This window comes from Pinus tabuliformis, chromosome 4_1 (genome assembly GCF_031772625.1).
Source record: "Pinus tabuliformis cultivar Carrire ecotype Pingquan chromosome 4_1, CPIR1, whole genome shotgun sequence".
Classification (NCBI taxonomy): Eukaryota; Viridiplantae; Streptophyta; class Pinopsida; order Pinales; family Pinaceae; genus Pinus; species Pinus tabuliformis.
Genome location: NC_142303.1, coordinates 859368428 through 859440516, shown reverse-complemented (window position 1 = coordinate 859440516; position 72089 = coordinate 859368428). Strand labels below are relative to the sequence as shown.

At 38.2% G+C, this 72089-nt stretch overlaps 1 protein-coding gene across 1 annotated transcript; it reads left to right on the top strand.

The window, feature by feature from the left end:
* The first annotated feature begins 32471 nt into the window (after positions 1-32471).
* LOC149178916 (formate dehydrogenase 1, mitochondrial-like) lies at positions 32472-34554 on the top strand. The gene is made up of 2 exons (XM_089423741.1): positions 32472-32675; positions 34243-34554. The coding sequence occupies exons 1-2, from the start codon at positions 32490-32492 to the stop codon at positions 34438-34440; spliced, it is 384 nt and encodes a 127-aa protein (XP_089279867.1). The 5' UTR covers positions 32472-32489; the 3' UTR covers positions 34441-34554.
* The last annotated feature ends 37535 nt before the right edge of the window (positions 34555-72089 follow it).

Sequence of the window (72089 nt, the reverse complement as noted above, 5' to 3'; positions counted from 1 at the left end):
CATTGATCTATGCAGCGATCCTCTAGGATCCTGCGGATCCCGCGAGGTACCACAGGACATCTTCAAGCAATTTCTTAGCCTTCAGCGATCTCGATCTCCAAGGCTTCAGGCTCTGCACGGAACTTCACTGAGGACATCAGTCTCAGAATCCACTAACTGATCCTTGACTGCATCTGGCATCACCACAGATTTGCAGCTAGGTCAGGATGCAGACAAAACACCACTCCCTAGCTTGTTTGGCTCACTGCTCCAGTGGATCTCGCTCTTCCACTAGCAGACACACTGCAGATCCTCGAATGAAGATACCACGGAATTTCCGTCCAGTTTGGCTTCGGATTTGATGGCCATGAGATGGGATATCTCTTTGTGTATTACTTCTTCGACATGGGGATGTGACGTGAGGAGCCAGAAGAACCAGGTTAGTGCAGCCGAGGTGGTATCTATTTCGCAGTGGAGATCCTACTCAATGGACACACTAAAACTTAAAAACAAAATATACTCTTTATTCCTCTGAGCCCAGGCCAGGCCAAGCCCACGAGGGGCTAGGCCCTCAGGCTCTGATACCAAGATAAAATTGTACACAACAATATATTCTCTATATATCTGAATGAAGAAATTACACACATATTTATATGATCAATAGTCTCAAGATAGAAATCTTATCTTAGACGTATAGTAGTGTGGTTGAGAGATTCTCTCAACCACACACTAAACTAGGAGAAACTAAATCCCTATTATGTAGGAACAAACTCCTCAAATGGAGAATTACAACTATAGACAAGTAGGAATTAATCATTTCTAACTTTTCCATTACACTTATGACTGTCCCCTTCTCCCTTAGATGCGTTACGCATGGTGAGCTCAAGAATCTTCCTCTAGAGGGAAGAAACCTATTGCTCAACCCCCTCCTCCTTCCACGTAGCTATCAAATCTTACAAACCCATTCCCTCACAAAGGATATGTGGCCACCCAAGCCAAACAAAATTCTTCGCGTCCTTCACCTTTGTAGCCTTTGAATGGATCTTATCAGATTATCTTGAATAATTCCATAGAAATCAACCTCAAAACTCGGTCAAACCAATATGAAAACCCTCCTGATAAGTCAATGACTTATTCTCAACCTAAAGTTTCCATTGAGCCATTTTCATCACAAAATGATACCTTACAGATCCCTCAACCTAAGGTAGATGTTTAACCTAAGATCACCAAAGGACCATTACATTGAAATGCTACTAATTCTTGATCGCCCACACTTATAGTATAGTAATGACTTGGTGTAGTCTCACGCCACCATGTCAATGATAGAAGTCCTCTAGACATGCCCATCCCAGTGAAAATCTATACTATCTACTTTGGGTGTTATGGATTCTTCTGATGATTGTATGATTGTCTATGAAATTGAGAAATCAGATAATCCCTCTCTTCCCTCTTCCATTTCTTTCCAGATACTTGTCTCCATAAAAAAATTCCTCATTTAATGGCGTATAGTTGACAAAGGTGCATCCACTTGTGTGATGTCTGCTAGTGTCTAGAAGAAAATTGGTTCCTCTGACCTATCACTACCACTATCAACCATCACTCTTCGCACATGGGATGGTCACCCTTCACAACCTCTTGGTTTATATAAAAATTGTCCTATCACCATTGCTGGTAACTGGGTCATGATCAATATCAAAGTTATTGATGCCCCTCTTGATTATAATCTCTTGCTTGGTTTAGCTTCATTTATGTTATGAAAAAGGTCACATCCTTTGTCTTTCATAGAATGATATTTTCCCATAATGGAAATATAGTCACCATTGATCAACTCACTTACTATGGCACATAATATTATAGCTCTCCTCAAAATGTCATTTCATTGATGAAGCACAACAAGGCCACACCTACCTTCACTGATGTTTCCCCTAGAGTCTATAAAGATTCCATGTTTCTTGGGGCTTATTATGGCCCACCGCCTCTTCCCAATGAGAGTATCTCTTCAAGAGCTTACATGCTTCAAACATCATGGGCTGCGAATAAGTAGTTCAGTAAGTATTCCCAGCAGCCATCTCCCCAACAATCTATTTCTCAAGCCTCAGCTGACCCTTCAGGAAAAATTCCTCTAGGCCATTCTCCTTTTGGAGGATTTCCTTCGAGCTATCCTCCCTTAGGAGGAGCTCCTCTTGGTCATTATACCTTTGGTCATATATATTTGTTATTCTCTCCACCGGGAATATTTTCTACTCCTATAATGGATATGTTGAGTCTTCCTATCATGATTTTGGGGATCCCAATTTGGTGGATCGATCCTCCTACAATCACTCCTTCTGACCAACTCAAACATTACATGGCTTTGACTTGGTACAACCCATTCCTACCACCCCTTCCTTTTCTTCATTTTCACAACAACTTCAACATGAAGCTATTCCTGTTGTGAAAGCATGTGGTGATGGGGGCAAAGCCTAGAAAAAGCAAGGTGAGGACAAGGAAACCCAAGTGGAAACCATTCCTACTAAAGAATCGAAGCCTACTCCTCCATGTGCTTTATGTGATGTTCATGGTTATGCCACCAACAATTTTCATCACCATCCCCATATTAAGAGCATGGTCTTAGAATCTAGTATTCAACCCAATCTTATTATTCCTAATATGTAATTCCCCTTAGCTAACTCTACCAAGAAGAGTAAATTATTACACATGAATGATCCCTTTGATTTTTTTAATACGTATGTACATTATTCCCATAATTTTCCTCATCTCAACACCTTTCGAGATACCCTTAACTTTCTTCACATCGCTCATAGTGACCCTCCTTCTTCTCTACCTATGGATCCTAGCACAAGAGGCTACACAACCCAATATAGTGATTCCTCCTCATGATGTCAAAATGATGGACACTTCCATTCCAATTATATACCTATCATCACCCATGGGATTGACTTCTCTATACTCCTTGGGAGTGTCTAAATGGGTTTCTTTAGATCCATCATCTAAAGTTACTTCGGTATCATCATTAGTGGAATTTGAGTCCACTTATCATTGGTCTCCCATAGAAGACATTACGTGTGTGAACCATGTATCCCATGATGATGATTAGTTCAATAATCCATTATTTTGAACCCAAGAATTCACCCCATCCACCTTGTGACCATTATGTTACCACACAATGTTTGGGTAAAGGGGCATCCACTTTTGAGAGTTTAGGAGAAGTAATTCTCCCCAACCCTCCTATTGCATTTGGTAGTGTTGACTTTAGTACCACTATTCCTCCCCATCCTGTGGAACCTTTAGAGTCCCATATCACTCCAGATCACCATTTGGACGATCCACTTATTCATTCCTACATCTTACCTCAACAACCTAATCCCTATGACCCGTACTATTGCTCCATGTGGTTCTATAACCCCATAAAGCTTTAGGAAACCTACTAGCGCAACCCTTTCTATGAAGATTTACTACTTTTGTAAGCATGGATTCAATTACCTTTTCGGTAGATTCCATCTTGCCATTTTCTTGCATGTGATATGGTGTTGATTTCCTGTTCCAAATTTTATATTTATCCATAACACCTTGAACGAGATTAGGAACAAACTACGGCCCATTATCAGTAGCAATTTCTCTAGGAACATCAAATATAGTAAAAATTTCATTAAACAAAAATTGAAAAACAACTTTTTCAGTAGCCAAAGAAACAACTTTAGCCTCTACCCATTTTGTAACAAAATCTATACAAACTAAGATATGCTTTTTATTTAAAGATGTTGGATTTATTGGTCCTACAAAACCAATAGCCCATTTTTCAAAGGGCTCGATCATAACCTGATGACATAAAGGCATTTCATTGGCTTGGATGGGCTGGCCCATTCGCTGACAATTATCACATTGCTTGACATATTTTTTGGCATCCTTAAATAGGTAATGCCAAAAATAGTCAGCTCGTAAGATCTTATATCCATTTCTCTTGTTAGCAAAATGGCCCCTGCAAGGTTCATCACGAGAAAATTTCAAAATTTCAAACACTTCTTCCTCTCTTACACATCTACAGATGATAAGATCTGGTCCAGTGTAAAAGAGGTCTCCTTGGATCCAGGAATATGAAGCACTTTTTTGAATAATATTCCGCTTTTCACGAGCGGATAAGTGAGGTGGTGTATTTCCTGTGACTAAATAATTAGCTATGTCAGAAAACCATGGGGAATTTGTTGACACAACAAAAATATGTTCATCAGGGAAATCATCATCTACATGAATTACTTCACCAGGATTATTCAATCTAGAAATATAATCAGCTACAACATTAGATTTTCCTCGTCTATCAATAATAGTAACATTAAATTCTTGTAACAAGAGTAACCACCTACTCAATATACCACTAGTCAATGGTTTACTCATTAAATATTTTATAGCAGAATGATCAGTATGTACAAATACTTCATATCTCGTAGTATAGTGTCTGAATTTATTAATAGTAAAAATCACGACTAGAAATTCCTTCTCAATGATTGTGTAGTTTAATTCAGCACGTGACAACTTTTTACTAATGAAGTAAATGACATAGGTTGTTGGTTCTCTTCTTGTCCTAAAGCCACACCAATGGCAGTATCTGAGGCATCAGAGGGAATGTAGAATGGAAGGGACTTGTTCAGCCCTCTCAAAACTGGTGCCTGTACTAATTTTTCCTTTAATCTCTCAAAAGACTGTTGGCAAGCTATGGACCAAGAGAAATCACTATCATTAGCTAACAATCAGAAAAGGGGGGTAGCTATCTTAGAAAAATTATCAATGAATCTCTGGTAATAACCCGCATGTCCCAGGAATCCTCTCACTTCCCTTTGTGTTTTGGGTGCAGGAAGACGTAAAATAACCTCTATTTTAGCTGGGTCTACCTGGATACCTTTGTCAGAAATAAGATGACCAAGAACTACTCCTACTTTGCACATTAATCTACATTTTTTATCACTCAATGCAAGGTGAGCTTCTTGGTAACAAAAAAGAACTTTTTTTAAATTTTTGAGGGTTTCTTGGAATGAATCACCAAATACTGAAAAATCATCCATGTAAATTTATACACACTCGAGGTCAATAAACATAGCCAGAACTGCCCTTTGAAAGGTAGATGGGGCATTACACATCGCAAAGGGAAGCACTTCGTAGGAAAAGGTCCCCCATGGACATGTGAAGGTGGTATTGTCTTGATCCTCAGGTGCAATTTGGATTTGGTTATATACGCTAAAGCCATATAAAAATGAAAAGTACTTTTTACCGATAAGGGTATCTAGCACCTGATCATTAACGGGAAGGGGAAAATAGTCCTTGAGAGAGGCTTTATTTAATTCTCTGTAATCGATGAAAATGCGCCATCTTACATCTCTTTTTAGGACTATCACCAATGGAGAAACCCATTGGATATTAGATATATGATAAATGAAATTAGCATCTAAGAGTTTTTGTAATTCTTCTTTCACAACTTCTCTTAGCGCAGGGTTCATGTGCCTTTGGGGTTATCGAATAGGTCAGACTCCCTCCTAAATGTAAATGTGATGAGTGCAAGTTTAAGGAGGGATGCCTTTCATGTCTTCATAATTCCATGCAAAGGCATCGAGATGGTTTCGCAACAAACTCACAAGCTGGTCTTGTTGGGATGGATCTAGGTCTGAGCTAATGTGTAAGGATTTTCCTAGAATAATCTCAACAAGAGTGGTTTTGGGTTCGAGAGTGCAGGGAGGGGATGCTAGAGTCTGTGATGAAAAAGGTTGAGAATTGTAACTTTCTTGAAAATCTAGACTAAATATTTGATGAAGTATGTCAAAATTGGGAATTGTATCTAGATTGTTCAAGAAGTCCTGTATCTCACCCTCCTATTTTGACTTGGTATGATGGTGAATCAAAGAAACATATCAAGTCTCGTCATTGCTACTGCCATAGTTTAACCATAAGGTATCTCAAAGCTCCTGAATAGATCTAGCAGATGGATACAAGGTGATTTTCTTCCTAACATCTCCATGGGAAATATACATATCACCATAGCGGAACCCAATATAAGCATTGACTGTGGAAAGCCATGATCGTCCCAAAATCAAGGGATGTCCTCCAACAAGATTTTTTGGCTGAAGCACAATAAAATCTGCGGGGTATTCCCATGAATTGATTGAAACAATCACATCATCCAACACACCTTCTAGCTTGATTTTAGATTTGTTCGCAAGTTCAAGCACAGTAGGGGTATGACGAATATGAACCAACCCAAGTTGATCCATGGTTTTCCTAGTCATAACATTAATGGCCGCCCTTAGGTCTTTTAACACATTGGGGACAAGGATATCACCTATCTAGATAGAAACAACCAGGTTCCCAGTATCAATATATTTCTCCATTTGTGCACATCCTCTCATCAACTCGGCTACTCTTCCATTGAATTGAATGGTCTGAGGTTCTACTCTTTTGCTTCCTAGTTTCTTGAGACAGAGTTCCCTAATGATTTTTGTACAGAGAGGGATCTCTTTAATAGACTACAGCAAAGGGACCTTTATGCAAAGATTCCTAATCTCGGAAGCCAGACTAGATTCGGGAGTGGGGTCATTCTTATCCATAATGTTGGACACCTAATCCTAAAGGGTTAGTGTGGAAGCCGAAAAGACTAAGCAGTCCAAGAGACCTTGGGATCTGAATCCCAAGAGTCACGTATTGTACTATAAATGTGTATCTTATGTTAATAAAAAATGTATTGACTGATTTATCTTTCACATCTGTCTCGCTGTCCATGTGAGTTTAACATGGTATCAGAGCCACTTGTTTTTCTGTGGCCTGTTATGTGCATGTCAGTCCTGACCCTCTGCCATATTCTTTTCCAGCGCTCCTGATATGCTGCCTCTGACATATATAACGTCTCTGTCCTGCGTTGCTCTGCCTCTGCCTGGGATATGCTAGTAATTGAATATCGCTATTCTTTCCTGCGCTCTGGGCCTGACACTGACACGATATCTCTGCCCTTCCTGCGCTCTGGGCCTGACACTGACACGATATCTCTGCCCTTGTCAGCTCATACTTGAGCGACTTGCTTTCCCACTGTGTAGAAACGCCCCTTTGTCTGTCAGATGTGATTTTTGGGTACTTGATTATTTTGGCAGGGGTTTTTTATATTCTTTAGGCATTATAATACTGAGCGCTCCACAGCCCTGGGCTCTCTTCCTCATCTTGAAGCTTTGGTCTACAACTCGTACACACTGTCATTCTTGGGACACGATTTATTGGAATTTATGCTGGAGTGGGCATCGATGGTATAGATCATCGTTCAATGAGATTGATGCTGGAGGTAGAATGAAGTGGTTATGGAGAACTACCCTCCCTCACACCGCGTTGCCTCGCCCTTAGTTGTGTCATTCACCCAACAAGTTTTTTCACTCTGTAACAGGTGGTGACCCTCCATATTTTAGCTGTTAGAATCATGATAGCGGTGTTTGGGCACGGGTGTTTTTTCACAATGTTGGAGACTTTGGGTCTACATTCTGAGAGTTCACTTTATAGAGAAGGAACTGTTCTCCTGTTTTGCAGAGAGGAGCATTGGAAGAAATCATCGATGCTTTTGAGGACCACGGCGCCAACATTGAGTTTCTAAACGTTATCCTGGACGTTGAGCCTCTCATTCCAGAACGTCAGAACGTCTTTGCGGTAGGTGGAAATTGATAGCCTCAAGACCATTGCAGAGGCCATTATTCCTTTCACCAAACTTCACTGAATCTTGTCTGTATGTATTACATGTGTAGTGCTGTCAGTTGCAATATTTCGTTTTTATAGGAAGGAGGCGAGCTGGGAAAGAATCGAGCATTGATAATTTCATTTAAAAAAAAATGAAAAAAATTGTTTGCACTAATGGCCTTTGACTCTGGTACAAAGGAAGCAGCGTTCGCATTGTTTCTGCATTTAAGGAAGCCATCATTTCAAGTATAACTTGGTTGCTTGTGCCTCGTATTTCCACTTCCGTGTCTCCAAACCAACCGAAAACCTGGAACCCGGACTTTGGACAAAGTTTTGTGTATTCAGAGGAATTGTCGTGCGCTGACTCCATGTTTGATGCCGAAATTCAAACGGCCCTGTCTAAGCTTGATCATAATGAATATGATGAAGAACAGGCTGCTGCTTCTTCCTGTATTGCTGCGGATGCTGATTCTGGCGCTATGCGGCCCTCGGTCATTGCCAGTTCTTGTTATCCATTAATTGGTGGATTTGTAGAGAAATTTTGGTCGTGGAGTGATTATGTTTCTGCCAAAGGTTCCATTGGCTTGACGGAGCTTCCATTAACTATAACTGATCTGGCTCTCTGCAATGCCTTGCACTCAATTTAGCCTTTGTTTCTGATTGAAAAAGTGTTGTAGTGTTCTGCGATTTTTTCAAGTTTATGTTATTTTCTGCCGGCCTTGTCATCTGTAATTGTAAGCGATACAGGATTGTCTGATAGAAGCTTGGACATATCAGAGCAAAGTCGTTGTATGAAGTTTGAACACGACATAACTTCCAATGGCAAAGTAACATCTTTGAAACAGCCATATGCCACAGCAACTGCAACACGAAATCTTGTTTTTAATTCGAATTGTCCGCTCCGTTTTGTCTGGAGATGTGTGTGTTTAACATATGTCAATTCAAGGGATCTTGTTGATGTCATTGGAGTTGTTCATCAACCTTGACAAAGTTGTGCTTATATTCTGGAATATGGGTTCCTTCCTCAACTGCTTCTTCAACTACTGAATTTGCATACAAAGTCATCTCATAATCATTTGCTACTGTCTTGAATATTTGTCTGGTTCCCTGTTATATTCTATTTTGGTTCATTTGCAACTAGTAAAAGGTGTTTTACATTTGAAGCAGCAAGCGATGGCAGAGTAGAAACAATTATCTCTCTTTAGCAGCCGCACCATTCCTTGGATTCTGAACATAAAGCTTTGGTCACATTACGAGAAATAAAGGAATTGTGCCACAAACTACAAATTTCTTGTCACAAGAAAACAAACGAAGGAGCATCAGTTTAAAGTTACACAAGAATGTTACTGTAGAACTCTGCATATCTGTTTTATAAATTTTTTGAGGGTTAATGCAGATCGAGATTTGCTAGAAATGAAAGGCAACAGCTTTGTTTTGATGTATCAAAAATAAATTGTCAAAATAAGATTTCAGAGTCAGTACTCCTTTGGCATTGGAGAGGGGACTCGTGAACAGTTGATTCAAAGCTCAAACACAGTTATCTAGTTACTTAATATATTGCTGCTGGTTGGTCTGTTGGTATTCTGGGTCAATTTCTACCATACCAGAATGAGTTTGTCACAATTTGGATGCCATTTAGAGACTATTTGTGTGGTTGTATATTCTTCTCATTAGCTGATACTGAAGTGTTGATATACGAAGGAGTATTTGAAGGATCCAAGCAAGTTTGAAGTTGCTGCTGCCCAGTTGTGGAATTGTATTTAAAATTCATTATAGTGCATTAATTCCTTGATTCCACTGCTGCATAAAGATTTTGGTGAACTGATTGTAATCTTTTATATTGCACACTGATCATTTTGCTGTGTACTATGAGTAGATATTACTTTTCTGCATTGAGTAGTAGCTGTGATCAGTTTTTAAGGTGTAAATCAGACATTGAAGAAAAAATGGCCAGAACCAGTGATGTATTACAATTCCTTAAAACTCTGATATTATCTACTGTTGATGACACATTACAAATCAGCAAAGGATCTCTCTCAGAAATTCAGACATGTCTACAAAATGCACAGGAAAAGATCGATTTTTTGCAGCTTGAATCACAGCTACAACAAGAAGAGCTACATCAAAATAGACACCATTCTGAACCTGTTTTTGTTCAGAACATTGAGACAACCACCCATCAGCAGCAAGTCAATAATGTTATTGTTCATTCAAATAAAGCAACAGTTGTATATGCAGATGCAGAAACTCAGTCTGCACTTCCCAAGCCCATCATCAGACCTTGGGAACAGCTTGTCCACAACAAGCACAGAACTGGTCTTGGATATGACAAGGACTTGTCCTTTCATATTCCAGACTATGCCAAGCCCATTCAGTTTCAGAGTGCTGGATTCATTGATGACAGTTCAGCTTCAGCTGTTCCAGATTTTGCCCCTCTTCCACAGCAACAACAACAAAAAAAACAACAGATCGTGAAATGCCAACACTGTGACCGAGTTGGCCATTTGAAAGATCACTGTTTTGATCTTCATCCATGTGAGCACTGTCATAAAACCAGCCATTCTTCACAAAGGTGCTTCAAAAACAAACGTCCTGCAAGAACAAAGATTCATCTTGGATGGATCGCTTCTTGGCAATGGGCATCAACAGCCAAGAAGATATTCCAAACACATGTCAGAACTTGTTCCAGAGTATTGAACAGTCTTGCAGTTGAGTTTTCTCCATCTTCTCACCTTGTATCTGACAGGGGGGAAATGATGGTCATCTACAAGCTTCAAAGCCACATCAAGCGAGCCTGAGCCACAACCTGCCACACCAGTTTCAGAATTGTAGCCAGAGACAAAGATGCCCGTGAACAGATTGAGAACACTTCCTCTAGCAGAAGACTCCAGCTTCTTGCCAGTTTTGGAAGAGTTCAGGAATTGCATTAAGCATTCCAGAGTTGTTGGTTATCCTTAAACCATCACAGGTTGAGACTTCCCTTTTCAGGTTGAAGTTTTACCTTTTATGCGGGGTGAGACCTCCCTTTTTATGGTTGAAGGTTTCCCTCTTTAAAACAATAGGATCACTTCCTCTAGCAGAAAACTTCAGTTTCTTGCCAGTTTTGGAAGAGTTCCGGGAATTGCACTAAGCGTTCCAGTGTTGGTGGTCATCCTTAAACCACTGCCCTTTTTACCAACATTTCATAGAGCACATTCAGCCTAGTGCTGCCATGCATTTTTTGCACATTTTGTATTACAGCTCTTTTCTTGGACTCATACATAACCCTTCGGATTAAGGGGGGGAATGTTGGACACCTAATCCTAAAGGGTTAGTGTGGAAGCCGAAAAGACTAAGCAGTCCAAGAGACCTTGGGATCTGAATCCCAAGAGTCACGTATTGTACTATAAATGTGTATCTTATGTTAATAAAAAATGTATTGACTGATTTATCTTTCACATCTGTCTCACTGTCCATGTGAGTTTAACACATAACTAGCCTCTCTGGATCGGGAGGTCGGTTTGAAGAAGAAGATGGTAACTCCAAATGTGTGGGAATGGGTTGAATGGTGACATCTTCTTTCGAATGATTGGGAGTTTCCTCCTCATTTTTCTCCTTGATAATCACCATAGGCTATTTTTTTCTTCTGTTTTCACTACCCTTCCCGATCTCAATCGATGGTCATGAATCCCAATTGGCAAGGTCTAATAAATGGGAGAAAGGAGTGGTCCAATGGAATGAATCAATTATACCACCTTATTATTGGGATTTGGTACTGTAGGTTTTAACCTCGTACAAAAATTACCTCCATACGAATTCTAAAACACAGAAAATAAACAATGCAAGGGCATAACACATAAAACACATATACACAGAGATTTTCCCCTGGATCCTAAAATTGGGACTACCAACTTGATTTTTCATTATATTCCCTTCAATGTTACAATACATATTTATACATGCCGAAGCATCCAATACCATGGACCAAAAACCATTGCGTCTAATACCATGGACCAAAAACCATCGCATCCAATACAATGGACCGAAAACCATCACGTCTAAAAAACATGTGCGAAAATCATGCACAAAACCATAGGTGGGTCCACCCAACCTAACATAGGGTCCAAAACCAAAACTTTCCGGGGTGCTGCCCTAGACCCCATAAACTGGGGTTACGGGTGCCCCTCAAATCCCCTGTTAACTACATGGAAAGAATATAACACAACCCAACATTCTCCCACTTGTTGTTTTCTTTCCACAGAGGGCCACAAGAGAGCTTAGTCATTTTCCTAGCCCTAAAATGCCCATTGTCTCTCTACACCAAGAGAACTTCTCAGAGCTCATAGATTTTGTCAATGCATCTGCAGTATTCTTCAAAGTATCCACCTTTACTAGCAACACCTTTTTGTCTTCTATCATATCCCTCACAAAGTGATACTGAACATCAATGTGCTTTGTCTTTGAATGATGTGCAGGGTTCTTTGCCAAGAAAATTGCACTTTGGCTGTCACAGTCTATCCTTATAGCTTCCTGTACTAACCCCATACTTGAACACAATCTCTGCAACCAAACTGCTTCCTTGCTTGCATGAGTGGCTGCCATGTATTCTGCCTCTGTAGTTGATAGTGCCACTACAGATTGTTTCTTACTCATCCAATTGACTGCTCCTCCAAATAGGTTAAACACATACCCACTTGTAGATCTTCTTTGATCCAGATCTCCAGCCCAGTCTGCATCAACAAAGCCACAAATATCTAACACTCTGTCCAATTCTGGTCTTCCTTGGTAGCATAGACCATAATCACTAGTGCCATGCAAATACTTGAAAACCCGCTTCATTACTGTCCAATGCTCCTTTCCTGGTTTTGACATAAACCTGCTCAATACTCCCACTACATGTGCAATGTTTGGTCTAGTACAGACCATTGCATACATCAGGCTACTGACTGCACTTGCATATGGAACACGGGACATGTCGTCTTCCTCTTCTTGTGTCTTGGGACACTGTTTAGCAGATAACCTCACACCTATAGGAATAGGAACCTTCACCAGTTTACTATCCTGCATATTAAACCTCTGCAGTATTGTCTCGACATACTTCCTCTAGTTTAACCAGAGCTTCCTCTTTTCCTGATCTCTTTTAATTTCCATTCCCAAAATATAGTTTGTAGCACCAAGATCTTTCATGTTGAATTTGGAGGACAATTGGGTCTTCAAATCCTGGATAATTTCTTTGTCATTTCCAACCAGCAACTTATCATCCACATATAAGACCAGATAAATAACACAATCACCAATTAATTTAAAATACACACAGTGATCTGCTTTGCTTCTAGTGAAGCCAAGTCCCTATATAAATGTATCAAATTTCTGATACCACATCCTTGGTGACTGTTTTAACCCATACATAGACTTCTTTAAATTGCATACCAATACGTTCTTACCCTTCACTGCAAAGCCTTCAGGTTGCTTCATGTAGATTTCCTCTTCCAGATCCCCATGAAGAAATGTTGTCTTCACATCCATCTGTTCTACCTAAAAATCAAAAGCAGCAGCAACAAATAAAAGTAACCTAATAGAAGTTACCTTGGCAACAGGAGACTAACTTACTTACCACAGTATTAAATGCATTTAGATGCTCTATCACCGAGTCTCCATCTTTCATCCTTAGGTTACACAACTTTTTCCGCAGGAATAGTTTTTTCACTAGAGACTTAGATTGGTACAAAATCCCTAACTTGTCCCACAAAGCCTTCGCCATAGCTTCCCCTAATACATTCAGCAATACTGAATCTGAGACACACAATCATATTGTGCTCTTTGCCTTCCGATCCAACTTCTTCCATTCTTCATCAGACACTCTCGTTGGTTTAGTACCCGGATCTACCACGATCCACTGGTCTTTATCCACCAAAAAATCCTCCATCTTGAGTTTCCACAACTCAAAACTCTAACCATTAAATTTCTTGATCTCTATCTTTCCATTGCTCGCCATCTTCTTTCACCACTAGAATCGATCTCGTAAATATCCCACTGAATAGGGTCTACCACAGACCTGAGCGAAACTCCTCGGCAACAAAGGCGTCCCCTTGAAGCCAAAACTGCTCTGATACCAAATGTAGGTTTTAACCCCGTATAGAAATTACCTACATATGAATTCTAAAACACAGATGATAAACAATGCGAGAGCATAACACATAAAACACATATACACAGATATTTTCCCCCGGATCCCAAAACTAGGACCACCAGCTTGATTTTTCATTATATTCTTTTCAATGTTACAATACATATTTATACATGCTGAAGCATCCAATACCATGGACCGAAAAGCATCACGTCCAATACCATGGACTGAAAACCATCGCATCCAATACCATGGACCGAAAACCATCGCATCTAAAAAACATGTATGAAAATCATGCACAAAATCATAGGTGGGTCTGTCCAACCTAACATAGGGTCCAAAACCAAAATTTTTTAGGGTGCTTCCCCGAACCCCATAAAGTGGGGTTACGGGTGCCCTTCAAACCCCCTATTAACTACATGGAAAGAATATAACACAACCCAACAGGTACTGGTTGAGCAGGTAGTTGGTGTGGTCTAAAAGGTGGTGGTAAAGGTAATGGTGGAATCGGTTGACTTTGCTGATGTAAGGTTGGTAATGATGGTTGTGACATTGGATAAGGTGCATATGTAGTAGGGTATGATTGCATAGGTGGAGGATAGGAATAATGAGAATTGTTTGATCCCTCTATCCTTGCTTCCAAGGTTGGGGAGATTTCCCATACTGAAAGTTGCTCCCATGCTACCAAGGTTGAGAGTGATTTTGATTATGATAGGAATATGATGGTGCATTATAACCGAAAAAAAGTGGTGGAGGTTCATGAATCATACCTATACCTACCCGAGGCCAAGCTTTTTGCGCTCCCATGGCATGTAATGGCTTAGGATCGAATTTCTCTCCTTCGAATGTTGCTTTCAATCCCATTATAGAAGGGAACTCCTTGGTAATATGTTTTCCTGCACAAATCACACATTTATTAGGACATTTAACATCAACAGGACATTCTCTTAAAAAATTATTTTTCCTACACTTTGGAGAATAAATAGACAATGACTCTTATTCTTCTACCAATTTATGCTAAAATTTCAAAGAATCTATTTTCTTGCTAATAGTATTCATAATTTCAATTTTCATGTTTTCCATTTTATTTTCCAAACCAATGATCATAGCATATATAGATCCATGTTTATTATTTCCACTTCGACCTCCTCTACTAGATCTAGATTGATTTTGTGAGAACTTCCTGCACAAGTCACCAATCTGATCAAAATTCTTTTGAGCAATATCCCCTTGTCCTAAAAAATTCAACTTATTTCTAGCATCATTAGTAAGCCCACATAAGAACTAGGTTCTAATAGTACTTGAGTCAAATTTATGTTTTTACCTTTGGAGGATATATAGAAACCTCTCTAAATAGTCGTCCGAGGTCTCGTCATCACTTTGCATAATAGTGAAGATGTCATCCTACATTTCTCTAGTTTTATAATATTCCTGATATTTGGTCAAAATGAATCTCTTCATTTGCTCCCAAGAAGTTATAGTATTCCCTCCTAATCCCATGAACCAGTGCAAGGCTGAATCCTTGAGAGTTGCAAGAAGTAATTTTAACTTCTAAGCATTTGTAGAGTAATAATAGCTTATACATAATATTTCAAATTCAAATAGGAAAGAATATGGATCCTCATGTACCTTACCATGGAAATGAGAAAGAGCTGATGGAAAAATGTTCTTCATTTGTAAAGTTTCTTTTGAATTCATGATTGGAAACCCAAAGGCGGATTGTTCCTCATTTTCCTGATTCTCACCAATCCCCTCAGGATGTTCTTCGTTATCCATCATTTTTGTTCTTCCAATCGAACCACTCCCATCATAATGAGAAGGTTGACTATGGCTCAAATTATCCTTTTGATTTCCACTAGTTTCCTTCTTCCCCTTTATGGGTTGTGTCACACCCAAACTATTGTTGCCAAAGTCCATGTGGACAGTTCCTATGTGATGAGTCTGTGTCTGTTTGGATCTTCTGCCCACAAAAGAAGGCCCAATATAAGAAAAATATTCAGATTTATTAGTGTTTCTTACGCCGTTATTGGGTTTCAGATCCCTAGCCTTTTTAGGCATTCATCTTAAAATAATCAACCATAAAAAATGACAAAACTTTAAGATTAAAAGAAAAAAATCTAAAATCAAATGCTGCAAATAATTAAAAAATCAGCACTAAGAAATCCTTTAAGAAACAAAAGCACATTGCAAAAAAAACAATATCAAACTTACCCCTACCGCAAAAATCAGAAAGTTCTTACCAAATCTTAAACGCCTCCCCGACAACATCACCAAAATGTTGGGTGTTGGAGTTGCAATTCAATAGACTTCTTCAACACTTAATTGTCAACCCAGGGCTAAGTAACCTTATAGGCGTAGCATATGAAATTCCTGTAGGAATTTACAGGGTAAGTTCCTCAGAAAGAACACCAAAAGGACACCGCTCACAACCAGATCACAGATCAATACACCAGTATTTTTGACGTGGTTAAAACCCTCAAAGAGGGAAACAGTCCACGGCCTGCGCCAACGTGGCTACTACAGGAAATTTATTAATCAAAGAATGAAAATTTACATAAGCTTCTCTCATGCACGGATTACCCGAACAATGACCCTCCATGCGCTTTAAATAGAACTCATGGACCAATCGGGTGTCAAGCCACAGATCAAGTGTCGGTAATACCGAGGAGAGAGTGAACCGTCGGATCACTACATATCGTGACCGTCAGATTGTAAGTTACAAAATGTACAACGGTAAAGAAACACACTTTACCTAACTCTATACCTAACTCTATACTAGACCAAGTTGAACTTAACTATTTCCTATGTGTCGGAATATCCTAACATCCCCCCTTAAGAACAACTTGGGATAGGATTGAAGGATTTACAAATATGACACAATAGGAGAAGGAAGGAGGCGGTAGAGCCTATCCCCCCTTAGTGACAACTTCCTGAACTCCAAGCATATATCGAAGTTTAGTGAACTTCGCCTCTGTGAGAGCCTTTGTGAAGATGTCTGCAACCTGATCATCTGTTGAACAATATTGCACTTCAAGAACATGGTCATGAATGAGCTTTCTGATGAAGTGCATGTGTAGTTCAATGTGTTTGCTGCGCTAATGCTGGACTGGATCTTTGCATAGATGAATGGCACTTTGATTATCACACCAAAGTGTGGTTGGATGCTGCTGCTCAAAGCCAAACTCTGATAGGATCTAACGAAGCCACAAGGCTTCCTTACTAGCTTCTACGGCACCACGATACTCTGCTTCTGCTGACGAAAGAGAAATGGCAACCTGTTTCTTACAAGCCCATGTAATAGGTCCTGAACCAAGAGTGAAGACATAACCAGCAGTAGACTTCCGATCATCAGGGTCACCAGCCCAATCAGAATCAGTGAAACCAACTAATAGAGGAGCTGCTTTGGCACTGTAATGAATCCCAAACTGTACTGTACCTCGAACATAACGAAGTATTCTTTTAGCTGCTTTCCAATGACTTTCACGGGGGTTTTGCATAAAACGAGCAACAAGGCCAACAACAAAGGAAAGGTCAGGATGAGTATGGGTTAAATACAAGAGTTTTCCTACAAGTTGACGGTATAAGGTAGCATCAACTTCAGGAGAAGTACAAGAGACTGAAAGTTTGACTCCAGACTGAAAGGGAGAAGGGGCCGGCTTACAGTCTTCCATGTGAAAATGATGAAGAATATCACAAGCATACTTGGACTGGGAAAGGGAAATACCCTCCTTGGATTACAAGACTTGAAGACCGAGAAAATAGTGTAAGTTTCCTAAGTCTGTCATTTCAAATTTCTTTTTAAGGCTGGACTTCACATGGTTTATAAGGTTGGGATCACTACCAGTAAGAATAAGATCATCAACATAAAGAACAAGGATGATAAGAGAGTTGCCCACTTTCTTGGTGTAGACAGTATTGTCAGAATAACACCTAGAAAAGCCCGATTCTAAAAGAAAGCTATCCATTTTGGCATACCAAGCCCGAGGAGCTTGCTTGAGACCATAAAGAGATTTCTTAAGTCGACATACAAGGCTGGAGTCTGTTTGGATGAAGCCAATGGGTTGTTCCATATAGATTTCTTCATGCAAGTCCCCATGCAAGAAGGCAGATTTAACATCCATCTGATGGACTTCCCATTTTAAAGAGGCAGCAAGGGAAAGAACAAGGCGGATAGAGTTCATTTTGGCAACAGGGGAGAAGGTTTTAGTGTAGTCAATGCCTTCAACCTGTGAAAAGCCCTTAGCAACAAGACGAGCTTTATGTTTATCAACTTTCCCATCTGGTCCATACTTGGTTCTGTAAACCCATTTACATCTAACAAGTTTGCGTCCCTTTGGTAGAGGAACAAGATCCCATGTATCATTTGCCAACAATGAATGATATTCTTCATTCATAGCTGCTTCCCAATGTGGATGGCCTGAAGCTTCTGCATAAGTGTCAGGATCATGATTTACTGGAGCTTGAGCCAGGAAAGAAGAGGCTCTTTCAAACTGAGAACGTGTACGTCGCTGATCTGTAGGATCACCGGCAAGATCACCTGCTGCATCCCGAGTAGCACGGACCCATCTTGGAAGTTGAGGATCCTGAGAAGGTGGGGGAGGATTGTCATCCTCACTTTCATCATCTGAAGAAGAAATGCTTTCAAAAGTAGAAGAGATAGGAAGAGGTGGCACATCTGCCGGACTAGGCTCGCAGGCCGATTTATTTTCATCAAATTTTACATCTCTTCTAATGATAACATTTTTGGACTTAAATGGAATAAGTCTATAACCTTTTACATCTTCAGAATATCCAACAAAAGTACATTTCTCACTCTTAGGTTCTAAAGCTTTATGCTTTTCATCTGGAATATGGGCCCATGCTTCACTTCCAAAAACACGAAAGTGACTTACATCTGGTTTAATGGAACTCCAAGCTTCTTCTGGAGTGATATTCTTTAGAACCTTAGTAGGAGTGCGATTGATTATATAATTTGCACAATTAATTGCTTCGGCCCAAAAACTAAGACTGAGTCCTTTAGATTGCAGCATACAATTAGCCATTTCCTTTAAGGTGCGATTTTTCCTTTCAGCTACACCATTTTGTTGTGGAGTGTATGGAACAGTATGTTGCATTTGAATTCCATTTTCGGTGCAAAAGTTGATGAATGTGTTTTTAACATATTCTCCACCATTATCAGTTCTTAGCTTAAGAATTTGATGTCCAGATTGTTTTTCAACAAAGGCTTTGAAGGCCAAAAATGTGTTAAATACTTCGCTCTTGAGTTTTAAGAAGTATACCCAAGTGCGTCTGGAGAAATCATCAATGAAAGTTAAGAAATACTTGCAGCCACACTACAACAAAACCAGCGATTAGCGTCCCTTTTTACTTCTTTTTTTGCATCTAGAGCCCATTTTTGGTGCTATTTGCATCCATTTATCAAATATGGTGCAAAACTTGACACAAAATTTGCATCAAGTTTTGCACCAAATCTTACACCAAGTTTAGCACCAGGTATTGCAATAGGTTTTGCACCACGTTTTGCACCAAATTTTATGCCAAGTTTTGTGTCATCCTTTACACCAGGTTTTGTTCCAGGTTTTGCATCAAGTTTGGCACCTAATTTTGTTTGACATACTTTTGCATCCTCATTTGCATCCACTTTTTGCACCTACACTTGCATCGACTTTTGCATCCTTTTTTGCATCCTTTTTTAAATCATTTTTTGCATCCATTTTTTCATCCATTTGTGCATCCCTTTTGCGCCAAGTTGTACATCATGTTTTGTGTCTAGTTTTGCATAAAATTTTGCATCTACTTTTGTTGCATCCACTTTTCCCTCTTGTTTGGCATCCATATTTACATCCTCTTTTGCATCTATTATTGTACCCACTATTGCATCTAATATTTTTGTGCCACAATTAGCGCCTAGTTTGGCACCTCCTTTTGCACCCACTTTTGATTATAATTTTGCATCCACGTTTGCATCCTCATTTGCGTCTAGGTTTTCATCAACTACTACATCTATTTTTGCATCCCTTTTTGTATCCAATTTTGGACCGGGATTTGCATCGGGTTTTGTGTCTCGTTTGGCATCTACTTTTGCATCGACTTCTATTGCATCCACTGTTGCACCCATTTTAAATTTCACTTTTTGCATCCCTTTTTACATCTTCATTTGCATCATACTTTGATTCTTTTTTTGCATCTATCATTACATCCACTTTTGCTATGCCACAATTTGCACCATGTTTTGCACTCACTGTTGTATCCACGTTTGCTTCCAATTTTGCATCCATGTTCACATCCTCTTTTGCATCAAATATTGCATCCACTTTTATGTCAGGTTTATGCATTGGGTTTTGCATCTCGTTTTGTATCTACTTACATTATATCCATTTTTTGCATCCAATTTTGTTTTTCCTGTTGCATCAATGTTTGCTTCCACTTTTACATCCATTTTTGCATCTTATTTTGCATATTTTTTGTCTATTGTTACATCCACTTTTGTTGCACCATATCTTGTGCCTACCATTGCAACCACATCTACTTCCACTTTTGCATCCCCTATTGCATCCACTTTTGTTTCATCCATTTTTGCATATACTTTTGTTTCCGTTGTTGCATCCACATTTGTTTCACCACAATTTGTGCCAAGTTTTACACCTACCATTGGACCCATGTTTGCTTCCACTTTTGCCTTCATGTTTGCATCCAAGTTTGCATTGACAACTGCATCTTCTTTTGTATCCAATTTTGTGTCAGGTTTTTCATGTTGTTGTGCATCTACTTATGTTGTATCCACTTTTCATCCAATTTTACTTCTATTGTTGCCCCCATTTCTATGTTCGCTTTTGCATCCCTTTTCCAACACTCATCATATTTTCTACATTGATGATATTCCTTATGGCATTGACAATTATGAACAATTGATGACAATGTCAATAATATTGACAATGATGAAAATGAAGATGATGGCGATGACATGAATTGTGATTATGATGATAAAGACGATAGTGGTTACAATGACAATGATGATGATGGCAATGATTATGATGATGACGATGCTAATGACGTTGGCGAATCTTCCCAATTTTAGATGTTGTCATTGTCATAATCATAAGCATTATCTTTGGTGTCATGATCATCATTTTCATCTAGGTCATCATAAAAAACAATAATGGCATGAATGATGATGATGCATGATTACAACAATGTCGATAGAAATTACATTAATGATGATGATGGGGATGATAAAAATGACAATGACGATGATAATGGTGGTGATGATGATCATCATCGATCATCTGTCAAAAATAGAGTTGTTATTTCTCTTACGTATATCAATGTGTCCTAAACAACCCTTTTCTAGCACTGATCACATTTTTTGGGTTGATGATATTTCTTACAACGTCTACAATTATGAACAATTGCAAACAATGTCCATAATGATGATGATGATGGCATGAATGGTGATTATGATGATAATGTAATGATGGAAATAACAATGACAAGGATGATGGTGATGATGATGACAATGATTATGATAATGAGAATGACCTTACAATCTTATGGATTCGTGAACAATTACTAGTTTCAATACCATCTTCTGGATACGTATTACTATCATACTTTTTAAATTTTCTGTCTCTCTTGAGGTATCTTACTATAATGGTGTTGTCAACACTAGAAAGATATCTTGTTGTAATGGTGGTTCTAATGTTAGCACTAGCAAAGTTTAGTAGGGAGGATGCTACTACAAGAGGAATTCCTTCTAAGTGACTATGGCATTCAAAATGAGGCTTTATGGGCTGCTTGTTAACACATGTTCTCATGCTCATATAAAATTAATGTGAAAATTTTCTTTAATTGGTTCCCATGCATAATTGATATTGATAATGGGGTGGTATAAAATTGTAATGGGCATATCCGTTAGTTAGTTATGATGGGTCAACAACATTGAAACAATCCAAGTGACATTTCACCTTGGAACAATCGTCGCTCGTGTGAAAACACGAAGTTTATGTAAATGAAAGTTGTGATTGTAGTGGAATTAAAACCATCGAGAAATATCAAAGAAGACGCTGCCTACCAGTTTTGAAAGACAACGAAGGCATTGAACAACTATTTGCGTTAGGATGTAGTGAGGGAATCGAAGGAAATTTGGCAGCCCTAAGTTGCCATTACTATTGCCAATCACACATTCAATAGTAACCATAAAAGGTAGCCACATATAAACAGAACCTCGAGGTGTTAACAGTCAGAATCTATTGTAATAGCTTTGACGTATATAGTTTTGTGTTTAGATGAGAATGAAGTGCACTTCATCCAGGGTTCGGCTCAATCCTCGTCCATTCCATGCAGTGGTGTTTAATTTGCCAAGCAAGAGAATATTACGTGAGTGTTCAGAGTTAAATCAACAGAAATCAAGGACGTGTGATTGTCAAATTATTGCTCCTCCCTTATGATTGAGCGCTTGATGCGATGGTCATTATCCTTGGGTGATACTTTTATTCCCCATTTTCTATTGAAAAAGTAGCGTTTTTTTGTTCGATTATGATAGGGTTGGATGAACGCCGGTTTGGGTGGATGTAGACCCATGTTTTTTTGTGGTGATCTTCAAATGTCTTGAGGATAAGAAAAAAATCCTTGACCAAGGTCCATGGTTTTGGGGATGAGTTGGTCTTCTAGTGAAGCCATGGTTTCCCAACTTCAATCCTCTCACTATGTTGCCGATGACTACTCTAGTATGGGTAAGATTCCCAGTTTTCCCATTCACTTTACCCATCTAGATCTCTTAGAAAAAGTGGGCAATTTTATTGGAAGATTCGTCAAAGTAGACAGGGAAAGATTTTTGAAAGGCATTTTCACCTATGTTTGCATATGTGTTTAGGTAGATCGCAATGAAGTTTTACGAGATAAAATTGAGCTCAAGTGGATGGGAATTGTGTATTCCCGACCCCTGGACTATGAAAATACAACTTTTCGATATAGGAATTACCAACAAGATAGACACCTTCAAACTGTCTGTCCCTTTCCAATAGGGGCTTCCTCCTTACAGTCATCTAAGAACTCTAGCTGCAGTTGGAGGGATCTTAAGGAAAGAGAGGGATCCAAAATGTAACACCCCTCCCTTGTGTGTCAAACTTTGCAAACCTAAGCTGAGAAAAGCTAGGTATGATGTGTAATATAAAAAGTAAATACATTATTAATAAATTAATCACTTGGAAAAGCAAGACACCAAGAGATGAGATTCTTGCCAAATCACATTGGTGAATGGGAAAGGATAATTCTTTCATGGTAAAGCTTCTCGATTTAATTATAGATAAGTTGGATGGATTGGAGATAAATATCCATTGAGAAAAACATAAAAGTTGTGCGGGAGAGAAAGGCAATCTTCTATGAGGAAAATCCTCATGGGAGAGAAAGGTGAGCTTTTATGAGATAAGCCTACGCAAATGGATAAAAGATCCATAAAAGCGAGACACCGCTAATGGAAACCATATCATGAACGAAGGTATTAAATACCCATTGCATAGATCAATTGGAGGCGGTTGATCCATGGCAAGAACCTCGACTCGGTGGTGAACTGAAGAGTCATTTCTAGGTTGGGTAGCGGTGCTCTGTTTTCCAACTGTCGTTCTCTCTTTTGATCTAGTTTGACTCACTTGCGTGGATTGTTCTGTATGTTGGTTTCTTACCCTCTATGTTATAAATTCCTTAGCATATGAGAGAATTTGCTTGAGTTTTAAACGCACTGCATGTGGCGTTAATGAGATGATTTTATGGATGCACATAAATGAAATTCTAATTACAGTCACAGTATGTGGATCTTATGTATAATTGGTGTTAACCTGTCTTTTGTTAAGATAGTGAATAGTCGTGCTTGAGCCGCTATGCAAATTTGTTAACTGTGGTTAAGGCTCGACTGTATAAACTATGGTACAAGTTATTTGTGCTATGCATCCAATGCTGCGCTTCTGATTAATTGTGCATAATCCCTAAGATACACATGTTAACATGTCATGCAACTGTGGCAGACGGATTATTTATTATGTATGATAAATGATTTTGTTTTGAAACGGTCGAGCCTATGGTTCGGGTTATCTAATATATGCATTATGCATTATAGGATGAATTGCATCCATTGAGGCGTTCTAATTATTTATTCGTATTGCATAAGATATATGTCGATGGTACTTTCGGCCATGAAAATAGGAATATGAACATGCTATATGGCAAAGCTAGTTATTGTAAATGGATGACCTGGTCTCCATAAATGTTGGAATGAATCCTCAAAGGAGGGATACTCAAATGCGGGATATTGAATAATATTGATTGATTCCTCCTCTGTGATGTGATGTAGGCATGGGTAGAAGTTCTTGTGTTAGCTTTGTTATGAGGTAGTTGTATATGAACGCGTGTGACAACCATTACATCTAAATTTATTACAAGCTAAAATTAGTAAAGGAAACCGATATGTTTCCTTTAATACTGTGGCTAGGAGGTGTCTACTGAAAGAGGACCCAAAGTTGATCATAATTCATGGAACAAGGTACCAATCAACCTTAAGCACAATGCAAGAATAGGATGAAAACCTTAAGCATGACCACCAACTCATCGAATGGCCTTGAGGCTGCAATATGCAAGAAGAGGATGAAAAACATTGACTTTGAAAGCTTTTACAACCAGAGAACCTTAAAACCCCAACTCCCTCCTTAGGACAAGTGTATTTGAGTTTACCAAGAGTTGGCTTCCAACACACCCAACGCTCAATGCCAAACATGACATGGTACACTAAAACACAAAGACCGTAAAACCTTTCAACATATCAACAAAGTACACATTCTTCCTTGAAATACACATTCTAAGGAAACCCACAAATGAATTCTCCTCATTTGAGGATGGTACCTAAGTTAAATTGGATTGCATAGGGATTTCTTAACACAGGGTTCAAAATTATTACAACAATATATTCATTAATCACTAAATATGTCATTTGTAGGAATTGTAGTTAGGTGGGGAGGATAAAACTCCTATCCATTTTTAAAGCTACACCCAATTAATAAGTTCTCCATGTGCCACAATAAATGCAATTTTTATGACTACAGTGACACATCCCTCGAGATTTCCTTCCACACCAACACTTTTATCCATGAACTAAAGAGTGACTATTTCATTATTATATTATACATACATGTTAATATAAGCATTAAAATTTGTATTCCTTTGTAAAAAATGCTAGTCCAAGAGATACATTTGATCACCTTGTCTTGTATCCAATATCCAATGTTGACCCCTATATCCTTAGATCTAGAGTGAAGGTTTCATTTCTAATGTTGTGTTTGAGCTTAAATTCTAATTAAATATTTGGGTTAGCCAAGGTCATTACTTAACTTAATGGCTTTGCAATATACAATGTATCATATTTTTTTTAAGTTCAATTGGTGAGATATGTCTGGGGGATTGAACTTTCGATCACTTGGATACACAAGGGTTTGCCAACATTCTTTTTTCCAATTGTGCTACTACCCTCAGAAAATATACAATGTATCAAATTAACATCCACTTAAACCAAATTGACTTTTGGGACACATGTCTCTTTGATGATGAAGGGAATCCAATTATGTGATGTCAAACACATTCCCTCACAAACACTCACAAAGACCCTACACTTTTTAGGGTTCGAACCTAGGTTGTCTGTTATGAAACCAACTCACAAAAAGATAGAAAAGATAGATCAACAACTTAGAAATCAGCCTCTTTGAGGGGGAAACCTCCTTTACATTACACAAAAGAACAATTATTGGATGATACAAATGACAAAGCCTCATTTCTATATATAGGAGTCTAAGGGGTCACAATATAATCAAAGTCAACATAACAATAATAATATAAGGGCACAAAAATAACAATAGTGGGCTTCTATGGGGCACAATAATAACAATATGGGGACAATAAGGGCACAACAATAACAGTAAGGGCCACAATGACACTAGTAATGGGGGAATCACTAGTGTTATAGGGACCTAACATTGTCTATATGGAAACACTGTATAATTTTGAATTTATTTATTGTAGATTTGTACATAGATGGATATTCCTTTCTTTGCATTTATCTTTTAGACTTCTTGCTTTCACCAATTGATTTAGAGCTTATGGAGTCTCAAGTAGCACCAATCCCCTTGCTTCTATTGGATTGAATAACATGATTTCTCTTTTGAAATCCATAATATCTCATTCACATGCTTCCTATTTCTCCCATAAGACTTTAGCACAGACTCCATGATCATGTTTGTGTCCCTCTTAATAACGCACTCCTTGGAAGGGGCCATAAAATATTTTATTAGGACTAAACTTGGATGTCTCTTCTTTCTTGCCCTTTGATTCTTCATTTAATCATACCACCCATCAACTTGTTATTTTTCCATTTTTCTTATAATGACCTTTGTTGTTGGGAAGGTGCCTTTCAAGTATTTTGTCTTTGCATATAGATACACATAAAGTATCATTATTTTAATCTAATGGACGTGGTTGTTAAAATCACCAATATTTAATTAAATATGCATTGTTATACCTTTGCTCAAGTCAACTTCAATTCAAATTCTAACACATGTGTGTATACCCTTCCTTGCTTAGTTTGTATATTGTTGTAAGTCCCCAATATATTTATGTTGGCTTTTGAAAGATCATGTCATCCCAAAATAAGTAGGGGGGATTCAATATTCAAATCTGGCAGAGTGGGGTTGAAGAAATGGATATTGAAGATGGATTCAATTATAGAAACTATCTTTTGAAAAAAGGTTAGTTTTGCCCCAAAAAGAAAGTCCCTCCTTTGAGACCTTGCCACAACTTCCATAGTTGTGAAATTTTACAATAATAGAACCTCTAGAGTAGAGGTTTACCATATACTTAGAACTTAGGTTGGAATTGATTTGATTCTTGAACTCTTTAGATGATGACTACAGATCATTAAATACATAGTTTGAAGCGTTTGCTTGTAGTTATTAATGAACTTGTTAACCATCCATAGATGAATACTTCCCTTGCACATGTGCTTGATTTTGTCAATAATGAAAGAATCCTACTATGTTTTTGGTATATTCAACAAGACTACATCTTTAAAATAAAGAAGATTCAATTCTTAATGCTTTGCAATCCTGTAAGAGGGAGGGACAATCGAAGTCACGCAGGAGGAGGTATTCCCTTTGTTTAGCGAAACTCTACAGAGATAAAGCACTAAATGCAAGATTAACCCCTTGTTTATGTGATAATTAGGGAATATATATCTATTCTCTCAAAGATTAGTCTTATATATTCAAAAAGAATTTCTCATTTATTCTAAATAACACTTAACACTATTTATAGAATAATTTCTCACCATTACAATCACAATAATCATTTTTCAAGGCAAAAACTACATCAAAACTTTTTGAATATGCAAGTAGATAATCTCCACAAATGAAGATGAAAACATATTTTGAGCATGTTTAAAGTGGATTAAAATATAATAATAAAAGACACAACAAAAATCTTGATACAATAATAGATCAGATAATTATCTTTAACAAAAATCTATTAAAAATTACTATAAAATTATAAAATGAAATTAACATTAATAAATAATCAATTAATTTATATAAAATCCCAATTTAATAATGAATAATTACTTAATTCTTTAAGTTCCACTTCAAAGAAAGCATTCACACATCAGCTAGAGAAGGGTGCATTATTGTTTTGGAGTAAGAGAAGGGTGCATTGTTTCGGAGTTCTATGTCCGTCGCATCAATATTTTATTTGATGTGCCCAATTATTTTTCCAAAGTAAAACTATTATTCAGCTTAAATAATAGAATGTATAATATTTCAAATTCTATAAAATGTATAATATTTCAAATTCTTTGAAAATCCGTTTTACTGAAACACAAATATATGTCATCAGTTTTACTGAAACACAAATATATGGCTGATGACATGATCGGACGATAGATATTCTATCTCGCCTTTAAATTCAAATCCTCTTGGTAGTTTGGCGCCATTGCGCGTATCCCTCTCAACGAGCTCAGTAGCTTGCATATGAACAATCATGGTTTGTAATCGCATAAACATTGCCCCAGAATCGATCCACGAGCCACCAGATCTCTCTCTGCATGACTTCCAACAGTTCATCTGCGTTTCTTCGTGGTCAAAACGATTTCAGAAAAGGTATTTTTCTGCAAGAGAGTGCTAAAATTGCAAAGCGCCATTATTTTCTTGTCGCCGTCGTGAATCCTCTACGCCTTGTCCTAATGAAATATATAGAGTTCTTGATTGGAAAAATTTTCCATATTTCAACTTTCTGGAAATATTTCATTAAATAAGCTACCGTATTATCTAAAATAAATCTGAAGAAAGAGGCCGTGCTCAAAACAATGTTTTAAGTAGCAAATTTCACAAGGGTTATTTCTGGTTCAGTTATTCTGAGCTTTCAATGGAAAATTTTGACTCTATTTTGGCTTACAGGCAAGATTTCATAAACTAACGCTCTCTATAAATGGACTAGACAAGGTTGTGCTCAAAATTTTGTTTAAAAAATGGCAGAGTTTGGGAAGAAGTTCTTTAAGTTAATGGATCAGCATTCATATGCATTTTGAGTGGTTTGATTGAATGATTTCTGTCTCAGTTCCGCACATTTAAAAGTTTTGGAGAATGGGAATTGATAATTCTGGTATTTGATGGTGTTCTATTCAAATTACACAGAAGAAGATAGAAAGCTAGGGCTTTTAGAGGCTAAGCGTACACAATGGCACAATCTTTACAGGTTTTCGTGAGATTTTTAAGACAGGCAAATAGGATAGAAAATTAGGGATTTCACTAAGCCAAGAAAGCTAATGCTACATTCTTTACAAATTTACTTCAGATTTTTGAGACTGAACATTTTGATGCTTTTAGACCCACTGCTTTATGTAATTGGATTTATAAGATAATGGCTAAGGTTTTGTCTGTGAGATTAAAATCACTACTTTCTAACTTCATCTAACCAGAACAGTTTGTCAAATCTATGACACAATTGTTTCAGCACAAGAGGGCCTCTACACTATTCAAGTCAACAAAGTTCCAGCAATGGTGATCTGTCCAGAAAAGCACTTTTGAATGTGTTTGTCCACTTTCCATAAGGACAAGAGTCCCAATCCCTATGGGTGGACCGTGGAGTTCTACCTGGGACTTGTTGAAGTGTTGGGAGACAACTTACTTCAGGTAGTGGAAGAAATGTGAAGCTTTAGTAAGGCTCCCTGGCTCCTTCATCTGGACCTCTATTGCACTCATTCCAAAGGTGGATCAACCTGAGTCTTTTTATGCTTTTAGACCCACTTCTTTGTCTAATTGTATTTATAAGATAATGGCTAAGGTTTTGGCTGTCAGATTGAAAGCACTACTTTGTAAGTTCATATAACAGAACCGCTTGGTTCTCTAGAGGATCGTCAGATCCATGAAGCAATTGTTTCAGCACAAGAGGGCCTCCATATTATTCAAGTCAAAAATGTTACAATAATGGTGATCAAGTTGAACCTATCCAAGGCTTATAAAGGGTGTCTTGGCTCTTTCTGATACTTATTTTTATCCATATTAGTTTCAACTTACCACTGGTAAATTAGATTATGGGATGTGTAATTTAAGCTTCTTATGCATTTTTTATAAATGGTTCAGCCTCTAATTTCTTAAGACCCTCAAGAGGGTTAAAACTTAAAACAAGGTTGTACCTTGTCTCCTTATTTATTATTTATTTCTTCTAGTTGTTGAAGGACTAAGTAGGTCCATCCTAGAAGCAAAAAAAAAAAAAACAAGATACATTCAAGGGATTAGCAGCGACTCTTGTAAAGAAGATCATGGCATTGCATAGAACCAATTATTCCCCTGTCCTTGCAACATATCCCTGTGGTTATCCTATTAAAAACCCAGGCCCTAGCAGCAGAAGAAGTGTGTGCCTCATTTAGGCCTTCCTCTCCCATTGGTCGCCCTAGATCCTCACCCCACTTGATTAGGACAAGCAATTCTTCCTCTTTAGATTTACTTTAGATAGAAAAGATACAGAGATAATACAAACAAGAATAGTATGATTAGTCTTCTTATTAGTTTAGTATCACTTGGAATAAAGAATAACTCCTTTGTTTATATTATCTAATCAGTAACTCGCAAAGGCATCAGAATAATAATTAGGAGTTATTGGTTTCTTTTTGTAGTATATGTGGTTGTAGTAATCTATTACAAGTAGGGAAATCTTGGACAAAGAAAGTATGTTTTGGATTACATACAGTTTAGCCTTGACTCCTGAAAAAAGATAGCGGAATGTCTTTGTTAGTAGGAGATTAGGAACTAGCAATACGACCGAGACTTAAATTCCTTTTACTGTTTTACTCTTGAGGGATTAAGCTCCTTAGACTTCATAGGCAACAAGAACTACAAATTACATACATCGGAATCATCATCCTTCTTTTTATTATTGGTATTAATGGAATGCTTAAGACATGAGCTTTGAAAAGATGAACAATGCTTTATTTATATATGGGTCTTTGAGAAGAGGACGAGTTAATTTAAAAGGATATTAAAGTAAGTTGAAGAAACTCTTTAGAATACTTTATAGTAAAGATCCATTTATAGTTTATATAGATACAAGCAACTGGAAAACCACCTCACTATGACACCCTTCACCTTCGTTTTTAGAGGACTGTTATACCACTTTTTCTCACCCTGGAACCAGCAGCCCACAACAAAGAGGAGATATCAGATTCCAGATCCTTATGATATATATAGCATTGTCACATTCACCCCCAAGAAGCTACAAACAATAAAGTGAGAGTTATCTTTTAGTTTGTAGTATTATTAGCAGATCAGATCAGGTTGGTCACTACACTCCTCTCTTCTTGTTTCTCCTCCAGAGCCTTGGTTTATATTTGGGTCTTGTTGTGAGAAACGTATGAAGGTGGAAGTATGAAGATCCTTGGATATGCAGAAGTTGGATCTAGGATATGTTGGATTAGGATTTAGAAAGTACATAGAGAATAGAATAAGAATTAAGATTGTATAAATTAACATATAGAAAGTCGTGTCCTTTGATAACAAGGAGAAGGAACAGAGTCGTGTCTTTTGATAGTGCATGGGTATTGATAAAATGTGATGGAATGCATTTTTGATGAGATGCTTGACCATAAGATACTCAGAACCTTATGACTGTTTGGCTTGAACAAACGCTGGACTTGGAATTTGCTCAGAAATGAATTCACTGTATTATATATTTACACTTGTAGTTTTGTTGTAATAGCTACAGGCCTATGAGCTTAAACCCTGAACATACATATGCATTGATGTGTGTAATTAAGGTGAACAACCTGTATACCTTTCAATACCAGGGCAGTGAACATAGTCCAAAACTTGTAATGACAACCTTGCTGAATTAGTTACAGGAAAGGTATGTGTCCTTCCAACTATACCTAAACATATATATGTGGCATGGGAGTGATGGGATATTTTTCTTTGGCTGCCTTAGTTTCTGTATGTTAAGTGATCTGGACTCTGGAGTATTAAGACTCCTCCAATCATTATTTAAATCATGGAGGTGATGTCAAGTAGATCTGAGTGAGATTCTCTAAATTGGATCTGCTCATCTAGCTGACTGTTCTATTAATTATTCTTGAATACCTGAGGATGTGCATTCTAATTGATAGAAATAATACCTTGTCAATTTTGAAAGATAGTCTCCCAGCCAGGCCTGCTTCTACTTTGGTTTTGGGTGAGGATATAGGTAACCTACCGGTGCCAAGAGGGCTGAAATCAGGAAAAGTGACAATACATCTTACCTGGATTATCATATTGATATTTACTGTGACTAGATTGATTCATTATCCTTTTGGCTGTACTTACCCATGGGTTTTATTTTGCTCTTATTACATTCCTGAAAGATTTGCGGAAGATCTCAAAGTGCTCTTCTTTGTTTAATCTGTCTGTAATTATTGTTTTCCAAAATATGCTTGAGCTATTTTGACATGTTTAATCCGTCTGTAATGATTGTTTTCCAAAATATGCTTGCAAAAATATGCTTGAGCTATTTTGACATATTTAATGTTAATTTTAAGATATAGGAATGGTATTGGGTTTTTCCCTCATGGTACAGAAATGGAAAGAAGATGAAGTGGACAACAATAATTAGAATTATTGTTAGAAATTAGTTAATGGTTGGTATTGAAATAAAAATAGTTATTGTTTTAAAAAATGTGATTTTATAATAAATTAATAACAATGAAATAATAACTCTCTTGTTTATATTCAGCCTGTAGGCTATTCAATTCCATATCCTTCCATTATTATTTACAACTCATTTAATTGTCAATCTCATGCTATGATATTGGCTTTATCCCCAATCCAACATGTACTGCAGATTTACCTTGATCTTCACTTGTGTTATTGTATGTTTTTGCAATTTCTTGGAAAGCTTTAATGCATTTGGTCTTTTATCGACTCCTTTGTAATGGTGAGATTGTACTGTGTAATAACTGTTCTCCTGTAGCTTTCGTATTTTGGATATGGGGCATTATATCTCGAGAAACACAGATAGACTAACACTCTCTTTATTTTCCTGTAAATAAAACAGAGAGTTACTTTTAAACACATTTTATTTATATTGGATATATTTTTTAATTCCATTGATTTGTTTGTATCATCATTGGCTGAAGATCAGCGAAAGTAATGTGGTGTCCATGGCAGAAGATGAGCTAATGCGCATTCTCATATTGATGCGAAACTTTGTGCCTGGATATAAGCAAATTGTTGAGGGTGATTGGAAAGTGGCAGCAATTTCTTACAGGTCATATGATCTAGAAGGGAAAACTATTGGTTCTATTGGTGCAGGGCGTATTGGCAAAGAACTACTTAAGCGTTTGAAGGTATTCATTCTTAGGATCTAGTACTACTTCATGATGTTGCAAACTTCTTTTCAAAAATCAGTGCTCCATAATTCTTACGCATGCATGCTGTTTGTTTCAAAATTTCAATCTAATAATAATAAACATTACATGATGTTGAATTGAATTGCGTTCCTTTGTACATCCCTTCAATTGTAAGCTTCTTTACCATGACCGTCTTTCTATTGGACCCAAATTGGAAAAGGAAACTGGAGCAACATTGGAGACAAATCTTGACGAAATGCTACCTAAATGTGATGTACTTGTCATTAATATGCCTCTTTCTGACAAAACTAGGTGCGCCTTATCACAATTTCATAAATAATCTCTCCCATTATTCACTCAAACATCAATAGCACCTATATATTTTGTACAACTTGTGAACAAAAACCTAATTATTGTTTCTCTTGCCCTTTCCTTTTGGTTACAGTAGGGGAATGTTTAACAAGGAAGGTGTTCTCTACCAAGCCTAGCTTTTCTCTCAGAATCTTAACATCCCCTTTGCAAAGGGTTTCATTAGAATGACAACAACCCGCATTTAAAGCATTTCTCCACCCATCCTAATTAGAAATACAATTTTGGGTTCTCTACTAATTTTCTCCACACCCATTTAATCTAACAATGGACATAGAGCATGTATATTTATACTTGTGTGTTGGAAATACCATTTTATACTTTAAGGTTTATTATTTTTGTTTTATTATTATTACTTGAATTTCTTCTTAACAAGTGGTTGTATGGGCTCCAATGTTGGCTCTCTTATTATGGAGTATAATTCATCTTTGAGATTTTTTCAATTATTAAAGTAGGTTAGTCAATTGCTTAAAATATTAAATTTATTTCAAAAAGTTTTTGTTACTTTATAGGTTAGACACTGGCTTGAAATATTAAACTTATTTCAAAATGTTTTTGTTACTTTATAGATAAGGCGTAGATTTCTTGGCTCTATGATGAAAATAATGAAGGGAAAATACATGTTAATATGTTACTTGTGCTTTTTGACTGGAAAATACACGGTGAGAGAAAAATGTATATTATGCTAATTGAGGAATGTTTTTCACTTGTCGAACTTATAGTATTGAATTTAACACACTAACACTTTACAACAATGAACTAACAATATTCATGATGAAAATAGCAATATGGAAGATTTATCTGCATAATGAAAAAGGCAATATGGAAGATTCCGATCACGTTCCAAGGCATTTATTAAAATGTGGATGTGACAAAAGGTTGTTGTGGAAGTTGGGGTTTGTATATGGAAAATTTCTTGATCATTGTGTATAATCCTAATGTTGATAGATATGTCTACTAAATGCTTCCAGTTAATGGGGCATTGATTTGAGCATTCAATATATTTTTATTCTTTATCAAAGTATTCTTTTGTTGTATTTGTATTTTTCAATTTATGCCTTACGGCGTTTCCTTTGCAACATCTGGTGCAAATGCTAGTATATCTTACCTCATTTTATGGTTAACATTGTATAACAAAAACATGCGTTGTGTTATGTAATTAATACTAACATGTAATATTGATTTTTTTTGTCAGAATGCTATAGGTAATGATTGCCAAGACGATGATCCAAATTATGTTCAACATATATCAGGAGATGATGAGGATGAGGATGAGGATGATGGTGGTGAAGGAGGAGATGATGATGATAGTTGCGGTGTTGGTGATGATGTGGATCAGAGTAATGAGGATGGTCAAGATGATCATGAGGATGATCTTGGTGGTGGTAGCTAGGCATGCACATGCATTGTTTTTTATGAAGAAATTATTGTGTAGAATGACATTGTTATGTTTAGATGGGTGTTGTGAATTTACCCTATATCAATGAGACATTTTGATTTTGTAGTCATACGATGAGTTTGATTTATGTATGTTGTTAATTTATCGTAGAATAACGATATTCATGAAATATTTTGATTTGTTAATCATATTTGAATTTTACTTGTTTTGATTAAAAATAATACTGATTTTATTAGTATTATGTTGCTATTTTATACATGTTTTGAAAATTGTTAATGACACATTGTTATTTTTTTGGATGGATGTTGTCAATTTCTCTTAAATTTCTTTACAAATGATTTTGAATTGTGATATTTGCTTTAATGATATTTAGAAACTATCATATATTTCACTATGAATCTATAAAGGGGGTCATATATGTAAAGAAAAATATAGTCTATATAAGAAGTCAAATGCAGATGTAACCATGGATGCAAAATTGAAAGTAAAATTGGATGTTAAACTAGGAATTAATACAAAATGCAAACAATTGACATACAAAGTGTTTTAAATTAGAAGTGAAAAATTGTGCAATAGTTGACACAAAGAAGGGAACAAAACATGGCATACAAAAGGATATCAAATTGGGCAAAAACAAGGACACATAAATGGGCACCAAATTAGATGCAAAAAAAGACAACAACTAGATGTAAAATAAGATGCAAAGTTGAGCGTTAAAAAGAAGCAAAAAACGTTACAAATTAATATGCCAAATGATGATGCAAATAATGGTGTAAATTTGGGATGCAAACTTGGGTGCAAAAAAGGAAAAAAAAAAGATGTAAGAAAAGACATAAAACAAGATGCAAAATGGGGCTGAAAAAAGGTGAAACCAAGGATGCCATATTGGATGTAAAAAATGATTCCTAATCACATGCAAATTTAGGCTTGAACTCAGACACAAAAGTATATGCAAATGTGGACACAAAATGAGGCAAAAAAAGATGCAAATTTGGATGGTGAAAACGATGTAAAACTAGACACCAAGAAAATGCAAAATTGGATGAAAAAGTCGGTGTAAATAATGGTGCAACATTGGACACAAGTAGACACAAAAAAATGGTGCAAAAAGGGGCATAAAATAGCTTAAAATTGGATGCAAAACTTGGTGCAAAAACAAATACAGAAGTAGACGTAAAAAATGGCTCTAAATTGGATGTACCATTAGACACAAAATAAGATGCAAAGGTGGACACAACACATGACTCAACATAAGATGCAAATATAAATGCAAATTTGGATGCTCAAAATGATGTAACATTAGATGCAAGAGATGGTGTTAAAAATGATGCAAAATTGGATGAAACAAATGACGCAAAATATGGTGCAAAATGAGATGGGAAAAATGGAGACAAATCAAACATAAATGTGATGTAAAAAATGGTCCAAAAAAAGATGCAAAAATGGGCACAAAAATGGATGCAAAATTTGGTGCTAAATCAAATTCAACACATGGTGCAAAGATAGGCACCAAAGCTGGTGCAAAAATAGAAGCAAAAACTAGTGTAAGACTAGATACAAAACCTGGCGTAAGACTAGATGCAAAAACTGATACAAAATGGATGCATAAAAAGACGTTAAATTGGATTCAAAATACAGTGTAAACTTGATGCAAATGATGGTGCAAAAATGGAAGCAAAGAATGACACAAAATAGGAAGCAAAAGAGAATGAAAAATAGATGCAAAAAATGACACAAAACTAGAAGCAAAACCTGTCATAAAATAAGATGCAAATCTTGGTTCAAAATTTGACGCAAAAAATGATGGATAGTTTGGTGTAAAAAATGATGCAAAATCTAGCGTGAAAAAGGATGCAAAATTAGGTGCAAAAAAGGACGCTTTAAAAATTGTACAATAGAGCCAGATTTAGCGCCAGGTTGCTCATCATAATTACAAAAAAAATGCACTAAAATCTGGCGCTAAATCTGGCGCAAATCGTTGGTTTTGTTGTAGTGCCAGAGAATGAAGCAACAGGAAGTGGACCACATAAGTCACTGTGCACAAGCTGTAAAGGGGCTGAGGCGTGCCAAGAGGCACGTTTTTCAAAACTGTCCCCATGTTTTCCGAGTACACATCCGGAACAAACACCATCTCTGCAAGATACCATAGGAAGACCTGTCACCATATTTTCTTTACATAGATGCTGAAGGGAGTGATAGTTTAAGTGACCAAATCGCTCATGCCAAAGTTTGTTCACTTCATCATTATGAGCAACAAACACTGAGGGAAGATTTGATGACCCAAAGTTGTGAAACTTATACAACCTTGTGGAATCATCAGCAATACCAGTAGCTAGAATCTGTTTAGGATCTCTCAGATCCTTGATTACAACATCATGAGGTGAAAATTCAACAATTTTACCTTCACCTGAATGAGTTATCTGATATACAGATAGAAGGTTGCAGGATAAGGTTGGAACACATAATACATCATTAAACTGACCATTGTCTAGATGAACAGTTCCAGTCCCTACAACATTAAGAGATCTATCATCACCAACATATATATTTTTGGTGTTACAATCATTTAGAGAAGAAAACATGGCTTGGTTTTTGGCCATGTGATAAGAGGCTCCAGAATCAATGAGCCACTCATGAGAATGAGAAGAAGAAGATACATTTAATGCATAACCAGACTGAGATGATTGACAGCGACATGCAGAAAGTGCCATTCCTGAAGATGAAGTTGAAGTTGAAGTTGAAGAATGCTCCACATGGATGTTATGTTTCTTCATTGTGGCTTCCAAGGCTTCCATCTTCTTAAAGCATTTAGATTCTAAGTGGCCATCTCGATTACAAAAGTTACAATGTTTATCAGTCTTCTTCCATTTGTTTTTATTGGTCTTATCATTTTGCTGAAATGATCTTTCATTTTGAGGCTGAGTTTGCTTAGGACCCTTGTTTGGTTTAGGACCATTCTTTTTAGGATATGACTTCTTAGGATTCTTTGAATTTGGTTCCTGTTGGGCGGCTAACGCTTTCTTGGAAGAGTTTCCAAGATCAAGAAGACCAAGGTGTAAGAGTTTTTCTTGTTCTCTTATTAAAGAATCACAAAAAGAGTCAAAGGAAGGGGCCTTGTAGTCTTTTCCTTGACAAATGAAAGCTTCCCTTGTAGAATGGAAGGTGGAAACAAATACAGAGTAGGCTGGTCCCAACTTAGTAAGGATGGAATAAATAAGGTTACTATCTTCTTTCTTAACCTTAACACCTTCCAAGAGATATCTAAGGGTCTTGAATTTTGACAGGAAATCTTCAATGCAAGAAAAATTATTAGGATCCAATGTAAGCAACTCATTTTCAAGTTGATGGGCTCTAATTTCATTTTTAATCCCAAAAACTTTAGTGATTTGTTCCAATGCTTCATGAGGAGTCTCAAGTTCTGCAATATGGAATCTAAGATCAGGAGAAATAGACATCCCTATCAAACCACATGCTTGATCTTGTCTATTTTCCCATTTTGCAGCCTTGTCTTCATCTTTTGGTTTCTTCTCTTGGCCTGTGGCTATTCTGTAGAGACCTTTACTTCTAAGTAAATCTTCCATGTAGGCTATCCATTGGAAGTAGTTAGTGCTGTCAAGAATGACTTGGCATGGACTTTCCATTTTTCAAAAAAACTGAAGCTGAAGATGCTGAAAGTAAGTGTTCCAAGGGATAGATCTCGAAAAATTAGGCAGTTTTAAAAAAAAACGGCTCTGAAAAAGGCTTCCGGATGAAGAAGTTATGGCTTTTTGAAAAAAAATTGTTGAAGTTGCCAGCAAAGTGTGCGAATGTGCGGAAATGAAAAAATCCGCCCCCACAAAATGGAGACTTGAACCCAAGACCTCTACTCTCTTAAAATAGCTTTGAACCAATTGATCTATACAAATAATTTGAGAGAGAGAGAGAGAGAGAGAGAGAGAGAGAGAGAGAGAGGGGGGGGGGCCTTGGTTTGCTTGCTTGCCTTGAGAAAGCTCTTTTTCCCTACAAAACACAAAACACAAAACCCAACACGGACATGCATAAATAAACTAAAACCAAAATAAGCAGAGAGAAAATAACAGTAAACTGCAAATAGAGACTGTATACCTCCAGATCTTAAAAATGATGCAGCTAGGGCTACCGGAAACCTTTTCGCGTGGAGCGAAAGGGGTTCCTCACTGGAACAGATGCTCCGAACACAACAGAGCAGTCCTCTCGGCCTGAAAGCAGTCAGAAACAGCAGATCTAGGAAACGGCAGTCAGATGCAGTTCTACCGGCTTCAGATTTGGATCACCAACGGACGCGGCCCTCAAATAGCTCTGATACCATGTAGGAATTTACAGGGTAAGTTCCTCAGAAAGAACACCAAAAGGACACCGCTCACAACCAGATCACAGATCAATACACTAGTATTTTTGACGTGGTTAAAACCCTCAAAGAGGGAAATAGTCCACGGCCTGCGCCAACGTGGCTACTATAGGCAATTTATTAATCAAAGAATGAAAATTTACATAAGCTTCTCTCATGCACGAATTACCCAAACAATGACCCTCCATGCGCTTTAAATAGAACTCATGGACCAATTGGGTGTCAAGCCACGGATCAAGTGTCGGTAATACCGAGGAGAGAGTGAACCGTCGGATCACTACATATCGTGACCGTCGGATTGTAAGTTACAAAATGTACAACGGTAAAGAAACACACTTTACCTAACTCTATACCTAACTCTATACTAGACCAAGTTGAACTTAACTATTTCCTATGTGTCAGAATATCCTAACAATTCCAAGAATAATGGCATAAATTTCACAAGATCTATTTCTATATTTCCTAATTAAGCTTGCAGAATCGAAAGAATGAAAAAAAATAACACCAAGAGAATTCTAGTGCTGGAATCAACAAAAGGAAATATTTGCAAAAAATTAATGAAAGGAACTTGAATTAATAGAAACAATTATGGTAAATAAAAGGAAGGACACCAAATCTTTGTGACTGAGTATCAGTGCATTAAGAGACAAAAAAATTTAAAATTTTCGTTATATTTTCCTCTGTTATAAGTTTTCCATTCGTGGACTGAGTAAGCATTCCTACATCGCAATAGCGTTCCTCCACTAGAATATAGTTCCTGCACTGGAAGGATATTCCTGTACTAGAATGATGTTCCTATACCAGAAGTGTATTTTTTTTTTCCGCACTGAGTATTTTTACTTAATACTAGAATTCTAGGTTCCTGCACCAGGACACACTGTTCCTATACCAGGATATTGATTCCTATATCGAGACAAATGTTCTTATTCCTATAGAACCAACATTCCTGTACTAAGTTCCCAAATCACTTTGTATAAAATATAGAGGGTGCTAACTATAAATCAATTGAAAAGAGAATCAGAGAAAGGGAAATAATTGTAAATGAACCACACGAAATCAAAAGATTCTTAACTATTCATTCATTCGAAAGTAAAGGCGTTGCAAGAATCGAAAGAGATTTCTATTGTAACAGAAAGCTTCTTCATGTAAAGATGAGCATCTAATCTAAGAAATAGAGCATCCCTTCTTCCTCAGATGACTGTCACCATATAAACCAGATTTGTATCTTCTCAAGATGGATGTTTCGGTTCAAGGGTTCCTGCAATAGATTCTAGTCTCCAACTAGGTTGTTCCCACAAGGGAATTGACACAGTTACAGATCCTTATAATGTGAATAGAGTTTCATTAATACTCAGGGGAATGTAAATAAGCCAAATGGATTGACCCTAAGTTAAAATTGCTTTCTGAAAATATTTACAACTTGTACTCAAATATGAAACACGCTTGCATAAAGGAAACGAAACAACTTGCAGGAATAACACTCTTGCTAAAGCAAACGACACTTGCAGGATTAAAAAAAACTTACGAAATTAAATTGAAACAAAAATTTGTTGAAATTAAATCACACGATGCAGCAAAGGAAAGAAATGTTACAACAATCTTAAATACATACACACACCCACACTGTCAAACCTCAGATCCGAGTAGCACACAGTTCATAAAGAAGAAATATATCTGTTGACTAGATGCATAAATGAAATACTTCTTTCTCTCAACCTACATAAGAATATATATAGCACACCTTATAAATAGAGGGATAACGGGCTAGGTTGGCTAGGCCCTAGCCAACCAGCTCATTTTCCTTTTACGAAAGTTGGGGAATCAAATACTGAACAACTCATCACATAAAATATTGAACCAGAGATTGATAAACTGGCATATCTCCTTAGATTAAATTTTATAGTTGCAAATATACATCATGAGTTTCTGGATCCATCCCAGAGATGTGGCAACACACACAAAATTATAGTGCAAAAATTCTACAGAGTATCGCTACCTAAATCTAACCTAGAAACCCTATTTAATATACATCACTCAACTCTTGGTTGCAAAAAAATATTAAAAAAAGTACAACTTAGGCTCTCGGCCATTAGCAGAGGCTAAAGCAAGGGTGCTGGTCAAAACCCTAGCCTCCATATCCCGCATTCTCCTCAACGCTCAGAGCGTAATCCATAGTGCAACTAATCTTTGACAACGAATTCTTACTGAACTGTCATGGTGTTTTGGTGGTGGATGCTACTAGCTGTCCCTTGAGTACAGGAATGGTAGATAGTACAGGAACATTACTGCACCAACCATTCTCCATAAAGATTAATACTTTTATTCTAGCATGCTTCTTAGGAAGGAAAATACATAAGTTGCAAAGACAAATAATCTATTTTAGGCTTTTTAATTAATTATTAAGTTCATATAACCCACAATATCAAAAGTCATGAAGGAGTACAGGAATAGGTGCAAGGGTTAGGTTCCATGTGTGAAATAGAAGGCTTATATGGTCTAATTAGGGTGAAATTAGGGTTAAAAATAGGACAATTCTGGTGAGCAACAATGACATCTAGGTGAGCATCAATTCCTTATATATGAAGCCACTCTTTGGTATGGTGACACCATGTATGTGAACCCATAAATTTCATCCATTTGACTCATATATGCAGTAACACATGAGATTGAAAATCCACCATTTCCTTTCTTCAACTGTATTCGTCCATTCTTCTCATAAGAAGACAATGAAAACCATAACCACAAATGGTGATGATACCACAAAGTTCTTAACCATATTATGTAGATCCATACATGTGTTTGGAGTCCATTATTTGGAATACATTTGGCATGTCAATAGTATTCTATAACCACTCATACAAAAATGGGGGGCACATATGCCCCTACACCTACTCATCATCCTCCAGAGGATCTTGTGCTAGTAGCGTTGGATGCTCGAATACCTTATTCAAGCACATGGAACACAATGGTGCTCCATAAAGTCATCTAGATGTGTCCCTCAAAATTTTTCAACTACAAGCTTGCCAAGTTTTAGGGAATCCTCCTCTTCTCCAAATTCTACAATAACTCAATGCACAAAGGAATTGGATTTGGGGGCAAGAAGCCCTTTTATAGGGAAAACCCTAATTTTTCCCTTGGCCATTATGAACAAACCGTAGCTTGGTTTGATGAATCGTTAGTGCCATTGGAAATCTCTCACCAAGCTCTATAATGGGTCTCCCTTCATTTTTGGTAATTTGAAACTTTTCTAGGAAGCCATTTTTTCCATGAGGTCTCATTTTACCACCTGTGAAAATCAAATCTATTCATATGGGTTGCTTGTACTCTAGCACCACTTTGTCTTTGCACATGTCAACTTATGTGTTGAGTTTCGTCATGAGTAAACATTGTTTCTCACATTTTCATGGTCCCCATTGGGTCTCTACCCTATGGAAACATCATTAAGTCCCCCTTTTTCAAAAAATTAGAGACGAGTCACCCTTATGTCTCATAGAGTGTGTTCAACATCCCAGTGAGTCCTTTCACAATATATTTTTCCCTTAGTGTGTCACATTCATCTCACCTTGCTCATATTTGGCCTTTAGTGATCATGATTTGTATTTGAAAAGTCTTCATTTGAGTAATTGACCTCCCCTCTAGACTCATGTTAGTCGCTTCTAGGTCAACCTTGCATATTATGATCTGGCAAGGGGAGTCATAAGCCCACCATTCCCCTTATTTATACATCATCATCCTAGGTGCAAGTCTCTATTAGTCACATTAATATGAGTCTCGTATCTTTGTTGAGGACTCCTCATTGCCCCAACTTTGGCGAGCCCTCTTGTGTCGACTTCAACACATCTATTCCAGGAGAGTGGTTTAGAGGGAAGTGTACCTTGGCTCCAACCTTCATCATTTTCTGGTGCCTCAGATCAAGCAAAGGGAATCATCATGTCCTCTTGACTTGGTTGTTTCTCGCTTGCTTGACTCCAACTCACTGTCACACGATCAAGATTCGTACACTTGATGGTCTAGTGATCCAACAGATTGTCCCAACATTCACCAAGTGTGTGTGAAATGTTATAGACCACATGAGGGGGTGTCCCTTCAGGTAGCCCCCCACATTCTCGAATGTCTGCGGATCATGATCTAGAATTAGATGTAGTTCCATAGATTTGAATGACTCAATTTACGATGATCATAGAGCCCACAACATGAGCCCTTCCTTCAGATGGTTCATTCAGATATTAAAAACCCTTTCCTTTACAACAAGGATTCTTTGGTTGTGATCTCTCCCTCACAGTATCATTATACTAGTCCTGAACTCTGTCTTCTAGGAACTATGTATATGGGATTCGTTATATCATTGTATTACTTTTTTGGTCCATTGATGCCAACATATCTTGTATCATGTACCATGTTTCTCTTACCCACATTATTGGGCACACTATTATTATTTATACTCCATTATATTAGCACATATGGGTATGCTTCCCCCACCTCGTTGAGGTCTTGTACTCATCATAAAAGGAGACTTCTATCTGACAAGTAGGTCTCGGACCCTCTAGATTCTTCCCTTCCCATTACTTATATTCTCTCTCTCTCTCTCTCTCTCTCTCTCTCTCTCTCTCTCTCTCTCTCTCTCTCTCTCTCTCTCTCTCTATTAATCCCCTTCAGTGTCTCATGAAAATGAACCCACAACATATTTTGGTCATACGATGTGCTCCTGATGCTTCTGCGTTGGGGGGAAATCTTCTATCACCCAAAAAACATTCACCTAGCCATTTTCTACTAGGTTGATCGAAATACACCATGGGTTTTTACATATTAAAAGCCACTTTCACCTTAGGAAATAACTTAGCAAACCATTTTCCTAAATTATTTGTCATTAAAACCCAAAAAACCCCATGAGAATAATTAAATAAATATTTATTTATTTATTATTCCCTCGAAATAATTATTAAATCATTATTTAATGATTATGTCTAACCATCTTTTATTTAAACGCTCACGAATAATTAAATAAATATTTATTTATTCCATATTTATCCCCTATTTCTCTTATGAAATAATTATGAAATAATTTATGTTTGACTTTATCCCCACAAAATAATTAATAAATCATTTTTTATTTGTTAATTACTTTAACCATTTTCTAAATAAATATATTTGATCATTTCAAATAATCTTTTCTTCTCTAAAATATAATAAAATGTTCCTAATGACTAAATCTTGATTTACCCTAACATTTTTTTTATTATTTTTCTAAATATAGATTATCCGAATATTTTATTATAAATAGAGGGGTTTTCTTCTCATTCTACACATGACCGCTTCATCGTCTTCATTATCGTCTAATGAGATTTGAGCTCCCATTTTCAGATTTAAGACACCATTAGATCCATTTACCCATTACATCCATTTGGAGAAAGGGAGTTAAAGCTGAAGCGTAGAGTATCAAAGCATCCATCCTATAGAAGGGGATTTGTGGATCCAAGTCTGCATATCTCCTCACCAGGTGTAAACATTCTTTTTTTAATTAAATTAAGTTCCTTAAATGTCCATTAGGTTTCCTTACTATTGTCCACTTTTATATGTTTCTTTACATTTGTATGTTGTTTTTGCATGATTTCCTAACCTTTTTATTACATATCTAAAGAACATTTACAACTATATTTTGTTTTTAGCGATATTTTTCACCAATAGCTTAAGTGAGGACTTTTGGGTGTATTTCTCCAAAAACTTCATACTAGCAGACAATTCTCTGTCTCATCAAACACCTAGTGTTCTAGCTAGGAAGGTAGAGTCATTTACGATATCAGGGGATTCCAAGAAGCTAAAAGTTCTACTCTCAAGTTGAGAGTAAGACTTGAAGACAAAGGATGAATATCTAGAAATTAGTAATAAGATGGAGTTGTAACAGAGGCAACTGCATAGTGCACACATTGAAGCTAAATTGGAAGTTTTGAGGATGAAACACCCCTATAAGTCCTCTTTGAAAGCTGGCAAAATAATCATATGGGAAAGAATAATGATGACAATAGAAAAGCATTAGGTCCTATGGAGTTGATCCAAGAAAAGATAGAAACTATTAGAAGGGCCCATAGGAAAATGACTATGATTAAGAACATTATTGGTGACTCCACTGCCAAGGTTGGAGTGATCATAAATTTCCTTAATCATATGCCCAAGGAAGATTTAGTCAAGGAAAATATTGACAAATCCAAGTGTGTAGCGAGGGAAAACCAGATTAAGAGAAAATAAAAGTTGGTGATACTAGATGAGAAGAATGCAAAGGCACTATCCAATGAAGTAAAAGGCTTTAAAAATAAATGTGAAGTGCTATACAAGAGGAAATTACCACCGTTGTTTGATGGGAATGGGGATTTATATTCCAAGGAATCCCTCATGAAGAACCTCAATGAAATTAAAGAATATTAGAAGGCTTTAGGGAGGAGAACCATGCCCTACATTGAAAGTAAATTGTAATTTTTTATAAAGATTGTTTTGAAGTTTTTTTCATGTTAAAAAGCCTCTTCTAAGGGAAAGGTAAAGTGGATTATGAGATGGTCACAACTTTAGAAGGGACCATTTTGGATGCACAGACATGTAATATTCCATTTGGAAAGGAAAGGAAGGGATTAATGGACCTATATAAATTAGCCTTTCAAATGTCACAGGCACCAATGCCACAAGTGTCAATGATAGAGGAAAGCTTAACTTCCAAACCTCCATAAGAGAGGTAAGCACAACTACAAATTAGACCATTGGCATCATCACAACCAAGGCAAGTGTGGGCTATGTGGGGCCTGACCCAGGTTCAGCGTTAGTTAGCCAAACAAATCCCTACACTACTGGCCCTTTCAGCATCAGCCTGCAGAGCACAGACTGAACTCTCATCCGAAGTAGTATGGGGGGATGCTAGAACCAAGTTTCCGCACCCTGAGATGGTTGTGATGTTGGTTTATACCCTCTATTCCTACTTTCGTGCAGGTCACTAAGCTTTAGGGCTCTGTCAGTCTAGCCTTTTATTCCATCCTTCAGTACCTCCACGAAAGTGTACGATCGACCTTCGCGCAGTCTTAACCCGTGGCCTAGGTACTTCCACGCTGCTATGACAACGTATTGTACAGGTTCCCAAGTTATCTTAAGTGCTTTACTTATCTTACTAAACAATCACAATTAGCGCTGCGTAAACTAATATTCTTACTTGCGTTCAATTAACCAATATAAACACATATATTTGTGCATCACATAAACATTGTAAATTAAACCCAAAATGCAATATAACCAGAAGCATTAACATGAGATAAATACACAGAATTTGCAGAATACTTCTCTTTATTGATATCTTCAAGTTAATACAGACTCTATTCTCCCTACGCACACAGTTGTAGGGGTCCTTGCACTCAGTTGCAGACTTCCACCTTAGGCATCTACGCACTCAGATGTAGAGCCTCTACCTAGGCTAAGACCCGGACACTTAGACTTCTCTACGAAGACTCCTCACTTCATCCTTTGCTATCTTCTCCAAAACATAAGACTCCTTAGAGCTTACTTTCTTAGCTCCTTTTATACAATCCCATGGTTCGTCGACCATGGGTAGATTTTTACAGCTGAATTTACACTTTACAAAATAAGGGCGGACAACCCTTTATGACTCTTGACACCTTCACGCTCTGTGACCACAAAATGTAGAGACTTTACTACTTTATTACAAAATTGACCCAAAACATGGGTTTTTAGCCCAAAAACTGTCCTTAGGGGAACCCGTTCCCAATAGGCCCCCAACACAAACATGGTAACTCGCCCTTGAGTCACTCTACGGGTGTGGAGATCTAGGCATAGCTCTTGATAAACTTCCCGTAATACCTCGTATGTCCTAAGGTTGCACACAACTGTTTCACACTCCTCAGTGCCTCCAAGTTAAGTATTACTGCAATCTTCGTGGGATCTACCATCAATCCCTGTCAACAAACCACATGACCCAGTAGAGTCCCAATAGGAGCACAAAACAGGCATTTCTTCATATTGAGCACAATCTAGTACCTTTGACAAGTATCTAGTATCAGGTGAAAACTTGCCACATGGCATTTCACCAACCCAAACACAGTCCATTCATCAAAGTACACCTCCAGAAACTTATGAATGAATTCTTTGAATGTAGCAATGACTACACGGGAAAAAATCGCAGGCACATTCTTCAATCCAAAAGGAATTACAGTGTACTGAAAACATCCCCACTCAGTCGCGAAGGTCATTTTGCTTCTATCCTCTGATGCGATTTTGATCTGATGGTACCCATAGAACCCATCAGTGAAGGAGTACGCTTCCTGGCCACCTACATTATCCAATACCTCATGAGTGAACGGAGTCAAGAAAGGATCATGTATGCAAGCATCATTCAACTTCCTGAGATCTATGCATATCCTTATTTCCTCCTTCTACTTCTTTTCCTGTACCACCATTGGGCTTACCCAATTAGATTCTTCTATGGGCTTGATGATGCCTGCCATGAGCATCTTGTCTAGCTCTAGGCGAACCTTCTCCTTATACTTTGGATTGAGATGGTAAGGTATTTGCTTAACTGGCTTCGCGTCAGGCTTTAACGTGATCTTCATAACACCCAGGTCTCCTATTACCCCCTTTAGCTCCGTAAACTTGGTAGGGAACAAATACTGGTATTCGCGGAGAAATTCAGTGACCTTATATATCATCGGGTCATCCCAGTAATCTCCAATCTTCGCGAATTTGGGCCTCGCCTCCATACCAATATTTACTTGTTTGGTTTTTAGTGGTGTCGTTATATCAGGATTCTCAATCTGCAGTCCCTCGACCTTGTGGTGACCCTCGGTTTCAGGGATGTTAATCTTTCATGGATCCTTGTCTTCTTCTGTAGTGGTAACGTTATAGCATTCCAGCGCGTGGCTGAGCTGAGTAGTCCAATCAAGTTGAATCAGATCCAAAGGATCCTGCGGGATCCTAAAGATTGTTGCTTTAACTTCTTGTAGTGCTTCGTCAATACAGTCAAACCCATCTTCAAAGCTGAACATCATTATGAATCCTTCGTGCAGGATATCCCATTCACCTGTGCCATGGTGGAGCTCTGTTTCCAATTACCAGTTCATCAGGATGACATCCAAGGTGTGACAGAACAAGTGCACCCATTCCATAAGCCTTATCCCATTTGGCCAAGTGTGTGCGCGGATCGTCCTTCCCGTCATACTTGTCTATCATTCATACCTTTGGCTTCCCAAATCATGTTCTCATCATCCTCTTGCACTCTCACCAATCATCAAATCTACCCTTGTGCATACCCCACCATCTTGCGGGCGTAGTGCGCAGTGCCCAGTCCAAAACCTGGAAGCGTTGCTTTTTTGGTACCTCCCTCTCAAATGCATCCAAAAATACATCTATATCATTCAAGCCATTGTAAGTGGGCAGATTTCTTACTTCTGATGATACACAATGCAACGGCCAGGTCATCATGTTACAACTCAGCATGCTTACTTCATGTAGCCGATTCTGCTAGTGCTCTAATTCTTCATCAGAGTTTGAGGTGCAGGAACTTTCACGATCCCATGTAATTCGTCCATCCGTTGTTGGATTCACCCAATCTTGGTCTCGGGCTATTATCTTATATATGCAGTCAAAATCATGATCACTTTCATAATCACAGACTGGTTCAGTATAGCGTGATCCTTCAGTAGGATCTAGGGGTACTATTATGCGGAGTGATTTCTTTTCAAATATCATTTTTCACTTCTTTAGGTTGATTACCCCATTCATGTCAATAGCCCAATCAATGCCAAGGAGCACAGGGTAGGGGTTGCTATTGTCCACAATTTCTATCACTTCAAAGTTAGCCAACGCGCTCATGCCCTCAATATCTATAGTCACTCCTTGTAGCCGCCCCATGGGGATGATATTCTGCTGATTCTCCATCCTTAATTGAATCGGAGAGCACTACAGTGTGGGTCTTCCCATCCACTCCCAAGTCTGCTTTGGTAACATGTTCACATCTGACCCCAGATCCAAAATAACTTGATCCATTTCATATTCTCCTATCTGCGTGATCAGTTTCATCTCACACCCTATCCTTGCTTTATGCTTACCAATCTTTCGTACCACGTGTGATTCACCTGGAGTGTTTCCGGTGCATCTATATTTAAGTTCATGTAACCCCTTCACAGCCTTGTTGTCGTGCAATAGCTTCATTCAGGTCTCTAGAAAGGTCATTAGCATAGAAGGGTCCATCTCCTAATCAAGCCTATCCCTGCTTCTTGAGGTGGAGGCATCAACGAAACTCTTCTTTTCTTCCATGAACGTTTAACGTGCGTGCTCCAAATCAAATTTAGCCTCCTTCGCCAGAGCTTTGAAAACCCATGAAATATCTTCAGACTGTTTCCCCTTATCATCGCCCATTGCAATTCCAATTCAGAGCACTATATTCACATTCAGATTCTCTTCGCAAGGCTCAGACCTGATCATTTGCAGGTTTTGAGTCGGTTGAGGTGGTAGCACCCCTTTGTCGCATATCCTCATAATCAGCGTAGGATAGTATTTTGTGTCATGATCAAACTGAGTACAATATTTACACGACGGTTGAGTTGGGTTAGTGCATTCACGGGCATAGTGTCATGGTCCTCCACAATTGTAGCAGATTAGCTATCCCCAACCTTTTTCATGTCCTCCTCTACCTCAGCCTTGTCCATGCCCTTGAAATATTGTTTGCGCCATCCCAATGCTCTGGTCAAGGGGCCACGTTTCTGCCTGAACCCTATAGGTGGGAGTTTTTTCCATCATCAATTCATAGCTTTTGCAGTTGTGCTCATCATGCCCTACCAATCTGCAAAAGTTGCAGAACAGTTGTTGTGGTGTTTGTACAAACATCTATAGCAAATGACAGTTATCTGTCATATGTTTCCCTACTACTTGACATATAGTGCGCCACAATGCAGGCCCCGCGCTTAGTCCTGCTTGGGCCTCTGGCCTTAAAGGCATCAGTCCTCCTCCTGTAATATAGTTCACAAAGACCGGGAAGTGGTCTTTTTCATGCCCCTGACCTTTACATTTCAGGCACCATACCTCTTCACACACCTCCGGTCGAACTGTTATGTCCTGCTTCAAACTTTGCATTTCGAGGCAAATATTTTGCAACTGCGCATGGATCTGCTGAACCCCCAGATTTGCATCTTGTATCGGTGTTTCATTTAGTCCCATTGAAATCTCCAAGGCCTCTGCCTAGGTCGTAATCTTCTGTTGTGACAGTGCAACCCTTAGGTGTGCCACAAACCACTCGCTGTGCTGTCCATCCGTTAAGTTCATATTAGCTTCGTGGATTTTACACTTCAACCTCTGATCCAATTCCCAAGGTGTCTCGCCTAGTTTCATCGTGATTTCCTTGAACCCCACAATCGACTATGCCTCAGATTTGGCCTACTGAACTCTTTATTTAGCGTGGTTTGGATGTCTGCCAACCTAGCGTTTGGGTTATCGTTAGAATACTTGATGTACCAGGTTAGCGCGCTATCCTACAAAGCACTAACCAATGTCGCCTTCTTCATGTGATCATCTATGACACCCTGAGCTTCCCATAAAGCTTTCATGATGAACCAAAACTAGTTTGGGTCCTCATTTCCCAAGCCTTTAAACAAAGGCAGCTTCACTAAATTTGCCATGCTGAACTGCGGTGGAGGTGGTGGTGGTATGGGTGAAATCGCAGGTGACGGTGGTGAAGTGGGAGGTGGTGTAGGTGGAGGTGGCAATCGTGGGAATCCCTATCTTATTAACTGAACTGCACTTTGTGGAGAAGCCTACGCTACTCCCTCTTCATCACCTAATGACAGTGATATCATTGGGCTATATTCAAGACCATTTCTTCCTTCGTTTTTGTAAGTCTTTCCACTTCGCGTACCTCCAAACATCAAGGTAGCTGCATAACCCGTTTTTCACATAATAACATCTTAATCCAGGTATTTAAAGACTTCAAGTACTTACCTCGTGGACCTTTGAAAAGGTGCCGCTCTGCCTCACGGTAGCTAACTGAGGTATCAACCATGAATTTAGTCACGAATCATCCTATGATGTGATTGAGCCAATGATCGACAGCACGAGCGATCTTATCCTCAGAGGCTTCCAGTCTCTGTACTAACTTCGAGGTCTAAACAATAGGACCGTCAAGTCTCCACCTTCCTTGGCTATCTGCTAGCTTCGTGATGCACTCGTATAACTCAACTGGAAAGGAACAAAAATATATCTCATGGATTTCTGTATATAGGTACCTGTCTAGTTACTGTTCGTTTGTTAGTTGTGGATTTTTGTTCTCCTGTGCCGTGAATTTGTGGATCTTCTAGTACAACCAATCTTCGATCTCTTTCTTAGTTGGATTCCAGTGATATGACATCACACATCTCTCATGCAGATTTCAGTCCCAGCAATGAAACCATTTGTTGGCTGTGTGGGGCCTGAACCAGGTTCAGCGTTAGTTAGCCAAACAAATCCCTACACTATTGGCCTTTTTGGCATCAACCTGTGGAGCGTGGACTGAAGTCTCACCCGAAGAAGTATGGGGGGATGTTGGAACCAAGTTTTCTCACCTTGAGATGGCTGTGATGTTAGTTTATACCCTCTTTTCCTACTTTTGTGCAGGTCACTAAGTTTTAGGGGTTTGTCAATCTAGCCCTTTATTTCGTCCTTCAATACCTCCACGAAGGTGTATGATTGAACTTCACGTAGTCTTAACCCACGGTCGAGGTACTTCCGCATTGCTATGACAGCGTATTGTACAGGTTCCCAAGTTATCTTAAGTGTTTTACTTATCTTACTAAACAATCACAGTTAGTGCCACATAAACTGATATTCTTACTTGCGTTCAATTAACCAATATAATCACATATATTCATGCATCACATAAACATTGTAAATTAAACCCAAAATGCAATATAACCAAAAGCATTAGCAAGAGATAAATACATAGAATTTGCAGAATACTTCTCTTTATTGATATCTTCAAGTTAATATGGACTCTATCCGCCCTGCGCACACAGTTGCAGGGGTCCGCACACTCAGATGTGGACTTCCACCCTAGGTCTCTACGCATTCAGCTGCAGAGCCTCTATCTAGGCTAAGACCTGAACACTTAGACTTCTCTAGCAAGACTCTTCACTTCATCCTTCTCTATCTTCTCCAAAACTTAAGACTCCTTAGAGATTACTTACTTAGCTCCTTTTATACAATCCCATGGTCGACAGACCATGGCTAGATCTTTACAACCGAATTTACACTTTACAAAATAAGGGAAGACAACCCTTTATGTCTCTTGACACCTTCGCGCTCTGCGACTACAAAATGCAGAGACTTTACTACTTTATTACAAAATTGACCCAAAACATGTGTTTTTAGCCCCAAAACCATCCTTAGGGGAACCCGTTCCCAACAACGAGCACCAATCATGACCCAACCTAGATGATGCACACTCTTTAGCTAGCTCCCAAGCATGAGAGAGAGAGAGAAGACACCTAATTCACGAGAAAGAGAGAGAAGGATGATTCACTACAACAAAATCAGATGGGATCCACTCTATAATTGGCAAAAATTTCTAGAAAATTCTAGAGGAAGTCAGTTACAACAATTGTCATGTTTGTAAAAGATTCCAAGTGGTTACTAAATCCATCCAGTGGTTTATGGTTAGAGTCTTGGGTCTTGAAAACCTAAATATATGCCTCATTTTGATGTAAATAAGGGAGAAAAATTTTTAGTGTAAGGGAAACTCTGTCAAAATTTTCCCAGAATTTGCAGGGATTTTTCAAGCTATTGTAAGGAGGAATTTTGAAGTATGTATTGGGCCGTCAATGCTTCTTCTCCATGTAATTCTGAAAACCCACCTTGTAATTTGAGTTTTTCACCATATTAATAGAATTATAGATATTTTTCATGGCATATCATGCTATAAAACTGATATTTGTATGGAATTTAAATGTGATTGGTAATTGAGGAAAGTTGTGAATCAATATGATTATTTTATTTAATTCTTGTAAGGTTTATCAAGATTGTTGAAGAGTATCTTTACTAGTTTGGTAAAATATTACAATATTTGATATGGAAATGTATAAAATCATATCTCTATGTTTCTAAGAACTAAATTTTTAATTTCTTAGTATTCCATATGTTATTAGTAGGCTAAAGGAATTCTTAATTGCTCATTTGAGTTTGTTGAAATATATTCTTCATTTTTCTCTTCTCATTTAACCCTTTATTTATTTTATGTCGAAGACAAGGTCCATGGATGATCTAATTGAAAACAAGTGGAAATTATACCCAAGAAAACCCTTTTGAATTGTTGACATGTTTCACTTACCTGAATTCTCAAAACAAATGAAATTTAAAAAAAATATTGAAAATATTATTTGAATGGATGAAAGTTGATTTTTATGTTTCCTTTATCTTTGTGATAAAATTTACAAAATAGCTACAGTGCATGAAAATTATGTTTGAAGACATAGAAAAACCATTAGAATTGGAATCAATTTTCGTACATTCATTCAACATAAACATTGTTCACAATGAACGAAAATAATGTCTAATTTAATTTGTTGTATTCTATATATTACATTTTGTTTTTCTTGTTGAAAATTTACATCAAGAAAACCTTTGATCCCCATAATACTAGTGTAGCCCCCACATTGTTATTTTTGTGTACCATAGAAGCCCAATATTGTTATTATTGAGCCCTTACATTATTGTTATTATGTAGGCCTCAATTATATTTTGACCCTTAGACTCCTATATATACGAAGGAGGTCTTTTCATTTGAATCATCAAATATTTGTTTGTTTATGTGATGTAAAGGGAGGTTTCCCCCTCAAAATGGATTATTATCTAGTCAACAATCTAACTTTTGTTGTGTTTCTATGCTATTTATGATTTGGATACATAACATTTGGTATCAGAGCTCTTGATCCTAAGGTTTTCCTGCTTCAAAAAAGTCATAGTGGAATTTTTGATAAAAATTATTTTCTATGACGCTCCAGACTGTGAAATTGATACCACGTGAAGGAAAAATCCTGATGAACATATGGATACAATTTAATACTTTTTTTCATTACATTTTTGGAGATATGGTCTGAGGATGTTAGGGTTTCTACATGCTCCAGAATTTAGTCTCAAACAGGTGTTCCAGCGAAAATCATCATAACTTTCTCTTCAAGAATCAGAATTGAATTTTGTAAAAAGTGGATGAAGATGAACAAACTTTAGTTTCTTGGGTACGTTTTTTAGGGCCAGAGGATAAAACAATGACACATGGAATTTTGTACAATTTTGATCTACTCAATGGTTCGATAATTAGGTCATTGTGGGAGATTTGGCATAAATTTATCTTGAAGAATCCAATATCAGTCTAATTTGTTGAAAAAGAAATAAGACATAGAGAGCTACCACAGGACAAAATTTCAGATCTTGGGAGCCTAAAATTCCTGAGATACAACATTTTTGATGTCAGCTAGATAAACACACTCAAAATCAATCTCTTAAAAGGTGTGTATTTTTAAATTTTCATAATGTTTGTTTGAAAAATTAGTTTGAAGTGATTCAAAAGGAATAATGAAGCATAGATATCATTATTTGATTAAGAAATACCTCCAAAATAAATAAAAATCTATATCCATTAAGCCTTCATAAATCTATACTATGATGCATGAAGAGGAAGAAATGCAACACGATATATCAAAATTATGGGACCAAGTGCAACAAATTTCACTCTCACAAAGTTCAACCAAATATGACATGGATGGTTAAAAATGGGACATGGATGGTTTAAAAAGGAACATGGAAGGTTTCAAATCTGACATGGGAGGTTTGACAAAGTTTCTACAAGAAAGGGTTCCTAATGGTGACAACATAGTTCATGAAACTCATGGTGAAAACAAAAGGAATGTGAATCATGATTTTAGAGACTCCAACTTTGGGTTGGAGACTAACCACATTCTGAATATTGATATGAGGAAGTTTGATGGGAAGGATATGATAACATGGATACTATAGATGGAGCAATTATTTGATCTACATGATGTGCAACACACACAAAAAGTACACATTGCATATTTACATTTAGAACCCAATCAGTTTATGTGGTATTGATGGCCTTGTTTGCATAAATAACTTGTCACTTGGACACTTTTTATAGAGGAATTCATAGCACATTATGAGGACACAAAGAGAAATGTCTGTCCTTATCTAATTGATAGATCTCAAACAAAAGGGTTAAATTGAAGAGCACATTGAGGACTTCCAAATATTTAATATCAAGGTAACCGATATTCCAAAGGAACATATGATTGATGTATTCAAGTAACTTTAAAGGATAACATGCAACATGAAGTTCACCTTCGGGAACCTAATTAATTAGGCAATGCATTCAGGGTGGCAAGAAAAATTAAAAGAAAATTTATGGCAACCAGGAGTTCTACCACTCACAACTATAAAGATGGAAGTGTTTCTGCTCCTAGCATCCTAAAAAATATAAGGATTACACCACAACAACTGGAGGAAAAAAGAGAAAAATGGATTTGTTACAGTTATGATAGAAAATACACTAAGGGTTATTAGTGTGTTGAAAAGGAATTCTTTTACATATTTGGGAAGAGGAGGAAGAAAAGGAATAAGAAACATCGAAAGAATAAGATATACACCAGGAACCAACCCCATGGGTTGAAAAAGAAGAAATGGATCCAACCATATCTTGTAATGCATTGGTGGGAATTACCACTCCTCAATCTCTTGAGACAGAAGGATATATCAAGAAGAAAACATTAATAGTACTAAATTATTCAGGAGTACCCATAATTTTCTTCACTATAAGATATAAAAGGATTTTAATTACATTATATATCCAATACAATGGAGGAACTATAAATTTCTCATGAAAGTTCCATAATATTAAGCTAACAATGGGGGAGTATGAATTGAATAGTGCAATGCTTGCCATTCGAATGGGTGGTGCTGATGTTGTATTAAGAGTCCAATGACTACAATATTTGGGGCTGATATTTTAATTTTTAAGAAATTTTCTTGGAAGGATAGGAAATTGAATTAAGGGGTGTCATAGGGAAATCTGGGAAGATAATCAGCTCTAATGGCATGGAAAATATTTTAAGGAACAATGAGGGGTAATTTCACAATTAAGCTCACTATATGTTCAAACATCTAAGTCATCTATTTCTCGAGATCTCTAAAGAGTCCTTGAGAATCATTCCAAGGTATTTGATACTCCCAAAGGTCTCCAATCTATTCATGATCATGATCATGCTATTCACTTGATTCCTGGAAGTGTTCCTCGAAATATCAGACCTTACATATATCTGTATGCCCTAAAGAGTGAAATTGAATGTATGGTTTCTGAATTGCTAGAGGTAAGTATAATTCAACCTAGCCAAAGTTATTTCTCTTCTCTAGTAGTATTGGTGCACAAAAAGGATGGATCATTGCATATGTGTCTAGATTATAGAGAGCTCAAGAATTTGATTATTAAAGATAAATTTCCCATTCTTTTCATTAATGAATTGTTGGATGAACTACATCGAGTTACTTGACCAAGCTAGATCTTCGTTCGAGATATCATTAAACTAGAATGAATATAAAAGAAATTTCAAAAACACCATTCATAACTCATCAAGGTTATTATGAATTTTTGGTTATGCCTTTTTTCCTTACTAATTCACCTTTCACATTTCAAGGTTTGAGGAATTCCACTTTCAAACTCTTCCTTATAAAATTTGTGTTAGTATTTTTTGATGATATACTAATCTACAACAAGTCTTTGAAAAATCATGTTTGAGACGTTGATAGGGTGCTCAAACTATTGGAGGAGAAATAATTGTATGCAAATCCCTCCAAATGTTTCTTTGGGGTACATGAAGTGGAATATTTAGGCCATATTTTATTTCATGAGGGTGTTAAGGTAGACCCTAACAAAATTAAATCCATCAAGGAGTGGAAAATCCCACAAAATTAAGGCATATTTGAGGGTTTCTCGAGTTGAGATGGTATTATCGTAAGTTTGGAAAGAATTATGGGAAAATAAAAACATCTCTAACAACATTAATAAAGAAAGATGTATTTTTTTGGACTCCAGGAGAAACTAAGGCCTTTGAACATCTTAAAGATGAAATTTTTTGACCTCCAGTCTTGGCTAAACTAGACTTCAAAAAAATATTTATTGTGGAATGTGATTCCTTAGGAAATGAAATTGGTGCTATATTATTGCAAGAAGGAAGACCCATTGATTTGGAATGTTGTCCAATCAAGGTAATGTATTTACACAATCTATTGAGGAGAAGGAAATGTTCGTAATACTACATGCCCTGAAGAAATGGTTCCCATACCTAATGGGAAGACACTTCAAGGTAAGAATAGATCATGATAGTCTTAAATGCTTCTTGGAATAAGATTAGCTTCAGAAGAGAAACTAAAATGGGTGACAAATATGTTAGTTTATGACTTTGAAATCATTGTAGAAAAGGGAAGAATTTTTTTTTTGTAGACACACTCTCAAGAAGGGATGAGGATGTGGAGGCATTACTTTGTGCCATTTCTATTATCCAACCTGATAGGATAGCTAAAGTAAGCGATGAATAAAATAATGACTAATATGTGTGGATGCTCATTCAAAATTTACAACAAGATATTAGCGCATCTGATACTTTTATCTTGAAAAGTGATTCAGTGTGGTATACAGATTTCTTATATCTATGTAAGAACTCCCAAATCAAACAAAATGTTCTTTTGGAGTTGCACACCTCTCCTATAGGAGAGAACTCGGGATTTTTAAAAACTTACCATATGGTCAAGATTATTTTTTTGGGATGGCCTTAAATCTAATATTTAGAAGTTTGTGGTAGAATGTTTGGTTTACTAACAAAATAAAGTTGAGAAAATTAAGACTCCAGGTCTCTTACACCCATTAGCCATTCCAATTCAGCATTGGGAGGAGGTCTCCACGAATTTTATCACAGGTTTACCCAAATTTGAAGAAAAAAGTGTCATCATGGTGGTATTTTATAGAATTACAAAGTATGCACAATTTTGTGCACTATATCATCCTTTCAAAGCTGGTATAGTTGCTACTACAATTGTGGAAACAATTAAAAAGCTACATAGAAACCAAAAGATTATTGTAAGTGAAAGAAATCTCGTTTTCACTGGAAAATTTTGGACATAATTATTTTTTTGTCTTAGTAATCAATTAGATCATAACTCATGATATCTTCATTTCTTTGTATTTGATAAACAAACATAATGGGTCAAGTGGTTACCTCTTGCTGAATGGTGGTATAACACTTTTCCATACAGCAACAAAAATGACCCCATTTATGGTGCTTTATGAATATCATCCACCATCCATCACATTGTCTTTATGAGAAAATTAAAAGGTTTAAGTAGTGGAAGATCACATCGAGCATCAACAATAGGTTATCCAACTCTCAAAGGATAACTTGATCGTGGAACATAATGAAATGAAATAATACGTAGATAAGCATTGCAGTGAATGATGTTTTTATGGTGTTGATTGGGTATTTTTAGGGATACAACCATACAAACAAATGTCCCTCAAGTGAGCTAAGAAGTATAATAAAATGTCACCTAAGTACTATGGCCATTAAAAGGTGTTGCAAAATATTGGTACTATGGCATACAATGTGGAGCAACTTGCAATGTCGCGAGCACACCCAGTTTTCCATGTTTCATGCTTAAAGAAGGTTATGGTTCACAAGATCCTAGTTCAAACTGTATTGATAGAAATCGACGAGGAATGAAAAGTCATATTGGATCCGAAAGAAACCATGGAAACAAGAATCTGGTAGCTACGAAATCGGTCAATTTCAGAGTATCTCAATAAGTGGAAGAAATTACCTATTGAATATTCGACATGGTAGGATGAGTATTTTATACATAAGCATCTAGAAATAATCAAGCATTAAGGACAACACTTTTTTGGAGAAGAGGGGCATGTTAGATATGCATAATACTAGTGTAGCCCCAACATTGTTATTTTTGTGCCCCATATAAACCCACTATTATTATTGTTGTGCCCTCACATTGTTATTGTTATGTAGGCCCTAATTATATTTTGACCCCTTAGAATCCTATATATACCAAGGAGGTATTTTCATTTGAATCATCAAATAATTGCTCATTTATGTGATGTAAAGGTAGGTTCCCCCTTGAAGTGGCTTATTATCTAGTTGTTGATCTATCTTTTCTTTTATTTTTGTGCTATTTATGATATGGATACATAACATAAACCAAGTACATAAATTTTCAAAACAAAAGAAAACATAAATATATTCAGCAAGATTAAATAAAATCAAGTGATTTCGCATTCATATTTACAACATAAAATAAAATCATGTTGTAGCAGCTGCAACCACCCTCCAAAATTTTTCCCTAGCCCATTTTGGAGCCTCCCTACCAACCTTTCACAACACCTTGTCTTGCTTCATCAAGTACACAAGCTTTGGTGTTTTCTTACACAAAGGCAGCCTCTTGATCATAGCTTGATGAATTTCCCTCAAAGGTTGTTGACTCGGACTTGGTCTAGTTGTAGGATGAACAAATTCCCCAAGAAAATTGCACATTTCTAGAGGGCAACCAACCTTCCCTCTAGAAATTGTACAATTTTGTCTCGCAGCCTGCTGGGCTATAGAATTGCGCAATTCTGCTAGCCAACACTCCTAGCAGGAATTGTGCAAATATCCCCAGTAGGGTTGCTCAACCCAAAATTTGCACAAATCTGGGCAGCAGTCAGTTATTCTGCCTAGAAATTACACAAACCTCCTGGGCAGTCAGCCCAGCTCCTAGCCAGAAATGCACATTTTTCTCAAGCAGTTGAGCAGCTGCAACCATGAGTAGTCCGGTTGACCAATTCCACCCAGGACCAAGGAAACTTAACTTGCATGCATACATGATTTGCTCTTCCAAAAATAGAAAAAGGAAACATGCAAAAGGCATCCCATGATTCAGGGGGCTATTTTTAGCATCTGGGGGTTACATGCAAAGATGTTTTAGAAACTTCCCTCCAAGTGTTGCTTTTTCCTATATTTGTGGCATGCGCATCATGAACCCAAAATTATTTATTTGACACATTAGAGCTCATTCTTTCACATTGATCTTGGAGCTCTGACATCGCACAACACATCTAGGACTCTTCAACACATTCGGCTCATCTATTCACGGGTAAGTGGCCTCGCCTTTTTCAGCATTTCTGTTGCTTTTTGTGTATTCACTTGTGTGAGTGTTGTTTGCTTGATTTCTTTGAACACTTACTGTCATGTACATGTATACTAGCTTGTCCTAGCTTTTTTTTAGTTTTCGTTGCTATCTCACTTCTGTCACATGCATGAAACTGTTTTGCACGAACATTCGACAAACGTTGAATCACTTCACCCACATGGATGTTGATCTGTTTGCTGAATGTTTCATTCATGTTTTGCATGCACTGTCAATCACTTCTGCTATCACTTAGTGTCGCCATGCATTCATTGTCTTATTTTATTTCAGTTTCTCATCGGTGAGTCGGGCCAACCTTGGTCCGAATTCTACCTTCACTGAGATTGCATTGCACAATATAGGGAAGGAAGGCTCTACCTTCCTCTCCAGAAATGCACATTTTTGCCGAGCACTTCCCTCTAAGACTGTTTTACACATTTCTTAGGGGTAGTGACTGTTGACCCAGAAAATTGTGCAATGCAATCCCTAAGCCATTAGTCACTCCCAGCTAGAATTATGCATTGTGCAATCCCAATAGCCAATAGCTAGTATGTATTGCACATTGTGCAGATCCAACAACCAATCCTGCCTCCCAGATATCCCAAACAACCCATACTACCTTTTGCACAGTTCTGTTAACCAATCACCCAGCTTCCCAGAAGAAATCGCGCAATATTGCCCATTAGTTTCCCATGTATGTGCTGTGTGATTCCCCAAAGTTGCTTTGTTTTCACTAAAATATTTCTTGCCATGCATGTTACTTATCTCTAGATATTTCAGGTGTTCATCTGTCTCAATGGATTCCAAGAGAACAGGATCTTAGGACAATGATGGGAATGCAATTGGAGCAACAGTTGAGCAAGTGTCCTCTAGTTTACCAATCTATGAAGATACAAAGATGTATCTAGACAAGGAAATCAAACTGAAGTGGTAAGAGGTCCTTGAAACATTTGCAAGAACTTTTGGGGAACACCTCGAAGACCGTCAGGTGTACATGAACATTCACAAGTCTGGATTATATAGGATTTCATGCAAATATCCCGTGTTCCCATGCACAGAAATGATACACTAGATCGTCTCTCACACGGATCCCGAGACGATGATCTTGAGCAGTGTCAGTGGGAAAAATCTTATGACCCTCTGAGAATGAGATTATGATGAGATGTATCAGATGTCAGAGCCCATGACTATCATGGAGACTCCATTCAGCTTACCCAATAGCAGTGCTAACTGCAGAGACATTCTGAAGAATTGGGTAAAGGAGCCAGCTTGATTCAGGTTGACACCCAACCAGATCTACAAGAAAAAAATTCTAAGGAAGGCATACCAATACTTGATCATATTTACTTGTCAATTGTATGTCCAAGAAAGCACAGAAACCTTCCCACAGTGTTGGGTAGTTGCACTGGAGCAACTAGCTAGAGAAGGAAAACGATGTAACTAGTCCAGCATACTAGCTCATCAGCTGAAGGAACAAGTAAAGAAGGCTCGACAGTCACCTAGAGGTATGCATGCAAAGATTTACATGTCTGCCTACATCCTAGATGCAGTTTATGCCCAACAGGATTTCCTGGGCTTGGAGTGGGCATGGCCATCAGCAGAGACTGCTGTGAACACATATTTCAAGTTATTGTCTGAATGCAGCTTCAAAGGAGTAATCACATGGCTGTCCGACCATTTTGTCGCCCATGTGTACAAGATGATATTCAAACAGGATCCACCCTACATGTCAAAGGAAGTACTGGAGGCACTGATAGGCATTGCAGATTGGTATGCCTCATCATCCGGTACTTTCATTTGAATGTTCAGTGTGGAGAAACCTCCACATGTTCTGCCAAAGTTTTCTTGGATGTACTTGTCATGCAGGAAGTAGCTATCACATCTCGGAAGGATTGACAACTAGACTACATCAGAGGAAGAAGGCACCTTGGCCCACTCTTCCATTGCGGATTGGGTTATATGAGATCCTAGGTATCAAGCAAGCGGATGTCAAAGCAGAACTGATGAAGAAGTACCCATTCGACCTTCGAAGCTACAATTTGTGTGACCCACATTGCATTGTGAAATATCACTGCACAAGAGTTCATTTCAACTGGATCCACAGGGCATTTCATTGGGCCGAGGAGGACCTATGGAGATATTGCTATAGTTTCTCTAGACCCAATGAACTGGCTGGCTACACTATGGAGTGGTTAGCGAAGCAACATCATAGAGAGCACTAGCAGTAGCAGTAGTGGAAGTAGAGCCAAGCATACCAGTGCATGACAAAGGGAAGAGGAAGATTGTCGATCGCATGGAGGAGGAGAAAAGCTGCAAGTTTTGAGAAGATCCACTTGTAGATAAAACAACTATGGCTATAGAGGCAAAGAGGCAACAGTGTGAGAAGTGAATCAGACGAAGGAAGAAAGACAAGAAGAGAATGGAAGAAGCAGAGAAGGAGTTGCATGAGCTGAGGGAGCAACTCCGAAAGGAACAAGAGTTGTGAAAATAGGAGAGGGAAGCATAGCAGAAATAGATACAACAGGGGGCGCAACATGTGCAAATAGACGAAGCAACGCCCGTACAAGTAGTTGATTCATCTAAACAGCTGGCATTAAGTGAACAGGGTGAACCATCGTGGGGGAAAGACTTTTCTCATGATATAGAATAGGCACTTCAACAGTTGGATGCAAACATGGAGTAGTAGGAGTTGGAACAGGACATCGACCTCATTCCTCACCACAAAGAGGTTGACTCACTCGCTTCAATGCATCAAGAAGAGGAGCAAGTCTCGGATGACCAAGGAGAAATTGAGATCCTTGGTGATCACCTGGAAGAAGAGATGTACAACATCTCGTTTGATGAATCCCAACATAGAGTTGTGCAGTCTCACAGAGTGTCAACTCTGGAGGATCAAACATCTCCTACACAAGTTGAAGAACGAGTGATCATGACTGATGTGCGCAAACATCCAGTTGCCTTGGCCGGTGCAACCAGAGTGTCTGCCGAATCCACTAGATCAAGTGTTCACTTCCTAATTGCTGAGAATGAGAGAATGGAAAAGGAACTACAAATGGCTAAGCAAGGAGGAGACTTGGTGACAATGTCCACCCAAGATGAACTAAAGAAGGCAATACTAGATGAATTATTGTCCCTTGACATAGATATGCGAGCATTGTACTCCAAGTTTGGTACGATGCACAAGGTAGTCATCCATCTCAATGGATGACAACAGGGATGTGCTAGAAGAGAATGCATCTTGACGAATTTGCATGTTGTTGTTGATGAGATGCAAACATGGATGATGGGGTACAAGGGAGCCCCACTTCACTTGCCTAAGATGATGAGGGTCAATGCGGTCGAGTTGAATGCATGTATCTGGAGTTAGATCTGAATTATGAAGAGCTTTTGTAGTTTATCACTGGCATACATACCTCCCATGCACAAGTATTCAAGAGTATGGATGTTGTGGTGCGCACACATGTGATCCCATCAATCGCGACTCTCACCCAGGTGAAGACAAAGAAGTAGGTTCAACTAGAGCTTGACTCGTACTTCAACGAGTTGATGCGCATCGCCACCAGACCACAATTGCCTATCAGTGTAGACATCATGCACAAGTATGTTGCTGGTCAGGCCACATTGAAGACAATGGTGCTTATTCTTTCAGATGAGTTGGATGGAGGAGCCTGAGTAGTGTACCCAGATGCTATGGAGGCAAAGGTTAGGTTTCAGATGGATGTCACCGCAGAACACACAGACACTATCAGGGACTACAGAGCTTGGCATCAATATGTTACTATTGATCAACATGAGGATGTTGAGCTATTGGAATTCTATAATTGTCTAAGTCAGAGTGATGTCTAGTTTGACTTGCTCAATCCATTGTGTTCACATGGGTACATGTGCATTGTAATGTTGGGTCATGTCAAGTGTAATTCAAGTGTCAATAATGGATGTAATAGTCATAGAGTAGGTGAAGAATCATGAGGGTAGTTGAAAAATCACAAAGGGGAATGTCAAGGGCCACCCCACCCTTTGTTATAAATATTCCCTCATAACTCATTGTATAGGCTTTTGGTCAGCCAAGCTTCTAATAAGACTATCTTCGAAAGAGCTTGGATAGTATTGTAACGCACCTTGGCTTCTTCACTGGACAGAGCTAGTTCATCTCTTTGGAGGAGCAGGCAGATGTGGCTTTAACATTCCATTGTTGAGGCTAGCAGGTTTACATGGATGTATTGTATGATTGGAACTTACACTTCTTTATATAATAAGAGCTAGCACATTTTCATGCATATGTTGTTATTGTAGTTATACTGTTCCGGTTGCTATAGCAGCGTATGTTGTTTAACTTACGTAGTTGTGTATGAACACTTTTGTATGCAATTATATGAATCTTGTTATAGATGTGCTATTGGTTTAACCATCACTTTGACTTACTAGGCTGACTTGCATTCCAACTTGTGATGAATCTTTGCTCATGTGTTCCCTTCCCAACTGAGTACACTTACAAGTTGCCACAGGGTGCACTCATCTCAACCCACCCATGTTAGGAACCTCTCATGCACCTTCCTTGACACACTACAGTGGTCACACCCTTGCTACCAATAGAGTTATCTTACTTTTCTCTATGTGACATCACGGTCAAGGAATTTCTTTACGACCCACTGCTGGGACTCCTACACCAAACTGTCTGAGGTCTATTAGGGACTTCTTATCAGGGAGATCGCCTTGACATGTTGGTGGGTACAACACTATCAACATTTGTAGTTCTAGAAGGAGGGCCAGATGACAAGTTGTGTCCTCTCATCTAGTTTTCAACCTCTTCATACCTTTCATGGATTCTTTCACTCTTCTCCCTCTGTGATGTTTTTCGAATCGTGAATATGTCTCCAACATGGGGGAGTTTTTCGATCTCTTGTCCACTTACATGTATGATGGTGAAGGCGAAGTGGCCTGGCCTGAGTACTTACATGACTTTCTTTCCATGCTTCACAAGGAAGATGGGTGTTCTGATGAACATGCTAGCTTGTTGCTTGCACACACACTTCGTGAATCTCGACGTCGATGGATGCTTAGCCTACTGGCTGATAGCGTGCACTCACTTGAGCACTTCTGTGATCTTTTTGAAGACACTTTCTATCATTTTGATCCAGACAATATTGACCAAAAACTGTTACAACAATGGAAGGCTCCACATGAATCGGTTATGAATTTTTGGCAGCGCTTCCATGACTTGCAGTTTAAAGCTCCAAGGAGCTAGATGAAATTTGCTTATCTTTGGGGCCAGTTCGAGTATTGCCTTAAGAAATTTCCCCGTCCCAAGAAGAAGCTTGAGATCAAGCCTTGCTCAACATTCTTCATTGATGGAGCTGCACAATCTCATGTGGATACGGCCACTGTCTCGACTCATTGTCCTCCTTCCTCTCATTCAACAACTCCACCAATGCCTAGTGATGTTGAAGATCATGCTCACACATCTATTCATCTTTCAAATTCTCCCAACATCACTTCACTTAATTTTTGCATAGATTTTGTTGTGAGTCCTTCGAGTTCTCATATGCATTCTCTTCTACAACCTTCGTCTTTTCACTCAAGTGTTCCTCTAGATGATACTATCTTGTGTTCATCCATTCCAGAATCTTCACTTGTTGTGAACGAGGAACAAGCCACTAATGGAGTTGGTGCTACACAACCAACATGCATTGTCATTCATGAAGAGTATGAGTGGGAGATTGAGCATCAACACTCGGTGAAGGAGGACTCCCTTCCATCCGAGCCCCCTATGTTCTTTCCTAACATATTTGGTGAACCTGCCATCCATGATTTCACATGTGTGCCTTCATCCACGGATGCACCCATTTTTTATCACTCGCAGGACTCACTGGATGTTGGTCCATCATTTGACAACGAAGAGGATAAGTTATTCGTGGAAAATCCACTTGATCTTTCATCTATCTTTTCTAGAAACACAGAGGATGAGTTTGTTCGCTTTTCATCTACCCCTCTATTTGATTGGTTTGATCATGATGATGCTGATGAGATCATTGATTTTTCTGATCGTGGCAGTCATGATCTATTCATTTCCATATTGATCACTATCATGAATCTATCACAATTGATCTTCAAAGCCACCGGTTTAAGATGACCTATCTCATGATGAAGTTGAAACACCCAAGACTGTTGAGGCACTTCAACCTCAGCTGATGGTTATGTCATGCCCTCGCTCTCTTGGGGTTAGTCTCACTTCCGATCAGGAAATTGTTCAATCACCCAAGGCTCCTCATCAGTCATCTATATGCATTGAAAATCCATCTCACACATAGATCACACTTCCTCCACTCGAACTGCATGATCCCATCGCTCATGCATTGGAGGAATCTTACATTTCTAGCACAAGTGTACAACGCAAGTTATCTTTGTTTCTTTCATTTGCTTGCATGTCTTAGTCAAGAGTGTGCTTGTGCTTCAAAGTTGCACGCAGTGTTACACAACACCATGATAAGTCCACGGACTGCTCGTCATGCACTTGCATTCACTTATGTCCTGTGGGCACTGTCAAACATGAAGTGTGTTTGTCTTCATTGTTATATCTTTCTCACTTGCTGGTTCACACAACTGGGTTGCATGCGTACCAAGCCTTCACCAGCATGGGTCAACCAATGCATCTATGGCTGCATTAGAAATATCACTTCATGTGATCAGGCCCATGGACCATTAGTGTAGGAGTAGTAGAAATTGCTTTTAGTCAGTTTGCTTGCATGCTTGTTTGCTTATTCGCTTTGTTTTCTTGTTTGCCTTCTTGCTTGTTTGCTTACTTACTTTTCTTTCACTTTTGCTCCTGCTCTTTCTTTGCTTTGTTGTTTATTAGTTCACTTGTTTCATATAGTTCGTTTATTTCGTTTGTAGGTTTGTTTTGCATGAAGCCATGTATGACTCTTAAAATGAGCTAGGTGAAGTACAAGAGGGCTTGTATAACTATCACTACTTGTTTATCTGTCGTCTTACCTCTGTATGAAGAGCTTGTTACTTTTAGTCCATGATACATCGAAGGAAAATACGTACTGTTCGAAGTGAACCTTGGTGAAAGCACAATGCTTGTGGACTAATTAGGGTCACCTTCTCTAGTCGGTTTTTTTTGGGTTAACCCTTGTCAGCTCAGTCAAGTAGAGTAAGGTGAGGGGGAAAACCTTAACAACGGAGATACAATAAACTACTTCTCTGCTAGAACAACCCCTTATGCTCTCAATAAGTTGGGATCCCTCTTCCGCCTCTAAAATAAATAAGTGCTATGCACAGATGAAAAAATGAAAAAAAATAAAAGTAAAAAAATTCAAAATGAAAAATGAATAAGGCAAAAGAAGAGAAAGGCTTCCTACACAGGGAGGTGATGCAAGTAACCTTACCGGGGTACTGACTAGGCTCGCTGGCAGCGGAGCCATGCTTGTGTTCCTATGTGACTCTGCCAGGGTACTGTCCAGGCCTGCTGGTAGCGGAGCAACACCAGAGATGAAACTAAGACTCTGACGACTATACTGCTTGTGCGTCAATATGCCCCTCAACCCCAATTGAAACAACTATGTTTCCTTGGCTTGGAATGTGTGTCAATCGACCAAGATCTTGGCAGATGATGAATCTTACAATCAAGCTAGTGTGAAACCAAGGTGAGCTGAGAATTGAACAATACTTACGAAGGTAGTATGACCCAGATCATCCACAGTATTATGTTCATTATGTCAATGTTTCAAATCCCAAAGGGGGTCCATCATCAGGACCAAAAATGATAGATTATGAATGATAGTTTTTTGGTCCTGACAATGGAGCCCTTTGGGGTTCGAAACGTCGACATAATGAACATAATACTGTGGCTAATTTGGATCATACTACTCCAAAAAACTACCACAAAAGCTTAAATTCTAACTTACGAAGGTGTTAGACTTGTTTTTTCACGAACAAGGTCCATTCAGAGAGCTCTAGTTCTACCAGTGTGTCACCAAGTGTTGTAGCAGCTACAACCACCCTCCAAAATTTTGCCTTAGCCTGTTTTGGAGCCTCCCTACTACCCTTTCACAACACCTTGTCTTGCTTCGTCAAGTACACAAGCTTTGGTGTTTTCTTGCACAAAGGCAACCTGTCGATCACAACTTGATGCATTTCCCTCACAGGTTGTTCACCCGAACTTGGTTCAGCTACAAGCTGAGCAGCTTCTCCAAGAAAATTGCGCATTTCTGGAGGGAAACCATCCTTCCATCTATAAATTGTGCAATTCTGTCTGGTAGCCTACTGGGCTCCAAAATTGCACAATTCTGCCAGCCAACACTCTGAGCAGGAATTGCACAAATTTACCGAGCAGGGCTGCTCAACCCAGAATTTGCACAAATCTAGGTAGCAGTCAGCTACTCTGCCCAGAAATTGTGCAAACCTCCTGGGAAGTCAGCCCATATCCCAACCATAAATGCACATTTTTCTCAAGCAGTTGAGCAGTTGCATGCATGAGCAATCTAGTTTAGTAGTTCTACCTGGGACCAAGAAAACTTGACTTGCATGCATGCATGAATTTCTCTTCCCGGAATAGCAAAAGGAAACATGAAAAAGGTATCCCATGATTCAGGGAGCTATTTTTAGCAGCTGGGGGTTACATGCAATGTTGTTTTAGAAACTTCCCTCCAAGTGTCACTTTTCCTAGATTTGTGGCATATGCGTCATGAGCCCAAACTTATTTATTCGATGCATTAGAGCTCATTATTTCACATCGATCTTGGATCTCTGACATCCCACAGCACATCCAGGACTCTTTGACACATCCAACTCAGCTATTCATGACTACATAGCCTCAACTTGTCTTTTTCAACATTTTTGTTGCTTTTTGTGTATTCTATTGTGTGAGTGTTGTTTGTTTGATTTCTTTGAATGTGTGCTATTGTTTACATGTATACTAGATTTTTATAGCTCTATTTCAGTTTTCGTTGCTATCTCACTGTTGTTGCATGCATAAAATTATTTTGCACGAATGTTCACCGAACCGGCGAATCGCTTCACCCACATGCATGTTGATCTGTTTGCTAAATATTTCATTCATGTTTTGCATGCACTGTCAATCACTTTTGCTATCAATTAGTGTCTCTGTGTATTCACTATCTTATTTTCTTTCAGTTGCCCATCGGCGAGCTGGGCCAAACTTGGCCCAGACTTTGCCTTCACTGAGACTGCATTACGCAATTTGGGGAAGGAAGGCTCTGTCTTCCCCTCCAGAAATGCACATTTCTACCTAGCACTACCCTCGAGGATTGTTTTGTGCATTTATGAGGGGAAGTGACTACTGGTCCAGAAAATTACGCAATGTAGTGCTTGAGCCTGCAGTCACTCCCAGCTGGAATTGCGCATTGCGGAATCCTAGCAGCCAGTAACCAGTCTGGATTGCGCATTGCACAGATCGAGCAGATAGTCCTACCTCCCAAACAACCCAGACTACCTTTTGCATAGTTTTGGCAACCAATCACCCAACGTGCCAAAATAAATTCCGTAATATTTCCCATAATTTTCCTAGGTATGTGCTGTGTCATTCCCCGAAGTTGCTTTATTTTCACTGGCAGCTTTCTTTCCATGCATGTTTCTTCTCTCCAGATATTTCAAGTGTTCATCTGTCTCAATGGCTTCCAAGAGAACAGGATCTCAAGACACTGATGGGAATGCAACTGGAGCAACAGTTGATCAAGTGTCCTCTAGTCTGCCGATCTATGAAGATACAAAGTTGTATCTAGATAAGGACATCAAACTGAAGTGGAAAGAGGTCAATGAAAAATTTGCAGGCACTTTTGGGGAACACCTTGATGACCGTCAGGTGTACATGAACATTCACAAGTCTGTATTATACCAGATTGCATGTAGATATCTCATGTTCCCATGTGCAGACATGATACATTGGATCATCTCTCACACTTATCCTGAGACGATGATCTTGAGTAGTGTCAGTGGGACGAAGCTTGTGACCATCTAGGAACAAGATTATGATGAGATGTGTTAGATGTCAGAGCCTGTGACTCTCATGGAGACTCCAGTTAGCTTACCCAACAATAGTGCTAACTCCAGATACATTTTGAAGAATTGGGTAAAGGAGCCAGCATGATTCAGGTTGAAACCTAACCAGATCTACAAGACAAAAATGTTGAGGAAGGTGTTCCAATACTTGATCATATTTTCTTGTCAACTGTATGGCCAAGCAAGCACAAGAACATTCCCAAAGAATTGGGTAGTTGTAATGGATCAATTGGCTAGAGAAGGAAAACCATGTAACTAGTCCGACATACTGGCTCATCAGTTGAAGGAACAAGTAATGAAGGCTCGACAGTCACTGGGATGTATGCATGAAGAGATTTACATGTCCATCTACATCCTAGATGCAGTCTGTGTCCGACAGGAGTTCCTGGGCTTGGAGTGGGCATGGTCACCGACGGAGACTACTGTGAAAACATATTTCAAGTTTTTGTCCAAATGCAGCTTCAAAGCAGTAATCACACGACTATCCGATCATTTTTTTGCCCCTGTGTAGAAGATGATATTCGAACAGGATCCACCCTTCATGTCAAAGGAAGCAATGGAGGCACTGATAGGCATTGCATATTGGTATGCCTCACTATCTAACACTTTCATCTAAATGTTCAGTGTGGAGAAGCCTCCGCATGTTCTGCCAAACTTTTCCTTGGACGTACCTGTCATGCAGGAAGTAGCCTATCACATCTCGAAAGGATTGATAGCTAAACTGCATCAGAAGAAGAAGGCACCTTGGCTTGCTCTTCCATTGTAGATTGGGTTATATGAGATCCGAAGTATCAAGCAAGTGGATGTCGAAGTAGAACTAATGAAGGAGTACCCATTCGACCTCCAAAGCTACAATCTGTATGGCCCACATTGCATTGTGAAAGATCACTGCACGAGAGTTCAGTTCAACTGGATCCACAGGGAATTTCACTGGGCCAAGGAGGACCCATGGAGATATTGCTATAGTTTCTCTAGATCCAATGAACCGTTCGGCTTCGTTGTGGAGTTGTTAGTGAAGCAGCATTACAGAGAGCACCAGAAGTAGCAGCAGTGGTAGCAGAGCCAAGCATACCAGTGTGTGACAAAGGGAAGAGGAAGATTGTTGATGGCATGGAGGAGGAGAAAAGCTGTAAGTTTTGAGTAGATCCACTTGTAGAGAAATAAGCTATGGCTGTAGAGGCAAAGAGGCAGTAGCACGACAAGCAAATCGGGAGAAGGAATAAGGACAAGAAGGGAATGGAAGAAGCAGAGAAGGAGTTGCATGAGCTGAGGGAGCAACTCCGAAAGGAATAAGAGATGTGAAAACAGGAGAGGGAAGCACAACAATAGCAGGTATAGCATGGGGCGAAACATGTGCAAACAAACAAAGCAATGCCCGTACAAGTAGTTGATTCATTTGAACAACTGGCATGAGGCGAACAGGGTGAACCATCATGGGGGAAATACTTTGCTCATGAGATAGAATATGCACTTCAACAGTTGGATGCAAACATGGAACAACAAGAGTTAGAGCAGGACACTGACCTCATGCCTCACCAAAAGGAGGTCGACTGACCCGCTTCAATGTATCCAGAAGAGGAGCAAGTCTTTGATGACCAAGAAGGCTCTGTGATCCTTGGTGATTATCTAGAAGAAGAGATGCACAACATCTCATTTGATGAATCCCAACATAGAGTTGTGCAGTCTCGTAGAGTGTCAACTCCATAGGATCAAACATATCCTGTGCAAGTTGAAGAATGAGTGATCATGACTAATGTGCGCAAACATCCAACTACCTTGGCCGATGCAACCAGAGTGTATTTCGAAGCCCCTAGCTCAATTGTTCACTTCCTAATAGCTGAGAATGAGTGAATAGCAAAGGAACTAAAAAAGGCCAAGCAAGGAGGAGACTTGGTGATAATGTCTGCCTGAGCTGAATTGAAGAAGGAAATACTAGGTGAAGTATTTTCCCTTGAAATAGTTATGAGAGCATTATACTCCAAGTTTGGTACCATGCACAAGGAAGTTGTCC

Coding starts and splice junctions, on each gene's coding strand:
- LOC149178916 (XM_089423741.1), top strand. CDS start 32,490: ATGGCAGAAGATGAGCTAATGCGCATTCTCATATTGATGCGAAACTTT. Junction 32,676..34,242: donor AACTACTTAAGCGTTTGAAG/GTATTCATTCTT, acceptor TTTTTTTGTCAG/AATGCTATAGGTAATGATTG.